Source organism: Sciurus carolinensis, chromosome 16, assembly GCF_902686445.1.
Source record: "Sciurus carolinensis chromosome 16, mSciCar1.2, whole genome shotgun sequence".
Taxonomy (NCBI): Eukaryota; Metazoa; Chordata; class Mammalia; order Rodentia; family Sciuridae; genus Sciurus; species Sciurus carolinensis.
In genome coordinates, this window is record NC_062228.1 from 24,680,269 (window position 1) to 24,752,357 (window position 72,089).

The following is a 72,089-nucleotide window of genomic DNA, read 5'->3' on the forward strand; positions in this document are numbered from 1 at the left end:
TTGTTGCCTTTTTTTTTTTTTTTTTAACCTAAATGGGAAGTTTTTTCACAACATATCAAGTCAAGGGTCCAGACTTGATAACTTTTCTCTCTCTCTCTCTCTCTCTCTCCTCTCTCTTTCTTTCTTTTTTCATCTCCAGTGCTGGGGCTTAAACCCATGGGCATGCATGCTAGGCAAGCACTCTACTAGTGAGCTGAATCCTCAGTCCATCAAAGTCTCAAATTTGAATGCCCAAAGTGACCAGGCAGAGAATATAAATGAATAAGTGTGCTGGGAGTGGTAGCAAATGTGGGAAACTTGACAACATTCATCTCACTGAAAGTTGCAGAATCTTCTCTTCTACAGCTAAGCAGTACTGTGGAGGAAAGTTGACTTGAGGTTGACAGATCTGACCTTACAAGTAAGCAGATACTGGGATTTTTAAATGAAATGCAAATTTGAGTTTGACAGCTAATTAATTTCTAAAAATATTGGGGGTTTCTAGGAATATGTCTATCCTAATTATTTTACCTTCCTTACAGACCAACCCAACCAAAAATTAGCAGTTTTCAATTTCAAGTTTTTGTTTTTGTTTTTTTACTTTGAAGATAGTAGTTCAGATAGGACTCAGTGAGATCAACTTCTTTTGATTCTACTCATGTTCTAGCTGTATTAGCCCCAGGCAACTGGGGCTAGAATTATATGAAGGTGCTCCCTACTAATTTCTAGTGCCCGGAAATGATGATTCAAGCTGTACACTCACAATATGGACTCCTTGAGGCACTTGTCTACCTGTCTTTCCCACAAGCAAAGTGGCATCAGGGCATCTGGCCTTCTTACATATCAGATCAAGGCAGTTTAAAGGCTGGGTCTTAAGACAGAGTAGCAGAAGTTGTATTACCTTTTACGGACTAGCTTCAGAAGTCACTCAGCATCCTTCTGCCATGCTGCATGGTAAACTGGTTGAGGCAATTGCAAAGGTACACTTAGTTCAAGGAGAAAGAATATAATCCCAGGTACTCAGTAGAGAAATCTCAATGTTACACTGTAAGAGTATATAGGATATAAAATATACTGGTGATGACATCATTGGAAAATAAAATTTGCCACAATAAATTGGCTAATTAGCCACAAGTAGGCACCAGCTTGTGCTCAAGAAATCTTGGTGGATTCTGGGGTTTGAAGAAGTAATCTTAAACCTCCTCCAGTGATATCCTTAAAATGTTTTTCCATCCTACAACCTGATTTTGCTGAAAAACATGGCTCAACCTAGTTATATTAAACAATAAGACTCCTATTTTGAAGAGATTGTGGAAAATGTTAATATGTTTGTAAAACTGTACATAGATGTGATAGTATTTGCAACAGCTAGAGCAGATTAGGAAGTTGTTGGAAGTGGAAGGATAACTGAGACAGGATACTAACATATTCCTCAAAGTGAAATCGGTCAAACTAGAAAAGATAATTTTGTTCTTAGTGCCAAGTGCATGGGGCAGGTTCTATGCCAGGAGTCAGCAGTATGACCAAAATATCAAGGAACAAGTTGTCAATGTCAGCAGATACACAATGGAATAAGTAATGTGCCTCACATAGTACACAAGCAGAAAGAGATCAAGAGGAGGCCTCTAGTGGAAATTTTATAAGAAAGTTGAGAGTTCTTGTTGGTATCAACACTAAGGAGCCCAGCTGTATACTATGAGCAAACAGCCTTACAGGTATTATTACTCATGGAATCACGCGACATTCATATGGATTTTTTTTGAACCTCCTGAAATACAAATGCTGCGAATCAGAATCAAATGTTCATAGAACATATATGCCCACTTCACAAAAGAGCTACAATGGGATCCTAATGCATTAGACACACCCTACAGAAACAAGATTTCTACTCTGAATATCCATTTCTCTCCCTGTACCAATATCTACATATGAGAACACACATTCACTCTTCATAAATATGTATCTAGTTCTCAAAGTTAATGTAACTAATCACTACATTTTCCTTTAAATTAAAAGAAGTGAAGGCTTGTGTGTGTGTGGTTTGTGGATGTGTGTGTGTGTGTGTGTGTGTGTGTGAGAGAGAGAGAGAGAGAGAGAGAGAGAGAGAGAGAGAGAAATCAAGAGGGAGAGAGACATCACATACGAATCTCAGGAAGAAAATCGTTATGAAATACTCATGTAAATTGCCTTATCTTGTTGGAGTGTTATTACTTCTCAGTGTGAATGTCTGATGTTAACATTTTTATTCAAGATCCACTTCTTTTTTGTGCCTTGCTATAGAAGGAAAGGTAGCTTTATTATATCATGCTCTGACTTGGGAGAAATGCCCCATAACATGTCATTAAAAAGAAGAAATAGTGGAAATTGTTCATTTTAAAGATGTGTCATATTGAATACAAAAAGTGGTACTTATTTTTATACCCAGCCTTTGCCTTTGAGATTCCAAAGTCAAAGATTTTGTTGTTTGTTGTTTCTGTGTTTGTTTTATTTGTTTTCAATTGGCTCTACATTTGTTTGTGTGAACATATTCATATATGGTAGAAGAGTGAGCAATAATTCAAGAATCAAATTTTTGACCCTGGATCCTCTCAGTAAAACATGAGAAGAGTTTTATAGTATTTTTAATTTGAGTGTCTTAATTTTCAAAATGAAACAAACCTGAATTGTTTTTAAAATCTATTGCTTCTAATAAACCATATAATAACATAATACCAAACATATTATATTACTATATACTCATCATATTGTTGGTTATTCTGATTATATCATTATGTTAATGATTATAGCTCATTAAGTGATCAAATATATTAGTAATATATAAATTAATATCATGTAATATTATGATATTAAAATCAGAAGGTTCTAGAATTACTTATCATCATAGAAATAATCAACTTCCTGGATATTTTCATTTAGCTCCTAAAATTTTGTTTCAGGAAAGATCAAGAGAGAGAATTAAGCATTTAACATAATAGAAGGGAAAAGGAAGACCAAAGATGATAATGAAGATGCTAAGATGAGTTAGTTCATTAATTGAAAGGAGGGGAGTCTGATCTCTCTGAGTTTTCCTTTGTTTTTTGTACTGGGGATTGAACTCAGGTTCACTTGACCACTAAGCTATATTTGTATTTTATTTAGAGAAGGGGTCTCACTGAGTTGCTTAGTGCCTCACTTTTTTTTTTTTTTGTGGTTCTGGGGATCAAACCCAGGGCCTTGTGCTTGCAAGGCAAGCACTCTGCTGACTGAGCTATCTTTCCAGCCCCAACACCTCACTTTTGATGAGGTTGATTTTGAACCCTCGAGCCTCCTGCCTCAGCCTCCTGAACTCTTGGTATTATAGGCATGAGCCACTGGGCCCAGCAACTTTCCATTTTTATGTAGCGTTCTCCCCCAAGTTGGAGGGAGACCATGATATGATCTGAGTGTTTATAACTCTCCTAAATTTAGATGTTGAAACCCAATCGCCTGTGCAGTGATATTAAGAGATGGAGGCTTTAGGAGGTAATTAGATAAAGGTAGGAACACTCATGGTGTGATTAGTGCTCCTATTAAAGAAACTGGAGGGAGCTTTCTGTTCCTTCTGCTGGGGACCCTTTAGAGGAATGGGCCTTCACCAGTCAGAATCCAATGATTCTTGGTCTCAGACTTCCCAGCCCCCAGATCTGTGATTAATGTTTTTGTTTGTTTACACATTACCTATTCTACAATATTATGTTATAGCAGCCCAAATAGACAATGACCACTTCTATTTTTCTATCTTCAGAAAATTATCTCTTGAGAAGTCTATACTGTCATAGAATCTTTGTGCTGGGTATGTTGAAAATCTGAGATAAATCTCTTTTCTGCAATGAAATTCCAGAGTTCAGTAGGACCTTCTGAATTACAAGTAGCATCGCTGTGGAGATTCATGTCATTCTACCCAATTTTCTGACAAAATATCAATGCTCAGTGATAATGTGTGAATATATGCATTCACACATTTACAAATACAAAATGCTAGGCTTGCCCTTCTCCAGATTTTAGCATCTTTGGAAAATCAAATGGAAATACGTTTCAAAAATCACCGAGGGTTGATGAGGCAGAGTTGAGCTAAGCTCGTCCCTTGTTAACTCTTCAGAGAATGAGTTAAACAAACTAGGTAATCTACTGAAAATTGGACTGGAAAGAGTCACACGGTCAGTGAGGAAGAAAGACAGGATGTATGCTTATGAGTTTGTAATGTAGGAGGGAAGTGGGAGAGGAATGAAGAGTTGTTCTGAAGTTTTCCATCCTTAGGCCAGAGTTTCTCTTACCCATCTCTTTTTTCTTTAATAGATGGTAAGTCTTCTATTATTTTCTCATTTTGAGAAATAAATAAGGGAAATTAAGATACATTATATTAAGCAGAGACCCACAAGTTTATGAAGTGTGTGTGTGTGTGTGTGTGTAAGTACTTTTGCATGGTTGCACTGAAAAATATAGTATTGGGAAAAGGCAGTTTTTATTATGACGAACTCAGAAATTTTACATTGTTTTAATTTTGAACCCAGACACCGAAGTTGCAGAATGACATGAAGGACACTGGAAATATGGAGAACAGGAAAGTCTTATGAGAAAATGAACAATAGAAGGAGAGGGAGCAGGCCATCAGGAATATTTTCAGCTTTTGAAGTAATAAAACAGAGGAATTTAACAAAATTATTTAATAGGGAAAAGCAACTCTCTCAGAGTATTTGTGGCATTTAAAACAGTATTAGTGGCATGTAAACATTTGACAAGGATGGAAGTGTTCCATGTGGTTGACCCATAATAATACACCCAGAGACTCTTCAAGAAAAGAAAAAAAAGAAAGAAAGAAAGAAAGCAAAAGAACCAGAGTAAATGTGATTTTTGAAGAAAAGAAAGAGGAGGCCTTTACTCGGTCATCCCATTGGGATATTTCTGATAACTCTTACTCTCCAAACTAATTTTAAAAGTGAACGGCCCAGCAGCTTGGGAGGCTGAGGCAAAAGGATTGCAAGTTCAAAGCCAGCTTCAGCAACTTCACAAGGCCCTAAACAACTTAGTGAGACCTTGTCTCAAAATAAAAAGTAAAAAGGACTGAGAATGTGGTTGCCTGCCCTGGATTCAATCCTGGAACCAAAAAAAAAGAAAAAAAAAAAAAAAAAGAATGGCTTTTTCCACATTACATATTTGTCATATTTGATATCCTATGTCAGAGTTAGAACATACTTTATACTTTTTCTATTAACTGTTCCTGGTTCCTGAATAAAATCCTAAATTCCTGACTTATATCTTTATTATATTTAACAAGATACTAGTGTTCATTATCACAGAAACACCAAGAACATGGTAGATAAGAAAATGTTTTCAAATTAATCTAAAGGGCTTAACTACGTTATGGATGTCTCAGTGGACAATTAGGAACAGAATATGGAATAGCAATCAAAACAAATTACTGAAGGCTCACCATTGAAATCCAAATCTTTATGTAGCAAGATGGCACAATGCATCAGAATTGGATAGATCCCAAAAAGGTTATTATGAGAATAAGTTCTACTTATTTATTTATTCACTTATTTATTTATTTCATGTGCATAATTTACTCCTGAGCAAGTTTTTATTTCCTAAGAATAGCCCCAAATTCAGGCATCATTTTGCTAGTTCTTAATTGTAATTTTGAACACAGTCCAAGTTATATTCTTTGACTGTATGGTTCTTGGTAAAAATTCTTCAAGATAACCTGTAAAACACATTTTTTTTTTTTTTAATTTGCAACTGGCTTGTTCAACTGGAAGGTGACAATAATGTGTTTACTGTGGACTTCAGGTATTTTGAAAAGTTGTTGGTGGGAAAACCAATTCATTCCCTCTCTGCCTTAGCAAGGGAATAATGATTAATACTTGGAAATTTCCAAAAAGATTCTTGGGATAATAACCTCCTACCTTTAAAGTTGGAAAATTAAAAACAACCGATAAGTGAGAAATTTAACAGGTTCTAACAGTTAAGAAATTGTGTTTAGCTGGGTGTGATAGCACATGCCTGAATTCCAGTGGCTTGGGAGGCTGAGGCAGGAGGATTGGGAGTTCAAAGCTAGCCTCAGCAACATGGCGAGGCCCTAAGCAACTCAGCGAGACCCTATCTCTAAATAAAATTTAAAAAGGCTGAGAATGTGGCTTAGTGGTTGAGGGATTAATCCCCAGTACAAAAATAAAAAATATAAAAAGAAAGATATTATGTTTATGGGAAAACAGTGAAAGGAAACTTTGTGGAAAGAAGCAGGAACCAGGATCCCTGGTTGGAAGCTGTTGTCCTATAGGCTGTCTCACAGTGCTGGAGTCATGGCAGACACATCCACTCTCAGAAACCCTCTGTATGAAATCTCTCTCCATTGTCTTCCTATCAGTCAATACTTTACATTGCCCAAACCCAAGCAGAAGCCAGCTGACCCTGTAACTGGGAAACCTTAGCTATCTGTATTGACAGTTTATTTCTATAACTCAAATGCCCATCAAAAACAATTTAGAGGAGGCAAGATTTAGTTTGGGTTACAGTTTCAGAGGTTTCAGTCCATGGTCAGCTGGCTCCTGTGCTTTGGGCCTGAGGTGCAGCAGAGTAGTTTGGCAGACGAGCATGGTAAAGGAAAGCTGTTCAGCTCATAGCAGCCAGGAAGTACAAAGAGAGAACAAGGGACAAGGGATAAGATGTAGTCCCCAAAGGCATGCCCCAAGTGACCTACTTCCTCCAACCATGGCCCACCTAACCATAGTTTCAACCACCTCCCAACAGTCCATTCAGTTATCAGTGGAATAATCCACTGTTGAGGTCACAGCCTTCATCATGCAATCATTCCTAAAAACCTCTCCTCTGGCCAGTGCTGCATAGGACAGAAAACTTTCAACACTTGAGCTCTGGGGCAACATTCCATTCCAGGTCCAAACTGTAATATTGTCAAAACTATATTTCCTCAAGAAGCATGACAAGACCAGACCCACTTCTGCCTTTTATAGTAATCTTGCCAAGGATTGACAAGGTGTCTCAAGGATTTATACTTTCATTTGGTTTGGGTTGCATTCCTGAAACTTAGAAGTGACATTTAAGCTGATATATTAAAAACAACAACAATGGAAAAACCTAGATTGTGAAGGCCTTTGGAAAGGCATTTCAGGTTGAGAAAATATCAAGTGCAAACAAATGGTGGTAGATAAAGGCTAAATGTAGAAAGGTTCCAGCATGCCTGGAGCTAGCTCAGTTTTTATGGGAGTGTGGGGTTTGGGGTGTTAATGAGTGACTATGAACATGGACAGGAACCAGATTATTGGGTCCACGGTGAGCTACACAGAATTGTTCTAAGAACAACAGGTGTTCATTCAAAATAATTTACCAGGGGAATTGCAAATTCTGATTATTGTTTTGAAAATAATACTCCAGCTGTGCAGAAAAAAAAAAAAAGACTAAAGACACACAAAATAGAAATAATTTGTAGGTCACATGCAATTTTCCATTACTCTTTATTAACATTTTTTACAGCAAGTTTTTTATTTAAAAATATGATAGAAAAAGTAATGTAGGTATTTTTGAAGTTTAATTGTAAATGATGTGTATAATATTCTTTTTGCTTTGGAATTGTTTTACAATTTTCATATATATATATATAATAGAGTTATGTTGTCATTTTCCCACATCATTAGGAAATTAGGGCATGTGTTTGTGATAATTATTTATCAGGTTGTATTTTGCAAATGTTATAATATGAAGTAACCTATGTCCATGATTTTCACAGATTGATAGAATGTATTTGATCAGAAGATCAAAGTAAACATCAAAATATTTTAAGTACAATATTTGAAAATATGTGTTTTGGACTTTTAAATTCTTATTGTGGAAAGATAAAAATTTAAGGTCTATTTTGATGCTTGACTGATTTGGTGATAACCTCTTAACTTTCTTTTTTTTCTGTTTTTTTTTTTTTTTTTTCCTTTGTCTTTAAAAAAAAAAAAAAAGGCAGTATTTGCTGGGTGCAGTGAACCATGTCTGTAATCCCAGTGGCTCAGGAGGCTAAGGCAGGCGGATCTTGAGTTCAAAGCTAGCCTCTGCAAAAGCAAGAAACTCAGTGAGTTTAAATGAAATACAAAATAGGGCTGGGGATGTGGCTCAGTTGGTGAGTTCAATCCACAGTCCAAAAAACAAAAGAATTCATATTTTTATGATAGAGGCCTGATTTTGACCACGTTAAAATGATGTGCATAGTTGGATATGTAAGAATGCAGAGTTTTGTGGAGGCACTTGGGTTTTAATTTTCAAATTGGGATTTTAGTGTGTCCATGGCAGAGAATGTCAGGTTTTTCTTAAAGGTAGTTGTTGCAGTATTGATCAGAACATATTCACCCAAAGGAAGCAGATACCAAGGTCTTCTTATCTTCCTGCTCAACCATAAACAAGTGTTTATGGAGGTCCTGTTAGCTCTTATTAGTCATTCTTATGCAGGTGCATAAGGCTAGTTCTTATCTTAAATATAGCAACTGTGAAAAGAGCTTATCTCCCTACTTATTTGCTGTTAATATGGAAAGGGCACAGTGAGTCAGGGGATGAAACTCGTCTTTAACTCTTGGATTCTATCAGCCTGTGCTTTGGGCCAGGCACTGCACTCAAGTCTCAGTTTAAACATGTGGATACAGATGAGCTATCCTGACATACACAATTTATATTAAAAACTGAAAAAAGATTTGTAAGCTATTACTTTATAAACCATACACCTTGTACAGTATTTGTTTTCCCCTAGTGGTTTGGAAATATTCTTTTACAAATAACCATCTTCACTCTCCAGCTGAACACATTTTGGTGTTTTTCCTCTTGCTCTAACATAAAATAAAAAACCATTAATCTGGTCCATGCTTGATTTATTCTCAGTCATTTCTCTTGTGATGTTTCCTTTCCCTTGTATCCAGTCACAGTAGACTATGATTGTCTCTCAAATGCTTTGTTTATATTTCATTCAGTGGAGTTTTTGAGTCATATTATATTCTTGGTTCTCTTTGGGAAAACAACAGTGATATGATCATTAAAAATCCTGAGTATCCAGGGAGCTCACATGCTAAGTGTCCTAGTGTGGATCTTGAATATCTTCCCCAAATGTCCACATGTTAAAGGCACCCAACTGTGGTCTTATTGGGAGGTAGTGGAACCTTGAACAGATGGGAGGAATTTAGGTTATTGGGAGCTTGACCTCAAAGTGAATTTGGGGCTCCCTACCTCTTTTCACTCTTTTTTTGTGTTTCTTGCCTTTTCGTCTTTTTGTCTTAATGGAGGTCCTGTTAGCTCTTATTAGTCATTCTTTTGCAAGTGCATAAGCCAAGATCTAATCTGCCACACAGTCCTGCTATGATGTGTTTCCTTACAACAGGTTTAAAAACAGCAGAGTCAACCAACTCTAGCAGAACTTCTGAAACGATAAGCCAAAACATAAGCTATTTCCCTTATCAAGGTGAATATCTCAGGTATTTGTGTTAGTAATGGAAAGATGACTACCACATTAAGACCATAATTGCCAATGAAGTTGCCCAGTCAAGCAAGACATGAAATGATGGACAATAGGGTGTAGATAGTGGCAAAAGGAAAGATAAAAATCCATTGAAGGGAGATTGGTATATGGTTGCATTATTGCTCCTTCCTTTTATTTTCCATCTGAAGTCAGATATACAGACTTCACTGTGTTATCTCCTGGCATATAAATATTGGGAAATAGCTAATGGTGAGGAAAGAAGCAACCAAAGACCTCGTTTGAAAAAAAAAATATTTGTTGGCTAGATATGGAATTCAAGCTCTGGTCTGGCGTATTACCTCTTCTCTAGAGGCATCTGGTTTGGTCTTAGGACCTTTGCCCATGTTGTTTCTTTCACTTACAACATTATTTCTGTGATTAGCAGCACTCTTCACTTTAGGTAATTATTATCCATCCTTCAGACCTCAGGGAAGCTTACCTTGACTTTCCAGACCAGTTATAATTAATGCTGTACAGTCTTTATTTTACCTCTATAGGATTGTATTTACTTGACATTCATTGAAAGGAAAGCTAAACACAGGCGAGCAACTCAGAGACCAGGCAAATAGATCCACATGCATGAAGTTTATTTGTCAGTTAGGGTCTGAGGAAGGCCATCACTCAAAAAGGTGAGAGAAGGCAGGGAAAATCTAACTCTGGGGTTATTTTATAGGGCAGGCATGCATGAGCTGTCCATGTGAAGCTTTGTGATGGGCTTTTCCTAGTTAAGCTTTGGGTGGGCTATCCCTATGAACTGCCAGTGTGAAGCCTTACGGTTTAGTTATCCCTAGTACAAATTGCCTGTGTAAAGCTTTGTGGTGGGCACTTAAAAAGAACAAAGAAATATTTCAGTTGAGATGGTTAGCAAGTGGTGAGGGGGATGGGGAGCTATCTGTTAGCTTTTTTTTTTTTTTTTTTTTTTTTTTTTTTGGCTAGTACCTCTCTATGGCAGGGAAGTGAAACTTATTTTAAACTTTGGACCTAATATTCATCACTGGCAGTCTAGTTGTATAGGTCACCCTGGACTGGGTTTGGGTCTGTCCTGATCACCAACTAATGTCTTCTCAGCAAGATTTCATAAAATTTGAGAGCTTATCATTAAAATTCTTACTCTGTCATTGTTACATTTCCAAGTTTCTTGCTGACTGAAACATGAACAGCTTCCCTAAGGTGAAAATATTCACCTTTCTAGAATTTGTCATCAATTGAGACCCTAAGTACATTAAGAATATAATTTTTGAGGTCACTGTTGGGGCCAACTCATTGTTGTGTGACTCAAAGAGCAAGCCAAATAAAAAATTAAGAACCTTTCTTTACTGGGATCACTAACCTTGATGAAAATGTCAATCTTTATGCAATATCAAGACATTGGTAAAAGAACATTCATTTAGTGAACACCAAAATCTAACTTAACATTTCCAGTCTCTTGATACTTGACTTGTATCTATGATAACTTGGAATTAAACAAGGAAAAAGTTTATAATGTCTCAAATCTTGCTAAAGGTGGAAGTGGGGACTAATTTTACATAGCAATGGTATGGCCTATAGTTTTCAAACTGGGTTACAACACCCCCAATAGAAATATATTGTTACGTACCAGATGTGTGATAGCCACAAGGGGACATTGGAAGATTGGTACAGGCTTCTTAGAGAATCAACTGTAGTATAAGATACTAGAAGAATATATTTTTATATTGATTATGTTGGAAATCTATTGCTGTGGAGTACAGAAATTTATTAGGTTAAGTGAAAAGTATATAAAATGTGCCTGGCTAAAGGATTTTTAGAGGAAAATAAATAATCATGCAGTTCTGTGTTTTTGAAAATACTTGGTGTTCTACTAGCACAGGTGAAAGATACTAAATCAGTAGAATTTGGTGAACATGATTCAGTCAGCAAGCTGTGCACATCTTAGCAAGCATGAAATTTGGAAATATAATGATGACCAAGGAAGATTTATGGTTTGTATTTTGTTGACATTACAAAAGAGAGAAGAACTGGGCTGAATTTCGACAGGAGCTTGTCCTGAGAACATAGCTGAGGCCTAATAAGAGAGAGTTTCAGGGGAAGATCTAAGGAAGATTAACTGCATTGAAAACTCAGAAACTTCTTGAGCACCATTTCTGCCTGATAGTGCCTACACTATCATGATCACATGTGCAGGAAAACCAAACATGATGAGTAAATTGTGCTTCATTGTCCCTGGTACTGGTAATTGGAAGAAAGTTTGTACTGAACAATGTGGGCTTGATTCCCTCAGTGGCTTTTATATGTTGGATGGATTAACTAACAACTCTGACAATAGATCTGCCTGTTCTCTATCCATTTCTCTCTGTATGTCTATCTGTGTCATTTGTCAATATCTATCTCTCTAGCCATTAACATGGCGACATTTATTGATACTCAAATAGTACTTACAGGTTTATAACAAAAAAGCAAAGCTCATGCACTTGCTCATCTCCATTTTAATGATCTGTTGGTTGAATTCATATCTATGAACATGTCTTAATTTGGTTTTCTCCAGAGGCACATCCCAAGAAAAGAAAATAAATAGAAATAATAGTTTACTTGAAATGTTTAAGGAAATGAGAACAGGGAAGAAAAGACAACTTATAGAGGGTATGTTAAGTCAGTCAACTTATGAAGAAGTAAAGGTTAATCCTGTAGGAAAAAATGGAAAGTGAGTAAGTACCTCAGAGATGTTCTACTTGATGGTAGAAAGAGCAAAGATATCTGTTCATCTTCCATGGAGCTGTGATTGAGATCTTCTCCTTGTAGTTTGTAACTCCTCCACGTGTCTTATCTGCATCCCTGCCAGTAGGCAGAATGACCTTCTGGAAATGTCTTGAGGCACAAAAGTACAGATGTCAGCTATTGGGATTTCACAGATGCAGGCAAGTCCAAAGGACAGAGGCAAATCACTGATGATGTCTGCAATACACTAATACTAAATGTCTTGCTGTTCAACATTTTTTTCAAAATTTAATCATTTCTCCCCAAAGTAGGGATTAAACTCACATTATAGCCTCCAATGATTTTATTTCTTTATGAATTATTCATCCAAATTTTGTTCCTGTGTTGTTAGCCTTTGGTCATTTAAATATTGCAAGACCATTCATTTTCTAAAGACGATATGTTTGATGTCTCCCTTAGCAAATTAAAGGTGTTAGGACCCTCCTTCCCTGTTTTGTAAGTCTCCTCCATTCCTTTCACTTTTCTTGTGTCTACTTTTATAACTTAGTGTAGCTTCCTATGTAAAGTATGATTATTATATTTATAGGCTCTTCTGATATATATTTAAGCCGTAACAGTTTGCATGTAGGTTGAATCCATAAATTGAATAAATAATAGCATCAGATCTATGTAATCTAAGCCAGGTATAGTGGCACACATCTGTAATCCCAGCTGAAGGGGAAGTTGAGGCAGAAGGATTGTGAGTTTGATGCCATCCTGGGGACCATAATGATACCCCATCTCAAATAAAAAACTTAAAAAATGATGTAATCCGTTTAGAATACTATCCAACATAGATTGTTCTTGAATCTTCTGGTTTACTCTAGATTGATAAATCTTCATGTCTGGCCTCAAGTCTTCAGGTTGGATATTTAAAAATTATTGTTTTATAATTGCGTTTTGGAATGATTATTTTCCTGATCCTGTATATTCTTTTTTTTCTTCTTTATTTTACTCCAGTAAAATTTCAAAAATACACCATATATTTTCAGATTGCTTCCTGCATAATGGTGTGTTAGTAGAGGTGTAGAAGCCTAATATAAATGAAAATATATTTATTTTGCTTAGCTCATGTGCATGATAGTTAAAGTAGGGTACAATCCTAAGTTGCACATCATTTATTCTCATAATGTCCAACTCCCTTTTATGTTCTAACGTTCCAGTTTATTTGTAAGTGGCTTTTTACTGCGTTCACTCACACTGACCTCCACCTCAAAATAACTTAGAATGCTTATTTCATTGCTACTGATTCTGAAATTATGCAGCAATGACTAGGCATGAAACATTGCATTTACTACACTGGTCTCTTCGTTCTGATGGATAATAATGTTCTTTATCTCTGACGAAATTCCTTTATTGGTTTTTCTTGAATCCACAGTGCTTTCCTTTGTTCTCTCCTTTTGGGATGACTACTAGCAAAATATTGTATATCCTGAATGTTTCATCTGTTTTCTATTCACAAGATTTTCACCTCCATGATGAAATTAGTGTTCCCCTTTTATTTTTAATTAAGTTAATTTTAATTTTTAGCACATCCTTATAATTTTAAATATATATTTATTCTTAATAGTTTCCATTCACTTTTTTCCAACTTTTTGAATGGATTATATTAAGGACTTTTAGAGCCAATACAGAGACCGGAATAGGGAGAAACGATATTTTGATAGTGCAGTACAGAGTTCATTAGCTTACAAACACTGACTTTTTGAAAATATTTTTGGTCTCCCTTCAAATGTCTAGAAGGCACTGGAAGTCTTTTCATATTTATTGGTAAGGACACAGCCTGAGTTATTTGAGTCAGGCTTGTCAATAGAAAGATATTCCATTAAGTTAAGAGGTCAAGAAGTCATCCAATATGTCTCTGGAATCTATCTCACCTTGTTCTCTTCATTTTGAGTATTAAGCCTTTGCAAACTATTTTTATCATTGTTTTATTGGAATCTAAGATAAGCTAAATGTGTGCTCTTGATTTTTCTCTTTGATCTAAAAGTTTTACATACTTAAAGCATAATCTTCAATTTTCTATCTGGGCAGGACATTTCATCAAACTTTACTGTCTATAACTTCCAGGAATGTGTGTTTTGTCCTCTCTGGTAGAGATATTTCAGCAGAAATAAATATTGAAAAGCTCTATGAGAGAAGTAGGCTGGGAGCTGCAGGATATGCTTTAGCACATCTAAGATTTGCTCAATTTATAATCTTTTATTCCTTCTTTTCTACTAGTTTCAGTTTTCAATTTAATTTGACAAATGAAAATAATAATAATGCTTGTCTAACTCATAAGGACTTTTCTTTATGTTTCAACAAAAAAGTATGTGAAATTATTTGAAACCCCTTTAAAATTGTGCATTTTATCATATATATAAAATAAATAAGATAGAGTTCCTGTAAGAGAGGATGTCAGAGTCAATTGCAAAAGGTCATCAACAATTTCAAAATAGAGACTCACAAATGCTAGTAGAAATGAATATTATTTTAAGGAATTATCATTTGGAGAAATTTTGTAGTTAGTGAGCCACTTATTACAGGGTTATCTATTCCTAAACAATAGTTCTCTTTTGGACTAATTCTCCATTTAACATGTAAGTAAGGAAGTATGTGTTTGAAGAAGTGTAAGCATTACTTCACAAACACCAAATAAATGACAGAATTGGTACTTAAAAATAATTCTTCTTTCCCATTCAAGATCTTTAATAAAGACTTACAAGAGAATCGATACTTAAAAATAATTCTTCCCATTCCAGATCCTTTAATAAAGACTTACAAGAGCATATTCTGTTTTGAAAGAAAGGTTGTGATTTACAAAATGTAGTATAGACTAGACAGGAAGGATATGCCCAAAAGAGCAAATGCTTGTCCTAAAATGAAATGAAATTATTGCTTGACCAAAAAAAAAAAAAAAAAAAAAAAAACCAGTTGATTAGTGAGCTTCTTTAAAATAATGACAAATAGAAATGTCAGGTAAATTTCTTTAATGATTATCATGACTATTCTAGTTAGGAAAATAACATTTGAACCTCAGGCTCCTAAGTAGAATTTGACAGTTCAGAGTATAAGAAAAAACAGTCAGCGCAGTATTAGCTAAAAGCAGAAAGCCACTGTCCCTCCAATTCTTAAATATGAATCCTATTATTGGAGACTAGATAGGATCATGTGCATGGATATCAAAATGGGAATAATTTACCAAGGCAGGTGCATTTTCATGAAGATTCAACTTCTGCATTTTCTAAGAGCTATATCTGAGAAACTATCATGAGCAAAGTCTCCAGAAAATAAGAATTACAGTAATCCAGGCTTGAAAAATCAGAAGCATTTACCTGCATAGCAAAAGCCTTTGTGCTGATCTGTACACATAGCCTGCCTAGGTTTATTTCAGCATAGAAAATAAACAGCAATAATAGTTTCAACCAGTACAGATAGTCCTGGGGAAGATTAAAAAAATCAGTTGTTTACTTGAATATGAGCTCAAAAATATTTTGCTGTCTGCACTAAAAGTGAACCATTCCAAAAACAATGGCTTAGATTACCAGATTTGACCTACTAGTGGGAGATAACTTACTTATTTGGTAACTAATAGAAATGAGCCCTCAAATAACTGGAATATTCTGGCATAGTTGAGATAGAAAGCATTTCACATGATTGAATATTAACATATCTCTGTGCTGAAACAACCCAAGCAAAGGGAAGAGAGATCTCAGGATTTTATTTAGCAACCAAGGGTGGTATGGCATGACCTTAGTATAATCCTTTGGATGACTTGATGATGACAATCTAGTAATGTGTACAGTTGAGTAAAGAGAATATGAATTATATTTAAAAGAATCTGAAATTTAATACCAAATGTTTTGTTTTTGTTTCTGTTTTTTTTTTTTTTTTTTTTTTTTTTTTTTTTACTAGGGGTTAAACCCAGGAGTGCTTAAGCACTGATATACATCCTTCTGCCCTCTTTATATTTTATTAGCAACAGGATCTTGCTAAGTTGCTTAGGGCCTTGCTGAGTTGCTGAGGCTGGATTCGAACTTGCAATCCTCCTGCTTGGATTACAGCTATGCACTACCATGTCCAATCCAACTTGGTTCTTTACTTAGGAAATGTTATGGTTTAGATATGAAGTGACCCCAGAAGTTCATGTGTGAGACAATGCAAGAATTTTTAGGGGTAAAATGATTAGATTATGAAAGTACAAACTTATTGGTGAATTAATCAATTGATATGGATTTAATAGGTGGAAACTGCAGATAAGCAATGTGTGACTGGAGGAGGTTGGTCACTAGCGTTGTGCCTTTGGAGTATATATTTTGTACCTGATGAACATAGTGCGCTCTCTCTCTCTCTCTCTCTCTCTCTCTCTCTCTCTCTCTCTCTTTCCCTCTCTCTCTCTCTCTCTTTCCTGGTTGCCATGTCCTGAGCTATTTCCCTGTGCCATGCCCTTCCACCATGATGTTCTGCCTTACCTTGGGCCCAGAACAATGGAATCAACCATCTGTGGACTGAGACCATAAGCTCCAAATAAACTTTTCCTTCTCTACATTTTTCTTGTCATAGTGACACAAAAGCTGACTGCAAAGGATGGCATGTGGTACAACTTTAGGGGTCAGATAATGAATGGATAACCTCTTGTCCAGCACCAGAATATAATATCCAATAAGGAGCTTTGGCTCTTTGGCCTACGCAAACAAACCTTATTTATTTGCAATATTGACTATGGATGGTTGGGTATCAAGGGACCTGTCTTAAGATGAGGTAAGTTATCTCCTTTATTCACCTATCATATGACTCAAGACTAAACTATGGTTGGGGATCTTGGGAGACAATCACCCTTGCCAGCATGACTTAGAGCCATTTTATCTTTTAGGGAATGTTTTTGATAATGGACTTTTGGTCACATGGTAATGCTCTCTACTTATAAAGCTTATGAAGAGGATTCACCCAAGAGCAAGATAAGAGGTTTTATAAGATTTGGTGCCCCAAACCTTGGGTATATAACAAAAAGAAGAGAAACTCAAATTCTTATAAAGGAATTTTTAGAAAAACTCTTATTAACATCTGAACACAAATCAGTAAGTAGTTTACATCTCGCTTTTATAGATGATAATGCTTAGGTTCATAGATGTTAAGAAACTTTCTCAAGTTTCCATAGCTAGTAAGCAATGGAGTCAGAATTTGAATTTAATTATGAATTGAAATCATATTCTTGAGTATTCTAAATCTGATTTTACCAATCTTACTTATTCCATGTAAAACAGAGTTTTAAAAATCTGCCCAGGTGACACTTCCATAGTTTTATGCATTTCTCTTCTAGTCAATTTTAATAAGTCCTTAGCTGCACTCATCTTAAAAATCACGCTTTCCTCTAATTTTTGCTCTCTGCAAAAATAGCAGAGAGCGACTGTCAACAGATGTGAAAGTTTACAGATCATTAAATTTTCCTCTGCAGTGCATCCTCAGAAATGCCCTTGTGTCAAAGGACCTCCTCTTTTCCATCTGAAACGATTGGTTTTAGAAAAGTTTTGCCTCAAACTAGTAACTTAGTCAATTTTCTCCAATGTGCAATTAACCTGAACAATTCTGGAGATAGGGGCCACTGTATGATCAATTACACCTGGGCTTGTCTTTGCCTCTGTATCCTTTCTCCTCACCTCCTCAGCTATCTGCCTCCCTTTAAGACCTTCTCTGGGTCCCTAAGGGGTCTGGGACAGATGGCTCATCAATAAAGAGAGCACATTTTGTTTGGGGCAAAGTGAGGTGGTGGGGTACTCCTACCAATCCACACATCTCTCTCTCTGTCCCTCACTGTCAGCTTGACACATGCACACACAAACACATACATTGGGCATAGAAGATCTACACAAAAGTAAAAAATTAAAGCAACATTGCAGAATGTGTATGTATGTATATAAACACATACACATACCTACATGCATACATATGAGTCACAATTCAAAATAAGTGAATAAGAGGTACCAATGTGCAGCAAACTAGGAGAAAGAAGGAATTAGCATCTAATTCTTTGAAATAATTGGTGAGTCTCAAACAAAATATTTTTGAGGGATGAAAGTGTTCATATATGTTAACAGAAATTTCTTACTGGAAAAGACTTCCTCAGAAACTGCCTTCATTGAATCTAAACCTGTCTTTCTTGGTCCTTTGCCTTTCTCCCTCTTCCATGTAACAGCTTTTTGATGCTCTCTTCTTTGCCCAACCCCATCAACACCACCACACTACATGGACTATGGGTTTGGAATTTCTATTCTTCATGATCCTACACCTGTCTTTTATCTTTTTTTTAAAGTATACTCCTATGTCATTCTTTTTTTAAAATTTCATTTGTTATAATTAGTTGTACAGACATAGAATGCATTTATATCTTTTGATAGATCATATATAAATGGAGTGTAATTTCTCTTTTTTATTATTATATATATTGTGGGATCACATCGGTCATGCAGTTGTATATATGAGTTAATAATATCTGTTTCACTCTACTATCCTTCCTACCCCCATACCCCTTCCCCTCCCTTCACTCCCCTCTACCTAATATAAAGTAACTCTATTTTTCCCTGTCCGCCCCCACCATTATGGTGAATCAGCATCCACAAATGAGAGAAATCATTCAGCCTTTGGTTTTCTGAGTTTGACTCCTTTTGTTTAGCACAGTATTCTCTAACTCCATCCATTTACCAACAAATGCCATAATTTCATTCTTCTTTAAAGCTGAGTAATATTTCATCATATATATATCACATTTTTTTTCTATTTATCTGTTGGTACCTAGGTTGGTTCCATAGTTTAGCTATTGTGAGTTGAGCTGCTATAAACATTGATGTGGCTGCATCACTGTAGTATGCTGATTTTAAGTCCATTGGGTATAAACTGAGGAGTGAGATAACTGAGTCGAATGGTAGTTCTATTCAAAGTTTTCTGAGGAATTACCATACTGCTTTCCATAATGGTTGCACCATTTTGCATTCCCACCAGCAATATTTGAATGTACCCTTTTCCCCACATCCTGGACAACATTCATTGTTGCTTGTATTCTTGATAATTATCATTCTGATTGGAGTGAGATGAAATCTTAGAGAATCAGTAAATGGGATGGATTCAAACTAAAATGCTTCTTCTCAGCAAAAGAAACAATCAATAATGTGAAGAGAGAGCCTGCAAATAGGGATAAAATCTTTACCACATGCGCCTTAGGTAAAGTATTAATCTCTAGGATATATAAAGAACTCAAAAAACTTAACATCAAAGAAACAAATAACCCAATCAATAAATAGGCTAAGGAACTGAACAGACATTTCACAGAAGAAGATACAATCAACCAACAAATATATGAAAAAATGTTCAACATCTCCTGCAACTGTCTTTTGCTCAGAAAAAAGACTGGGTATGAGACTTCCTGACTTTACAATTTCTAGACAATTTCCTTAGCTTTTTTAATCCTGCATTTGCAAACTATATAGAAAAGTCTATAGTTGTTGAAAAAGATGAATTAAGAGCTTATGTACATATAGAGTTTAGAATAGAACCAGACTGCAAGGTTTGCTGGTTATCAGTGCTATTGTTGATGTTATTAGTAGTGTATTATTATTATAATCTGTTCGCTATGAAGGTGTCCATTTCCAAACTGCAAGTTTCTTGTTGGAGTTTTGATTTCCATTATCCATATCTTACTCAATACCTACTTTAAGATTTTAATATATAAGGGATCAGTATTTTTGGCCACTTGGAAGATAGTGAGAAAAGAAAGGGAAAATATATTGGCAATATGGAGGAAAAAAAGAATTTCAATGATTACTGACCTAGTGTTCCCTTTGTCTTCTTGCTTGATTAGATATTATGATGGCACTACTATTTACTTTCTCTTCTTCCATTCTATTACTTCCTCTTGAATGTTGTATAACAGTGGTTGTCAAACATTTTACAAAAAAGAAAAATGTAAGTTATAAATAGTAACTATTTTGGTTTTTTGAGAAATAAGGTCTCTGTTGCAGGCACTCAACTCTTGTTATAGATGTGAAATATTTCACAGACAGCACAAATAAATGCACATGACTCTGTTCCAATAAAACACAATTTAGAAGGAAAAAAAAAGAATTTCAGAGGCTTAAATTCAGATGGGATCACATTTAGCCTTTCTCCAAGAAAATCTTAGGAGAGTAATTAAGAAAGATACCTTCCAATTTTCATCATTTAACCCATCATTTAATTATAAGACATACAGCATCAAGTTAAAATGGACTTTGTGCATTCAGAGACTGAAGTATACAATTTAACCTTCACATTCTCTCAGTTGTTGTGTAGAACCAGCATTTGAATATTCCTCCTGAGCTGCCAACCCTCCTTCCAGATTTGCTAGGTTATCAGCACAGCCTTCTCTTTTCTTGGGAATGACAACCCTGACTGAATGGGGCAGTCAGATTTCACCTGTAGGGTGGCCAAAATGGACACTACTTCAGTAAATGAAGCCTTTCACAGGCACACAAGGCTGCCCAGGGCTGTCTTGCAGCAACAGAAGGAAAACACACATAAGCAACTCTCCAAGCCAACAATGTGGTAGTTCTTTTTTATTGATAATTATCTTTTACATATCTGAATAAGCTTACACTCCTGAAGGTGTAAAAAAAATGCCCTGGAGGTATAGCCAGCAAAAATTAACACTCCACTGCACATCCTAATTAGGATTTAATTAGGGAATTAAAAAAAATGCCGAGCACATGTTTTTAGCAAGTGCATAATCACTGACTTATTGCTTGTAGGTTTTGTACATATTTTTCATTGTAAATATCCAATTATAATTGTCATTTAGGTCAGACTTTAGGAATTCAAAGTCTTATTCAAAATAATGAGAATTTGTTTCCTTAAGCATAATGTCCTCTGGTGTAGTTTTTACATCTTTTAATTTACGACATGGTCTACATAGTTCCTTCTCCTGGCACTGAAACTGGGTGGTGTTTTTTCTCATGATGTGATACATTACTTTTCAAAAAAAGACCTGAGTCTTCTATTGACAACCAGTGCATAAGGGGGAAAAATTGTGACAACCGCATCTGTGTTCTTATTCCTGAGAGATTTGTAACACACCCTGACTGTAAAATTGTGGCCTCCTCTTCCTAGTGCATACTCTGTGTGTGTCTGCAACTTTGACCAAACTTTTGGAGTGATTTATAGCAGATCTGTTTTGGCCTGCCCCTGATAATATTCAAATTAAAGTCACAGTTGGAAAAGAAAGTGGTATGTGTCATGTGAGTTCCACTAAAGGTATGGAAACTGTTCCAAGTTTGATATGTGACCACTGCCACCAGCTTTTAAAAACCACAGCTGATGGGGGATAATGTCTGATGTTGATTTCTTAATCACATTGCCATTATGGAAATAATAGGTTGCTAAGGTAATAAGCATTACTCTTTTTCTGATGGCATTTCAGTGCTTTTTACAGCCACTTGTAATGACCATTGAACTGTTTGGTCTAATGAGTGAGAAGACTCCAACATCTTTATTCAAAAGTCACTAATGATAATTGCCACCTATCACCAAATTCTCTAGAGCCCAGAACATACATCCACAGAATCCCATTATCATCACTGCAGGTCCACATCCCAGTCTTTTGAGACTCTAAAAAATTAGTCCTAATTTATATCTGATCCAATGATGGTTGCTAAAATTTCTCTCAAATTCATGTTTTTGTTTGTGTCTGAATATCACTCAACTCCAGAGATTTTTCTAAAGCTTTTATTGAATACTTGTAAATATGATTAGTGGCAGCTTTAATGTCAGTAAATGAGTGAAAATTTCATAGCTATTTTCATTTATATAGCATGGTGTAATGATGAAGAGCAAGGAATTAGGAGAACACTAGACATAGATCCAAGTCTTTGTTCCATTTGTTAACAGCTATGGTATCCCTAGGCTAGTCAGTCAGCTTCTAGGAGGTTCACTGTTCCTCAAAATGGGAATAAGAGTAGTGCTTCCCTGATAGGGTGGTCAGTGGTGACTTGCAAACCTAAAAACAGTAGGTATTATTATGTTTTCAACATCACTATTAGTAATACTATTATTCCTACCTCACTTCTCTGCTCTTAATGGAGAATAAAGGGCCCTACACAGTTATCAGAACGTGGACTCCTTTGACATGATAACAATGATTCAGCATGATTGTGGAGTGAATTGTTTGGGTCATGGCTATAGGTCTATCCATGAGCAGAGACTGACTCTGTAAGCTTCTGTACTAACATTGCTGCCCTGGGTTAGAAGAATTAGCAAATTCTTGATATAGAGTAGGGAAGCAGCACATAGACAGAATGTTACTTCTTGTAACACTAACTTCACTAAGATAAGAACTGTCATTTATTCTGTCTCATTTACCTTTGCAAAAAAAAAAAAAAAATCATAGGCAGGGGATGACATTTCTAATAGCCAAATAAACTGAAGCTTATAGAAGAAAAGTTAAGTCTTATAGACTCATTCTCAGATCTAAGGAAATATACCTTTGGAAGAATTTTTGAAATACAATTTGGTTAAGACAGGTACTTAGGGAATGACTCAAAAATAAAAAATGAATAAAGAGCAACAACCAGGACATGTGCAATGTAAAATATGCAGGTGTTGGAGGACATCAGAAACCAGAGTGTTTCTTTATATTCACTTAAAGTTAAAAATAGAACAATGTGAAAATGGCACATCAGAGTAGGGAATTAATCTTTTGACTATACTTGATATTGATCAGAATCAAATTAAGAACATTTATCTATTTCTCACATACATAATTTAAAAAAGAAAAACCGAATGTTTAAAACATAATGATGTGATAAGGGGCTGTATCATATTAGAAGTTATCATTAAGAAAATCTAAATGGGAGACAGTTTGTTTAATTTTCATAATAGAGGGTCACTTCGAACGGACACAGATCTATCTACAATATTCCAAGTTTAGAATCACATTCATAAGATGATCTTCATTGTAACTCCAAATTCTCTCTTACTTAAAGTTTTGAGACATGATTATGAAGCAATGATATGGCTTCTACCTCCAATCTTGGAGTAATTCAACATTAATATTGTTAATTTTCCTTTATGGTTTATTATTATTATTATTACTACTACTACTACTACTACTACCATTACTACTATTATTAGTAGTATTGAGCATTGAATCAAGGGATGCTTTACCCTGAACTACATCCTAGTTCATTTTAATTTTTTTTGTTGTTGTTGTTAATTTTGAGAGAGGGTCTCACTAAATTGCTGAGGCTGGTCTGGAACTTATAATCCTCTTGCCTTAGCCAATTGAAACTCTGAGATTACCTATGTCTCACTTTGCCCAGCCTCCTTTATAGTCAGAGGTAATAGTAAAATAATCAAAATATTTTCCCTTATCCTTTCAAGAGAAGGAGCCTATTTCACCACACCTTATCTGGGCTGGTTTTGTGTTATCCATACCATGTAAGAATTCCAATCCAAGACCCATGAGGCCTCGTAGCTTCTATTCTTGCTGCTCTTGACCCCCACGTGAACAAACCAAGGCAAGTCTGCAGGACAATAGGAGATTAAATGGGAAGAGAACCTGGTAGACCTCATAGACCATCTAGTCCCAGAATACCCACTCAGTGACTGCACAAGCAAGAACTTAGCTAGTATCACCTAAGCCAATCTGAGGAACTGTCAAGTTGTTATTAGTCCAAATTGTGAACCCATAAAATCACGGGATAAATAGGTGATGGCTATTTTAAGTTACTGATTTGGGGATGGTTTGTTATGCAGCAAATACTAACTGATTAAAATTAGTTCAAACTCTGTCAATGTCAAGTATTAGTAAATAAATCCCTAATTCAAGTGTTAGGAAGAATTCTATTCTTGGATCTTCTCTTAGAGATCTTCATTGCTAACTCTCTAATGATTTTAAAGTCAGAGTTCAAAAAATACTTACTAAATGAAGTTTATTCTAATTTCCTTACTTATTTGTGTCCTGTCCCTGAAGCACGTCTAGTCCTCCTAAGTGGTTTTATTTTCTTTACATAATATCACTTTCTAATATATTGTAAATATTACTTATTACAGTTAATATTTGCCTGTTATCTGTATAAGTTCCATGAGGAAAGGGGTAGCTTTATGCCGTGTTTGGTTTTATTTCAAGTAACCAGTATGTGTGTACATAGTAGGTTGTCAGTTAATATTTGTTTAATGAATGGCCATGTTCTGAAGATAAGAAAAATCCAAGGAAGACTTCAGGAAGAAAAAAATCAAAATTTTCCATTCTTATCAGATTTAGACTAAATGTAAAGTTTGACTTAATTATTTGGTTAATAATGTCCCTGAATACAAGGTAATATTTCTTGGTTTTATGAGAAATAAAATTATCAAACACACTGAATTTGCCCTTTGATCAAAAACTAATAGAGATCATAGAGAGATATATCAGAATATGCATTCTAAAATATTGGTGGGTGGTTACGATAAAACTGCTAAAAAGAATGTACACTAACTCAGGAAATTATAAAAGGAGCTGAGTACTGAAAAAGTGGCCCAAAGTGCTGGCAATGACAGAGAAAGAGTGATTGCTTTCTATTGAAATAATTACCATCCTCTGTAGAGGCCAGGATAGCATTTTATTTGTGCTTTCAAAGATCTAAAGAACTTAGGGTAAGAGCAAGATGGGACAAGTGTTGGGCAGAAGGTGGCACCCGGAAGGGTCGCACACAGAAAAGATGTCAAGGGAATGTGACAAAAACACAAACTCAAAACTAACGCATGGACCCACCTGTGCTTTGTAATATAGAGTGCACAGCATGACACCTTTAAAATGGGCAGTTAAGGGTATTTGATACCAGCAACATGGGGTGACTGGGGAGGCTGAAGCAGGAGGATCACAGGTGCAAGGTCAGCCTGTGCAATTTAGTGAAGCACTGTCTCAAAAAATGAAAAGGGTCGGGGATAGGACTCAGCAGTAGAGCACTGCTGGGTTCAATCCGCAGTACCAACAAATAAATAAATATTTCATGATGATGAAAGTGGGCCTTAATCACTTTCTTACATTATGGGATATCTTTATTTAAAAAGTCTTTATTGGAGAAATGTGATAGATTTATACCATATGCTCCTGAAGTGGGTGATAATGACTATATAATGACTATAATTGATTTAAGAAAATAAATATTTATAAAATCATAGTGAAGTTGGCCAGAGGGACTGCCTTTGTATTAAAAATAAACTACAGGATACAACTGGGGATGAAAAGAGCTGACTGCTTTTGCCCATGACTAAAATGTAGTTTTCATTTCTTTGTTCCTGGTGGTGATCACATCTGGTGTTTCTAGTCCTGTTTCTGAAGGAAGTAGGCTGGTATTTTTCCACTTCCGGAGAAGGTGCTGATCAAGCCAACCTGCAATTACACATGCCACCCTTATATAAGAGTTGTGAGCTAAAGAATCAGCATCTAGCTATATCTGTCATGATGGCAAATAAATGAAACATGGTCATCAGAGAGAGAAAGAAAATTCTTTTCCACAAAGAACCTTGCTTTAAACTTGGAATGGTTTTGTGTTAAAAATGTTTTCCAAGATTGATTCTTGTAACACTAACTTAGAAGTAGAAGGATGGTTAGAAATTAACTGGTTGAGCATTTCTCACATGGAAGAAAAGTAAAGAAAGGTTTGAACAGATGAATTGATCTGCTCCAGTCCAGACAATACGTAGGAGGCAGAGCTGGAAGCAAGAGTAATAGCAACATTATCATTGAGGAACAAAGCAATTAAGAGGATTTGAGGACAGGAGCCTTCCATTAGACCCCAGGAAAAAGAGGGCTGTAGAAATGCCGGTGCCAATGGTTTGAGGAGTACAGGTGTGAATGACATTTTGATGCCAAATATTTTAGAGACGAATCAGACAATTTTCTTGCAGCTTTATTATATTTTATGTATATCAATATACATCCATTATGCATAAAAATTTGATGAGATCTGGTCATTTTATTGGTGGCCAAACAACCACCAATAAAATCAAGATTCAGAATGCTGTCATCAAGTTCCTTGTCGATTGATCCTGGGTCCATGACAGCCACATTTTTCTTTAATGCTATAGATGTGCTTTGTAGAACTTTCATATAAACCACACTGAGCAGTATATGGTTTATTTTCTATCTGGCTTCTACTTATTCTATTTTTATATGTATCCACATTATTACATTTATTAGGAGTTTGTACATGTTATGTGCGGTGAACTATTCCATTTTATGAAATACCCTATTTCTATAGCTACTTTTTAGTTGATTGTGTATTGGCTTATTTAGGTTTTTGGTCTACTGTAAATAATACTCCTAAAAACATTTGTATACACGTCTGTGTATGGAGATGTAGACATTTTTTTTTTTTTTTTATCTCCCTTTAGTAGACATGTAGGTCTGAAATTTCTGACTTTGATGGTAGGACTTTTCAAGAATGTGCCAAACTGATTTCCTACACCTCTTTACCACTCAGATTATCCACAGCATTACAGTGAAGACACTAGTTGTCCTGCATTCTCACCAGCATTTGGAATTATCAGTCTTTTTAATTTTATTTATCCTAGCAGGAATATAGTAGTATGGTATTTATTATTTAAATTGCATTTCTTTTATGACCTAGAATGGTAAATAAATTTTATATATTTTAAATATACATATATTCAGTCATGTCAACACATATTATTAAAAAGCCTATTCATCAGTTTGTCTAATTTGACATTTTTGTGTGTGTGAGCCTCTCTACATTCAAGATTCTGTTTCCCTGATCTGTCTTCTTCCATTGTGCCCACACCATGATGTCTTGATTCCTATAACTTAATCATTAGTTTTTGAATCAAGAAAGGAGTCCTCCAGCATAATTCTTTCTATTTAAATTGTCTTGAGTATTTTAAGTCATTTAAACTTTAGCATATATTTTAGAGTCAGTTTTTCAATTTTTTTAAATTGCATTTTATTTTGATTGATTTGACTCTAAAGATTCAAGGGAAATTTATCATTTAAAAATTTTAAGTATTTCAATCCATAAACATGGCATAACTCTTTATTTAGTATTATTTACTTTCTCTCATTCTTATGTTTATACTTTTTTGGTCCTGAAATACTATTGTTAAATTTATTACTAAATATTTTATTCAATCTTATTATTTGAGTGGTTAGAATATTTTGGATTTAAGTTTTAGATTGCTTATTGTTTGATTTTTGAATATTGATATTTTTTCCTGTCAATATTTGTATATGAAATGGTTATATGTGTATTTACACCTGCACTTTTTCTCTGGATGACTCTGATTATCCACCCCAGAACCTGACCTTATTTAGAAACAGAATATTTGCAGATGTAATTAGTTAAGAAGGGGGTCCCATAGGATTAGCGTGCAACTTAAATCCAGTATGGCTGGTGTCAATATAAGGAAGAGGGAGGACACACAAAGCTACAGACACAGGGAAGAAGGTCATGTGATGGCATAGAAAGATATAAATGATGTAGCTACAAGTCCATGAATGCCAAAGATTGTTGGGAATCATCAGAAGCTGGAAGAAGCAATGAATGTTTCTTTCCTACCGTGTTCAAAAACTCATGGCCATGTCAACATCTTGATTTTTGAACTTCTCATCTCCAAAACTGTGAAAAAATAAGCTTATGTTGTTTCAAGTAGTTAAGTTCATGGTACTTCGTTATGGTGTTCCTTGGTAAAAAACACACACATGTAAGTATTGCCTTTTTAAATAATGAGCATAACAATAGACAATACACAATGTTATTTTATAATGGCAAATGAGGCATTGTTGTACTTTCTATTCATAAAGCTTTGATTCTAACTCTCCCCCTTTCAAGTGTTTGCATGTCTAAAAACAAGATTAAAAAGTCATGGAGTATAAATTTAAATGGTATAAAATGATGTTTTTCAACCACAGATCATGAACTGTAAAATGTTGAGGATGATAGTTATTTATTAGGCAACATTTATGAATTCCAGAAGAGGTTTTAAAATATACACAGATTATAATTACTATAGTAAAATAACCAACTTGATGAAACAATAGAAATGTCAAAATACATAGTGAACAATAACATATAACAAAGTAAAAATACTTCAGAAAGAGTTTTTAAAAGACATTTAAATTTACTGACAAAAATCTGAATCGCCATTAGAAATATATGCTATGTATGTAATAATTGTAATTCTTTTCATATCCTCACTTCCAGGTATCACAGGATCAAATGCTATGCTTGGTTACACTGATGAATTTTTCTTTATGATTAACATTTTTTCTATTGCTTTTATTTGACCTCATTGCTTATTATTACTATTACTGCACCTGTCTTATATATGTGTGTTGCTATCAGTTGTCTTGTTATTTTTGAAAAGATATAGGCTATCATTTAGATGAAAATTAAATCCTATTGTGAAATTTTAAAGCATTTCAAATGAACAGACATACATTTTGATCCAAACATGATGGTAGGTAATAGAGATGTAATCTTTTCCACCCATTTGAATAAGACATTCAAACAGAAAATGGCCAGATTGTATATAATGTACAACTCTGACCCAGAGACTGGTAACCAGCAGTCAACCAATTATCAACAGCGACCTCTCCAGGCATTCAGATAACTATCTTTAGCAACCCATCTAGCAGGCCAAATAATAGCTCCTTTTTTAATAATTAGCCCCAAATAACCATGATTTGATTAATAACCGACAGTTCCCCAAATTTTTGTCGCCAACTTCAGAATAATTGAAGAAAACTGCAAATACACCCATAATCAATCTCATAGGATGTCCTACTGCTAGTTAGCCCACACACAGTTTCCCTGTGCCAATATTTTCCACTCAGGGTATGAAGAAAGCATTCTGTGGTTTTTGGTTTGTTTGTTTGTTCGTTTTGTTTTGTTTTTGTTTAGTTTTTCTTTCCACATAAAATTTTCTAAATTCTCTGTCTTGAGTACCACATACAAGTGGTGGTGGCTTACTACTTTGCTATAGTAAACTCTGAATATGTAGTCTTTGCTTATTTTCTTGTGGGTGTTCTTTTCTACAATGATGAGCTCAAAGGAGAAGAAGGCACATTCTAAAATGGTTACTGTTTATTGAAAATAAAAAATTTTGGTGAAGAAATTCTTGACTTTTCCAAAGGAATTTTTATTTATTTATTTTTGTATTTTTTAGGTATACATGACAGTAGAGTGTATTTTGACATATTATAAATTCATGAATAACTTATTCTTATTAGGATCCCAGTCTTGAGGTTGTACATCATGTGGAGATTCTCTGTGCTGTGTTTATATATATATATATATATACACATATACATAGGAAAGTTATGTCCAATTCATTTTATTGTCCCAAAGGAATTTAGGTATCATATCTTTTTCCCTCCAGAAAGGTAAATTCTGAGTAGAGATAACCTAAATAAGATACCACAGTTGGGGAGGGTAAAGATGGTTTTATAGATAAAAACTGCATAATGAGTAAGGAAATTTCACATATTTCGATAGGGTTGGCATTTTGATTTCAAGTGTGGCAGTGTCAGATGATGTGGTTAAGAAGCCCAACTTATAATTTTCCATGTATGGCTAAGGAGCTGAAACTTTATCTGTGTATTATAAAGCCAATTATTTTTTAAAGAAGGATAATGATATGCTAAAATTCATACTTTAGATACAAGTCTTTGTTGAGCAGATATAGAGTGAATTTTCATGAGTTAGAAATAAGAGAATACAGGAACTTAGGCTAATACAAGTCCAAAAGAAATGGGGAAATGTAAAGTACCAACTGAAGAATTGACACCAAGGAAAAGAACGAAATATGATTCTAAGAGATACAAAGAAGTAGCAGTAGCAATTGATGTGGAAGTAGGGCAGAAACATTATGGATGTCTTATATGAGTTTAACTTGAATGACTGAATGATTGCAATATCAAACCATGATACAGAGAAAATGTAAGACAAAGAACAACTTTGGAAACCACGTTGAAGGAGTAGGTAGAGGATGTTTAATGAATTCAATTTTAGCCTTGTCAAATTTGAGCTGCCAGTGGGATACATATTTGATGATATCTACTGCACAGTTGGAAGTAAGCGCCTGAAGCATCAGAGAAATTGAGGTGTCAATTTCCAGGTCATCAGCATAGAGAAGGGAGTTAATAGTATAGGCAGTGATGTACACTGAACAACTACCAAGACAGAAAACCTAGAAAATGCTGCCAAAGTAAGACCAGGAAAAAAATTCAGTGAAGTGTAAGCGTTAGAAGAAGGGAGAGATAATTTGATTACAGAAAAAGAGATGAAGAAACTACAGATGAGAAAAATCAAGTATAGTCAATATGGTAGACTAAGCTGACTTCAGATTTCTTTTTCTTGCTCCAAATCTACAGTCACACTAGATAAAATACATTTTTAAAAATACACAGTCAAGCTTGCAAGGAAGAAAACAAGTCTCCAGGGTACTAGATTTTAAAAGAAATTCAAATTTAAGATATAAGGAAATTTGGGATGAGCAAAAAAGATTACTGAGTGTCTCCAAAGGAAAACTATGCATTGTTTAAACATGGTTTTTTTGTGTTATCTGATTCTAACCTTTCATTGCCTTTGAGCTATTTTACAGTTCTGCAAATTGTAGAAAACTGATAGCAATGCAAAATAATTCTTGTGTAGAGACATGCTAGTATTTTCTTTCAGTGGAGGTTAAATTGACTGTGTTCATCCCATGGAAAAAGCTAGTTTTATATACTTAAGTAAATTCATGTCAACCTTCTTTTATTTCATGTACATTTTGGCTGCTTTGTTTCTCCTTTGAATCAGTTATAATATATGCCAGTTTATTCATTAAACAATGAGTTAAATGAGGTAATTAATATGTTTATTTTATATCTGTATAAGTACCTTAACTATATATTATGAATATTTATATTATATGTGTATATGTATTCATTCTGTGTCAAAGATGAGAAATAAATCCGTAGGAACAAAGTATAATGGAACCATACACTCGACTCTTTAATGCTGAAATATTAATCCCCATTCTTGAATGGGAGACCAGACCACAGACCAATGTATGACCAGACAGAAACTTAAGAGTTTTTCCTGTTCATGCAAAGAAACTGAAAAATTTATACACTGGTCATCAGTCTTCATGCTCATGGCAAAGCTGTACAATAACTAGTAGTATGGTGGAAAAAGAGGCCTACATTTAGGAAAAAATAAAGTGTGTTGTATAAATTGGTATGTTTTCATTCCCATTATCTGTGTGGGATCTCAAGTTGAAAATAAGCATAAAAACATTTTTTAGAAAGTGAAAACCCTTACAACAATAAGCGTGAAAACACTCTCTAGGAATGTATCTTGGCCCAGAACAGAATGAACAGAATCCCAAGGACATAGTTTTTTCTGAAACTATAGACAAAAATGACTCACTGTAAAACTCAGTGAAATCCATACCTGTTGGGATAAATATGAAACAGTGTCTAGGACAGCTTGCAGTGAAATAAGGACTCTAAAAATCATGTGATAAGGAAGACAATGAAAAAGAGAAGATAGATCCTTTATCTCCAATCTTTAGGTGAGAATCAAAGTGGAGAGCGCTTGGGTGTAAAGTAAAAGAATGTACCCTTAAAATATTTGCAAAAATCCACCTGCACAGTGAGCATGCAACATAGCATACATAATCCCCCTGCTTGTAGGTACAATGTGGCCCTTCACTGTATTCTGGACTGCTCCTGCCAAGGAGCGTCTGAGTGATGAAATGTCCCTGTTAAGTCCTCCACGTTCTTTCCTTGGGCTCAGTAAGCAGTATCCTTCGGGCATTTGCAGCCCTGGGGCTGAACAATAACCTAGAATTAATCATGATGAAACAATCACAAAAGGATCTTTTTCCTCTGAATACTTCAAAAATGGTTTTGGGTAAGGAGTAGAATTTTTGAAGTAACAACAGATTTCCTCAAAGGAAAAAAAACTTATTTTAGAAATGAAAAGTGGTTACTGGAAGAAAAAAAATCAATATTAAACCCTGGATTATGTGTAACCAAGGAGAGTTAACTGATTGGCTGTTAACACTTGAAGAAATCTTTTAAAAAATTGAAAGATTAAACATGTAGAAACAGAAATGAGGAATGAAAAATGGAAAATAGAAATAAACTTAATTTTCTTAGTAGTATTCACACATGTTGGAAAGAGGTAATACAAAGAGGTAAAAGTTGAATGACTACTTTCCACATCTCTTCCATGTAGCAACTTAATGGCAGAGTTAGTATTTAACAAGTACAAAGCCCTGGGTTCAAACACTGGCATAAATAAATAAATAAATACAATAATTAAAACAAAAAGTAGAAAATATTTGAAAAATATTAGGTGTTTTAAGGAAAGAATTATAAGCCTAGCTTGAATTAGCCTCCAAGAAAACATGTAATATTAGTAATAATAAATTCCACTAAGATATAGGTTGGTACTCACTGCAAAACCTGAAGGACAAACAGGTAAGTTTTAAATTTTCTATAATATTGTCTCCTGTTTTGCAAGTGAAGACTTAGCAAATATCTATTGAGTTATAAATATAGAATAAAATACAGATTTCAGGTTAATTTTTGTAAAACATCATACTTTCCTTATTAAACATTGAAGTAAATGCTTATTGTCATTGCTTTCCAAAAGGCTTGAGAGTTTACAATTGATGATGAAAGAATACAGAGTCAGAGCAGATGACCTATGATTAATAAAATTAAATAGAAAAGTAAATAGAGAATTAATATAGAAACATACAGAGAGAGGGTGGGGAGGGGATACATTTAGGATTAGTCAGAAGTCATAATTACTATGATGGCTAATCTTATGTGTCAGCTTACTGAGCTAGGAGATACCTGGAGAGCTGCTAAAACATAATTTCCATGTATCTTTGGAAGTATTTCCAGAGGGAATTATTATTTGCATTGATAGAATGAATAAAGAAGACTGTCCTCCTTGATGTAAACAAAAATGGAGAGGAAGGGCAAATTCACATCTCTGGATTGAGATGACCATTCTTCTGCCCTAAACAAAGGCATTTCTGGTTCTCAAAAAGTGATTTGCAACACTAGCTTTCCTGGTAGTCCAGCTTGCAGACAGCACTGTGGAACTTCTTGGTCTCCATAATTTTGTGTACAATTCCTATTATAAATCTGTCTATATATCCAGTGTTGGTCTTACACATGTACAGATCAATATTGGCTGTATATAACTAATAGGGTATATTCAACTTAAGTATAGGTTTCTCTATATAAGAGAACTTTGACTAATAAAATTAGAAATTAATATCTTTTCCAAATATTCAAATAACTCAAGATTCATTCTTGGTGTTTCTCATTGGCTACTAAAACTGAAGTTCATCAATTTACCAGGAAACTGTAACAGTTATATTACCATCTAGGAAAAGTATTGCCTTGAGGATGTCTGTGTGGGAATTACTGAACAATGGAATCTTTGATACCCTAGATTATATTTGCTGAAATATAAATATTCATTTCTTATGTCTTCCTAGGTTCTATTAGAACATAATATCAAACCAATTTCTCAACCGATGCCTCATGGGATGATGGCAAAAAGGGACCCAGTAGAAGGACTAGATATAGTCCATGTATGGCATTCTCTGACTGTCTTTATTGATAAAAATAAAATTAGTGTATATTGAGGAGTGAATTATATATATATGTATATATATATATTTTAAAAATTTATTGCTGACATAAAGAAGAACGAAATTATGGCATTTGTAGTTAAATGAATGGAATTGGAGAATATCATGTTGCATGAAATAAACCAATTCCAAAAAAACCAAAGGCTGAATATTTTCTCTGATAACTGGACAATGATACATAATGGGGGTTGGGGGTGGGAGGTAAGAGAAGAATGGAGGAACTTTAGACTACATAGAGGGAAATGAGAGAGATGGAGGTATGAAAAATGACAGAATGAAACAGATACCATTAACCTATGTATATATATGATTACATGAATGGTGTGAATCTCATACGCAACCATAGAAATGAAAAGTTGTACCCTATTTCTGTACAGTGAATTAAAATGTACTTTGTATATATATATATATATATATATATATATATGTATGTATATATTTATTTCTGAGACTGATTCTCAACTAAAAAAATTTTGCTGATGAGGGGAAAATACTCACAAAAAGTTATTTTCAAAACAAATGCAAATACTTGTAAATTTATATTTTCAACATATTTCAATCAAACTATCTTTGAAATTATTTGTCACTGTCCCCAAACAATTTTTGCAAGTTATTGTAATATACCACACATCACTGGGTGCATTTTCAAGTTTGAGATTAAGAAGCTTGATTTCAATGCCTTTTAATTTTCTGCAGATTCATGAGGTATTGTTTCCCATCTCACTGAATAGTGTCAAAAATAGAGTAAGAAGGTTATTTTCTTAGTACATGAAAAGAATATCTAGGCTTGGGGATTTTGGGAGACATTTGGAGATAATTACTCAGTCGCTTGAGTCAAAAAGCAAACTTTTCTAAATGAAATGTAGTGCTATATTAAAAGAATCTACATTCTCTGCCTGACAAGTGAAATGAATTGTTGGATTTAGAGACAGAAAAGCTATGCTATTTTAATTATATTGAGCACCAAATATCCAATGGTGAAATTGTCACATTTTGAATTAAACAGTAAACTATTTTAAAATTAGGAGGCAGTATGGTATCATAAGGGCAAGAAATAGGATGGGAAATTCTGAATTTTAATACTAACTTATCTGGACACATTTGATTAAGTTAATTCATCAGTAAAATGGAGATAATGTAGTCAACTTTCCAGATTGGCAGATTTCGTATCCACAGATTCAATGAACTCTCAATCAAAGATATTTTTTTAAATGTAATGAACATGTACAGACCTTTTTCTTGTCATTATTCCCTAAACAATACAGTGTAACATAATTTATGTAGCATTTACATTGCATTAGTTATTATGAGCAATCTAGAAATGGTTTAAAGTATACAGGAGGATGTGCATAGATTATATGCAAATACCATGCTATTTTACATAAGAAACTTGAATATCCTCAGATATTGGTATCCTTGGGTGTCCTGGATTCAATTCATCCCTGATGTATGGAATGACTGTGCCGACCATGCAGTATGGATAGGATTTTTAAATGAAATAAACATTTAAAAGCTCTTCCCACTTTTTGTAGGCTCATGACTACCACACAAATATTCCTCAACTTATGGAATTACGTGTGGAACTTAACTTGTAAAACAATGGAATTACTTCTGATAAACTTATTGTAAACTGAACATATCGTAAGTCAAAATTCATTTATTTCTAACCTACTGAACATCAGAGCTTAGCCTAGCCTACCGTAAATGTGTTCGAAACACTTACAGTAGTCTACAGTTGGGCAAATCATCTCATGAAAAGTTCATCTTCATCTAAAATGTTGAATAATATATTAAATACTATACTGAAAGTCAAAAACAGGATGGTTATTCTGTATTGCTAGCCCAGAAAATGATTAAAATTCAAAGTTCGTGTTCTACTAACTAAGCTTTTCTTTGGCCCCATCACAAAGTAGGAAAATCAAAAGTGGAACCCTGGCTAGTTAGGGACTGTCTCTATTTTGAGTAATTAGACTATTATTTGTAGGCACATTTACAACTACTTAAGAGGGATGTCTGTGGATCTACTCTACCTTGTAAATTCTCTCAAATTGTCTTCTTTTCCTCCTTTGCATTACTATAACTTTCTAAGCTTTTAAGAGTCGGATTCCAGTGTCCTTCTGAATAACTAGCCTCACTACAGGATCCTTCTCTTCCTGTCCACTTCCCTTTTCCAGCACTGAATTAATTGTTCTAAATCCAAACTATTACAGTCAAGTATTCCTTCTCATCAATCTTCATGGTTGTCTAATCTTCATTGTCTACCATTTTGTGGTCCACTCTTCCCACTCCAGCTTCTCATCCTCTCATTATAGTTGTTAACTAAATCACTGAGTTTTTTCAGAAACATCCTATACTTTTTCATAACTTACCACACTTGAGTGGGCTTACTCCATCATCCATTTCCAACTGGTGAGCTCAGTATTCCTCTGAAGTTAGGTTTACTGGTGACGTGACCCTTGAAGCATTCTCAGGTATTCACATTCACACATATCTCAGTATGGGGTACACATTCAGACAGCACACATTTATCCTTTGTTATAATCCTCAGCACACTGAAAGTCTTCTTTTCTATTGTAATACAACCCCTTGATTTCAAGAAGTGTAGCTATTAATGATTCTATCCTAGCATTTGAAATGTCGTATGCAATTGTTAAGAGTCTGCTATGCCAAAAGTCACAAAAGACAGAACATAGGTTTATACTTGACTGAGATATTGCTAACACAGGAGAAAATATGTACTTCCAACGTTGTCTCTAAACAAAGAGTGGAGATGTAAGCAATTATTTCTGTTCTTATTATTAATTTGTAAAAGTATATTGAGTTTGTAATGGTTGAGTTATCCCATATCTATAGGTCTGGGGTACGTGGATCATGCTGTTCAAGAAAAAATTGCCCAATAGGTGAAATTTTGTAAAACAGACTCAACTGGGTAATCCACCTGCTTTGTAGGTTACTGTAAATTTTCATCCTCATTTCAGTTCATCTAGAATTTCAGGATTGAAAATGGAATGTTTTTTCCCAAGGCTAGGAAGTCTTTATAATCAGCTTCTAAAATCTGAATCTGAAATGCACAGCACAAGGAAAAAAAAAAAAGGACTCATTTTAATTAGATGACAGTAAGCCACAGCAATAATTAAAACCTTGGGTATATATTTGTCTTTTGACTTTGAGCTTTCAACCATTTTACCAGATTTGATTTAAATCAAATTGAAACTTTCAGATTGGTCTTTTTAATCTCTAGAATTTCAAATCTCAGTTCTACAAGATGTGTAACACAAAGAAGCTACCTTATTTTCTTTTGAACACTTGGCATGGCATTTTACACCAATCTCATGTGTACAAAGCTCCTTAACAGGCTTTGAGAGTTTGGAACTAGGTAACCATCACCTTTTGTGACAATCTACTTTCATTTGGGTGGTTATTTTGACATCTTCTAGCATTTGGTGCTTTAGTTCTCTTCTTTATACCAAAGGTCTTAATTGTTCTGTACAGTAAGCTTCTTTTACTGCTCAACGGTGGGTGCTAATATGTTAACCAATGAACATGTAGTTAAATGTGGAGAGTACAGATTTTTGTCCTGATTTCATGTTGATTTAAGTCAAATTCTTTCCTGCTTGGTAGTGCTTCCAGTCAGAGCTTCCCTGAGGCAAAACTGTGAAATAGGTTAAGCTGCTTTTAGCTTCATCTGGTTTTCTCTAAAGGTCTACATAGGAGGGTGGCTTTTTCAAACTGAGGGTGATTCTCTCTAAAATGCCTTATTTATTTATTTTTATTCTCAAGATGAAATGTAAGGCAAATGACCACCAAAGTCTATTTTATTTTGTTTTTATATTTTATTTTATTTTGTTTGATTTTATTTTAATGCTAGCAAGGGTTCTTTGTTGAGAAATATTCAGATATAAAATTGTAAGGGAAGCTAAATTCCTGCTGCATCTTTTACATTCTTTGATAATGTTGTGAGTGATTCGATGGTACTCTGCAGGAAACTCAAAGTCAATAGAACGTGATCGCTGTCCAATGAGAGATGACAGTCTAGTTCTCATGACAAATTCAGAAGCTTGCAAATGGCATTATAACACAACAGATGAAATTATGAGGGTTGGAACAGAATGCTAGGGGAATGTAGGGCACCATGTGCCTGGCTACAGTAAATTGAAGAAATTAGAGATACATTTTGAAAGAACACTTGAAGTTTCCAGGAAAGCCAGGGAGAGTGGATAGAATTTTCTGCAGAGAAAAGCAATGGTAATAAATTGTGAAAGTTAATGGCATATGGAAAGCAGAGTTATTCTCTCCATGTGACAGGTGAAATATTCGTGGACAGTGAAGATGGAAGTTCAAGTTCAGGGTGAGATTATAATTGATGAATGCTCTCTATCAACTGTAATTAGGATTCACTTCATAGGCAGCACAGAACTAAAAGAGATGCTAAGCAGAGTAGTGACACTGAAAGCTCTATGTCATTAAAGTTATACTTGGAGGATGGGAGACTTTTATGAGTTAAGTCTGAGCATTGTGTGGCCTTCATAGATTGTGCATGCATGCATGTCTATGTGTGGGAGAGGACTATGAAAGGGGAGGATTAATATTAAGTTGAGCATCCCCAGAGGCCAATATGAAAAATGAAGTGCAAGTACTTTATTTGGGAGGTAATTCCAGGGAACACTGAAAGGGGAGTGGGGAACAGCAAAGGGAAGCAAAGACAATTAATAAAGGGTTTGTTAACATGTTAGCCAACTCTGTGAATGACTGAAACTTAATCCTGTAGGGAAAGTCTGGGACACAGTATTAAAAATTCAATTTAGACATTCCCGCACTGAGAGGTGGGTGAGATGATGTATTTATATGCCAATTCACTTCTGTCATGATCCACTCAAAGAAATGTTCACCAGGCCACATTTGTGCGCTTAACTTTCTCATGATATGTATAGTCTGCCTGCAAAGAGTCAGAGAAGCTGGGTCAGATGGTGCACGACCATAATCGCAGTGAGTGGAGAGGCCGAGGCAGGAGGATCCCAAGTTCAAGGCAAAGCTGGCAATTTAGCACGACTCTGTCTCAAAACAAATATGAAAATGGCTGGGAATGTAGCTCAGTGGTAAAGAGTCACTGGGTGCAATCTCCAGTACTGACAAAAAGGTAAATGAGGGGGCTGGTGGGTAGTTGGAAAGTGACTGAAGGGTGATGCTCTGGTGAGGTCCCAGTTATATAGTCAGGGTACCAACAGTCACTACCAAATCTGGGATGGTTGATTACAGTGTCTGCCAGTTTGAATGAATGTCCATCTTTTTTATTTAAATCTTGTTCCTACTTCAACTCTGTTGACAATGCATGTTCTTTGGCATGATAATCTTTTGTGTGTTTATCCTCCCTGATTTTTTTGTGAGGAGTTATGTTTTTCATTGAAGATAAATCACAGTATCTCTTCAAATACTTGAATGGTACTTACTGGAATTAGTCTTCATTAACTATATTCCTTTGACTCTGACTTTGAAGGTTCTGTCTTCTGATTTGAAGGTTCTGACAATGCTGATTGGTGGTGGCTTCCTCAAATACATGATGAGAAGGATCACTACTGCATCCAGACTTGGAGAAAGGAGAGCAGTGGACAGGGATAGAGTGGATGAGACACAAGACAACAATTTGCTAAGATCCTTACATTAATATGCATTTTTCAATGAGAAAATCTTTACTGCCCTTGGTTAAAATTAAGGATAACATCTCATTATTCGCTGCATACCCAGTGACTGGGCCCTAGTTATCAACTAAAAAATATGTATGATCAGTCTCTTCTGATGATATATTCTTTAAAAAAATCCCTCAATTTCTTCAACTGACTAATAGGAAAATTGGGACCTACTCTGTGTTGGTTTGTTGGATTGAATAAAGATCAAATGAAAGAGAACTTCAAAGAACTTAGGGGGAAAAAGAGTCTTTTGTCTGTTTACAGTGAAAATCTTGGAGAAAGACAAAGAGTGAATATATATTGTTTAATATACTGAACACCCAAAAGTTGCAACATCAGGCATTGAAATCAGAGAGTGAGTACTCTCTCTTTATAAGGCCAATTCTATCCCCAGTTATCCTGAACACTTTGTGTAGTATAGAACTAACTTCTAAATCCAGACATGTAACCAAAGAGCCTATTTTAACTGAGAATTTGCATGTGGGAAAAGTAAGAAAACTCAGGTGATAGTGGGCACCTTTCATGGAATAGCACCCCTGCCCTCAGGGTTTACTCATTTGAGTGACATCCTAAGATGTGCAAAGAATATTACCCAACAGACTATTTGTTAGGTGATCCACAAATTACGCATGTAATTTTTATGAAGTTTGTGAAATATCTGCTGTGTGCTGTGTGATCAGTGTGTGAGATGTGGTTATAGAAGTCTATAGAATATAGAATGCATATTCCTATTTGAAAATTAAACTTATTTAATCTATTTTTTCCTTTCCTTTTTTTTTTTGGCTTAGACACCAAGACTTTGAAATGTAAACTTATTTTAGTCATAGTAAGTTACTTGTCCATGAATAGTTATGTTGTTGCTTTCTGTTAAACTTGGAGATTTCATTTATTCATTCAATCAGCATTGACACATATCCTATTTTCAGCCCTCAGTGTATTTATACTTTATTGTGCCTATGATTAAAATTGTTTGTGGTACACAGACACACACACACAAACATGTCTCGTACATTGTTCTAGATTAAGAACATGAAGCAGAGAAGGTCAAAAAGGCAAAAATCCAATTTTCATAGTGCTTAAATACTGGTGGGGGAGATATAGGCAATGAAATTGACTGTATATAGTTTGTATTCTACATGTTCTAAGTATTATGGAGGAATCTAGAGCAGAGAAGGAGAATGGAAACTAACCATTATCACCTGAGGAAAATATGTGATTACAGGCATGAAGAAACTGAATGAGTGAAAAGACCAAAGACTGTCAAGTACTCAGAGCTTTGAATATATCACATTTTGTCCATCAAATTACAGATCTGAGAACTCACTGTGCAAGGTTGGATCAGCCGTGTCTCTTCCTGTTTGTCCATTGTGTCCTATAGCAGATGAATGTGTGTCCTAGATGGCCTGTGGTACTTACCTCACCTCGTGACTCTTCTAACCCAGTGATTCTTTCTCTCTTCTCTCCTGTACCTTCTCAGATACGTTTTCTTCATACCATTTACCCACTCTTGCTAATTCTCCTCAAACAGAAATTCTTCTTATTCATGCATGAACATGTGGATAAAATCAGTTCACTTATTTAAGTCACACATTCAAATTGTGATGAAAGCTTAACAAAAAGAAAATAGAGGGCAAGCACTTTGAAAATTGTTCTATAAGTCTGATGCCTTATTACCTTTCTACCTTTCTAACTGGCCTTATTTCTTGTAGATACTGAAAATATGCTAATTTCCATGGCAGATATACTGTGTATGTTTGCAAAAAAGTAGCAGTATGTTCAGCTGAGATGGGAGGAATATTTTGATAGAAACCAGCTTTCTCAACCTAATTACAGATATAACTAATTTTACCCATCAGCCATGCATAAGTTCATTGCTATTTCTAATACTTTCCCCAAACTTAAATTTAAAGTATTTTTGACACACATCCCTCCCTTCCCCAAATCATGCATTAATATTTGCTCTGTTAAAAATAGGAAGGAGGACATTTTTCACCAACTCACTGTTTTAACATTTTATAAGCTGTTATCATTGCTATCAATTTTGAATACCCTTATGTGTTAGTAACTACCATATGCATTTCTTGCATCTTACTTCATGTACCATTCTTATTTAAAATATTTGAAAGTGTATATAACTATCTTAAATTGAGAAATGAATAAATTGAAATATGCCTTTAGAAGCACTTGTGTGAATTGCTCAAGTTCATTCAATTTACATAGTCACTTTGAAATTTGCAGACAAACAGATAGGTCCTAAAAAGATGAGTCAACAAATTCACAGGATAGGTTCTTTAAAGAAATAACTGTTTGCTTACTTCCTGTTGGAATTATTTCAATTAAATATTCATTTTTGTTTTATGACTGAATTTGAAAACTGAGTGACAAACCCAAGAAAAGGTAGGAAGATGGAACTGAAAGGAAGTCAGAAATATATTGAACTTTAGAGTTGTAACGGTTCTAATGATATCATAAATAAAGTTGAACAGTAGGAAATATTTGCAAGCTGAGTAATACAGAGTACTGGACAATGTGATTTGAATATGGCAACTTATTGAGCAATTTCACACTGTGTTTTGAAAATAACAATTACTTAATGAGAGAAAATGGCTGTTGTACAAATAATAGTAATGCTAATAGTGAAATGATATGGATCCAAACAGGTTTGAGAAGTACTATGTTTTATATTCATTATTCTCCTTTGCTGATTCCAAATGTACATTAGCTATCTAATGACTTCAATAATTCTTGCAATGACTTCTCTGATCCTATTTTCCCTAAGACTTTCAAAACGTGTTTGAGAATGGAACACATTTTTACATAAGAAACGTAATTCATTTCATGAAATAGAAGCATTCAATGGAACAACATAGTGTGGGAATTTTGTGAGGCCCAATTCTTTAGCCTGACAAGAAACCCCTTATAATTTGACCTTCTGGATACTTACTGCTCTTCAATAAATTGTTTCATAAAGTAATTTAAAATTTAATGTTGACTATGATTAATAGAACTAGTTAACTTACTTAAACCTACTTACTATCTCTTAATTAAGGAACTAAATTTTCCCAGAGACCATTGTCATAGTTTGCAGCTGGAATGTTCCCCGAAGACTCTTGTATTTAAAAGTACCATCTCCAGTGCAGCAATGTTCACACATAGGCGGGAATTTCAGGAAATGATTGGATCATGAGAGGCATGATATCATGAGCAGATTAATCCACTTTATGGATTAATAATTTGTGTGGACTAGTGAGAGATGGTGGAAACTAGACAGGTGAGGTGTGGTTGGAGGAAGTAGGTCACTGGAGGCCTTGTCTCTCTCTCTCTCTCTCTCTCTGTTTCTCAGTTGCCATGAACTAAATAGCTTTCCTTTGCAGTGCCCTTCCAGCATGAGGGTCTGCCTCACCTTGGGACCAGAGCAATGGACCTGACCACCAGGGACTGAAACTTCTGAAATGTGAGACCAAATAAAAGTTTCCAGACTCAGGAAGATGACAGCTTAGAGGAAGTGTGTGTTTCCCAATAGCTTTGTGGTTTTAGACTCCAGCAGCAAGAATATTGCTTCTCAGTAAGGTGGGTGGTAAAATTCACTGAATTTCAACATTGAGAATAAAATCATCATAGAGATATAGAAATTCAGGAATTTTGAACATAGAGCAAGAAATAATATGAGATATATATCAGCTTTGCCAGCAGCAATGCTAGTGCAACAGTTTCACTGCAGAGGGTGGGGTAACACAAGAAGAAAGAAAAGCACTGTGAATAAATTTGGCACAGGAGAACCTGTGGAATAGAAAGGGAGGTTGATCTTAACTGACTCAGAAATGAGTCAAGTGCAGCAAGATGATGATTAAAACATGCTCCAAGTCTCTTGGATAGTGAGCAGAGAGTCGAGGCAGGACCCATTTGGAAATGGCTGTGTCACAGATTTTGTTGGTGAGAACTCAGGGGCTCATGTAAAGAAAGTATTGCTAGACAGTATCAGCAAATGCCTGCTATGGGGTCCAGAGTGTGCCTGGAGGGCTGTGACTGAAACTGGCACAGAGAGGATTGTGCCCAGGGGGAATCAGACTGGGGACACCAAGGGGAGAGAGACTTTCTTTCTTTTTGTTTCTGGCAACTCATGAGACCAGCTTGGATAAGGCCAGAAACTGGTCAGGCAGGTGTGTCTACACTCCAAGTCTGATCCTGGGAACTCCATGTTCATGCTGGTGGAATATGAGAAACCTGAGGAGAGAGAGTTTCCTGACCCTATGAGTGGAATTTTCAGACTCCTCTTGAGACCCAGATGTCCAGTAGAGATTGTCATCTGTCCAGCAACAGGGGATATGTATCTAATCTCTCCAGAATAAAAACCACCCTGTGAAATTCCAAAGAACAGTCAGAACTAAACCCCAGTCCCTGGAACTTCCCACTGAGTACCCAACATCAGCTCCACTTTGAGAGTGCATCCATCTCCTCTATCCAGACAAAATTCCAATTGTCTGACTTCCCAGTCCATTCTTCCTCATGCTGGGAGACAGAAAATTGAGAGTTCCAACAACCAGCTTCCTTTTCAGACCATGCCAGTTGGCAGTTTGGCAAGCAACACAGAGAGTTTGGATTTAACAATCTTCAGCCTTTGATCTAAGGGGTGTAACCCCAAAAGAAATGGAAAGAAGGACACTGCAGCATAGGCAGTGAAGAAATGAGTATAAGAATCGTCAATGGTTCAGAGCATCTCAACAGAGAAAAGTTCTTCATTTTTAGATAAGAATAATTTCCCTCTATGTCTATTTCCATTCTGTCTATGTGTTCTTATGCTGATTAGTTTGAGGACACACACACACACACACACACACACACACACACATGCATTCATATCATTTTTGTTTTATTTTTACCATTTTTTCCCACCAATTTACTTTTAGCCTTGTTTTGACTTTTGAAGGGTAGGGTTTTTTTGTTGTTGTTTTTCTTTTTTGTTTTTCAGTGAGTGTGTTTTGTTTTGATTTTTTTTTTAAATTTGTTTGTTCTTGCACTTCGTATTCCATTTTCCCTTCCTTCCCCCTCTAATAGTCAAATTCTCTTGCCTCTGCTGTCTGTTTTATTACTTTCAGTATTTTCTTTTACATCTTCTTCTTTATAGTCATCACTTGCTCACTCTTCCCTACTTCCTCTCTGTTCACTTTTTATATATTTCAAACTTTTTGTTACCTTCCTAATTCTTTTTTCACTTAAAGAACTTTATTATCTTTTAGAACTAATTCATTTTTATAATTGCCGCCCGCCAGCATTCGTGTTGTTGTAGTTATTAATAAGGTGGAATAGTTTACACCTCCTGTTTAAAGCTAGACCTAGATTGTGGTTATTCATTTTTGTTGCTGATGTTAAATGCTAACCTCCATTCCCCTTTGTGTGGCAGTTAATGTTAGAGATGTCATAGCAGACACCAGGTATTTATTCTAAAGCTGTGTATTGATTATTAATATTATTGCTATAGTTTGCTCCCCTTTTTTCCTTGAGCTGTTGTGGAAGTGACTGGGACACTACATTTATTTTGGGTAGAAACCCTGCTGCTGGGTTGTGCCCACAACTCAGCCAAGTGATAGTGAACCTTCATCTATGTCCAAACTTATTCAATCTCCAATGATACTTTAACACATAGAAAAGAGAATGCAAGAATCAGAAAACAATGATCAGGCTTTAAGTAGGAACAGTTAGTGGGGGGAATCTCAGGTCCCTTCCTGGACCTCTACTCATTCACCAAACACAGAGAGAGGTCCCAAGTTGATTGCTCAGAGGAAACCATGATATTGCAGCAATTCTTCAGAAGTAAATTAAAACAGCAGTTTTATCACAGTAAATTGATCAACATTTCAGCAGATTGAAACTTACAGATTAGGCTGAGCCTAGGTGTTGAAGCTAAAAGTACCAATAACACAGGATTCACCACAGAAAACTACATACCAAAAGACACACATATAAAAGAGGAAAATAAATCCATGATAGCAGATGTCTAAGATCTCTGAAAATCTGAGGAAATATGGACATTTGACTCCAAGACACAACATAATCAAATGTCTAACATAGAGAATATGAAAAAATATTAGAAGTCACAAGAGAAAAGTAACAGGGGACATTTAGATGTAAACCAATAAGGCTCATCTCTGACTTTTCAACTCAGACTCTAAAATCAAGAGGGCATGGAATGAGTCATTCTAAGCTCAAAAAAAAAAAAAAAAAAAATGCCAATCAAGATTTCTATATCCAGAAAAGTTATCAGAATTTAAGAAAATTAAGATATTTCCATGATAAGGATAAATTAAAAGAATTCACAACCACTAAGCCAGCACTGCAAAAAATACTACACACAAATAGAGTATACATACAAAAATTAAAAACCAATCCCCAGAACTCTCAAATATTATAAAACACTCTAGAAGAGCAGTTAAGTAAATGAAAATTAAGACTAATTTAAATATAAGAACAAATGAAAATGGAAGGAAATAATAAACTTCTATCCAAAAAATGTAATGTATGTAAATGATCTCAACTCTCCAATTAAAAGACATGAATTGGCAGATGGTTAAAAAAACAAGATCCAGCATAAGTGGTTTGCAAAAGGCTCAACTAATAACAAAGACATCCATAGGCTGAAAGTAAAAGGATGGAAAAATATATCCCATGTAAATCAGAATCCCCAAACAAGCAGGAGTGGCTATAATAAAGTGATGTCAAATAAAAATTAATCAGAAGAGATAAAGAAAGTCACTACATACAGATTAAGGTAATAATCCAATAAAAAGAGATAACAATAGTAAATATGTCGTCAAAAATGTTAGTGCATGTAATCCCATGAAACAAACACTTCTTGATATTAAATCCCAGATAGACCCCAATACAGTAGTCCTAGATGATTGCAACAAACTCCTTTACAAATACACAGGAAATCCAGACATGAAATCAATATATTTTTGACCTAAATACTATTATAGATCACATGAACCTAACAGAATATTTCATTCCCCAAAGAGCTTCATTTACTTTTTTCTCAGCAACCCATGGGAAATATTTCCAAAATGGACCATCTTCTAGGACTTGGCATAATTCTCAACAAATACAAACAAGTAAAAAGCATCTTATCAGAGCATAATGGAACAAAATTAGAAACAATAGCAAGAAAAAATATGGAAACCACACAAAAACAGACTGAACAATAATCTTTTAAATGAAGAATGAATCATAAAGGGAATGAGAGAAGAATTTGAAAAGTTCCTAGAACCAAATGAGAATAGTAATATAATATACCATAATCTTTGGTGCACTATGAAGGCAATTAAAGGGGTTCAGTAGGAAAAATGTCAGACTCTGCTTTCTAATGACATGATCCTATCAGATGACACCCTCCTCCCTCCCAAAATGGAAAAAAAAAAAAAAAAAAAAAAAAACAAATAAACTTCTCCATAAGACTTCTAAGGCTGAAAAAACAGTTCCAATGAAATTGCAGGACAGAAGATCAACAAATGAATATCAATAGCTCTCTTATACGCCAATAATTGATACACTGAAAAAGAAATTTAAAAGAAACTATCATATTTACAATAGACTTAAAAATATGAAATAAAATACTCAGGAATAAATATAACTAAGGTTATAAACCATCTATACAATGAATATTATCAAACATTGAAGAAATATATTGGAGAAAACCTTAGAAAATGAAAAGACCTACCATGTTCATATAGATAAAATTAATATTGTCAAAATGGCCATATTATAAAAAATCTACAGATTCAATGCAATCCCCATCAAAATACTAATAACATGGTTCACAAAACTAGAGAGAAAAAAATCATAAAGTTCATATGGAAGACCAAAAGACCCCAAATTTGTCAAAGCCATCCTAAACAACTAGAGTAAGCCTGGAGAAATAGCAATACTTGCAGCTCAAATCATATGACAGAAATATATAGTGACATGTTATTGGCATAAAATATATAAATACCAATGAAATAGACAAGGAAACACACAAATTCTCACTAGTTTAGTTATCTGATCTTTGACAAAGTTACCAAAAAAGGAAGTTGTAGAAATGATAGCTTCTCTAACAAATGTTGCTGAGAAAACAGGATAGTCAAATGTAGAAGGATGAAAATAGATCCTTACCATTCACCCTGCACAAAAATCAACGCAAAGTGAACCATGGAAGTATATATAGATTAGAAACAGTGAAACTGCTAGAACAAAAAGAAATCATAAGGACAACAGTCCAACACATTAGCACTCTGCTGATTTCCTTAATTAGACTTCTAAAGATTAAGGGGTATTGTGTTAAATTAAAACAGCAGAGGAAAGAAATATGAACATGAAGAGAGAACCTACAGAATGGGAGAAAACCTTTGCCAAACTATTCTTTTGACAGGGGATTAATAACCAGAACATATGAAGAACTCAAAAAATCTAACATGAAAAAAAATCAACCCATTAAATAAATAGGCAAAATATCTAAAGTGGCATTTCACAAAGGAAGAAACATATGACTGACAAAAATGAAAATATATTCAATATCCTTAGCATTCCAGTAGATGCAAAGCAAAACTACACTGAGATTTTATTTCACCCTTGTAAAAATGGCAATCATGAAGAATGCAAATGATAATAATTCCTGGTGAGTATGTGTTTGGAAAAATGGTACACTTACACATTGATGATGAAACTGAGAATTAGTATAACCACTTTGGAAAAAAGTATGGAGATTCCTCAAAAAATTAGTAATGTAAATACTATGTGACTGTGCTATCTACTTCTTGGTATTTATCCAAAAGACCTAAAATTAGCATAATATATTGATACATGTATACCAATATTTATAGCAACACAACCATAACAAATTATGGAACTAGCCTAGGTGCCCATTAATAGATAAGTGGATAAAGAAGATGGGGTTTATATAACAATGGAGCTGTACTAAGCCATGAAGAATGAAATTATGTCATTTACTGATAAATTGATGGAATTAAAGAACAATATGCTAAATGAAATAAGCCAGATTCAGAAAGTCCAGGGTTAAATGTTTTCTCTCATACATGGAAACTAGAATGAGAAAAAGAATAAAAAAGGGGATTTAATGAAAAGAGAAGGGAGAGTAGAAATAGAAGCAAGATGACCAAGAGGGAGGAAGGAGGGTAGACAGAGGGAAGAACTAGAGAATAAAATTGAACAAGTTATACAGTGTGCATGTATAAATGCATCACAAGGTATTCCAATTTTATATATAACTGCAATGCTTTAATTAAAAAATAAATAGAAAAAAATCAATAGAGTAGGAAAAGAGAGAGAGGGGCAGAGAAAAAGGGAAGGAAGTGGATAGTATTGAGGATTGAAATGGAGAACACTATCTTTTATGCATTTTTGAACATTTCAAAATATTTCTAAATGAATGTTTCAAAATAAACTCCACTATTATGTATAACAATGCACTAAATTTTTAAAAATGAATTCAACACTTAAAAGTAAATGAGTGAATGAATGAATGAATAAATAAATAAATAAATAAAGCTTTCCTTGTCCAAGTTGTTTGTGTCAGATATCTTAGAGTGATGAAAAGTTGACTAACAGAGCTATATAGCATAAAGATTATGCATTGAGATATGAACACGTGTGCCTGTTCTTACTCTGAAATCTACATTTTCAAGACTGCACTGATTATTCTCAATGGGATAGCAAAAATATGTAGTGGGAAATAGTTCTTGCCACATATGGGACATATAGTCACTACTGTTTATTAAAGGGCAACTATAAACTCTCACGTTTAAAATTGAGATTTATTTTCATTATGGAAGATGAAAATCTTGAATGAAACATTTAATTTTTATACATCCCAAAATAATTGAATTGTATGTATATTTAATGTACTGAAGGTTAAAATGTAAAATGATGAAAAGCCATGTCTTTGCTGACATGAAGATGATTGCTATATGTTGTAGATGGAATACCAAGAGTCCATAGTTCAATTCTAGAGTCTTCCCTTGATTTTTATTAATTGGTGGTATTGAGTGACTTCTAGTTAATTCAGAATTCATATTAATTTGAGAAATATATTTTTATGATTGAGTGTCTACTTTCAAGTTACTTTGTCTTATCTACATTGGAGACTTGAAAATTCCAGTAGAACAAACTCTCTTAAGATTATCCTACATGCAAAAAAAATTACTTGCAGGAAATACTTTATAGAATTATTACCAAATCATTATGTATTATGGCTTGGCTATTAAAAACTATAGCTCTGTGGGGGAAAGTGCGATACATAGTTTGTGTGTGTGTGTATATGTGTCTATCTATACACATTATCAATGAGTATCTCTGGTAAGATTCTCAACACATCAAATAACACCTTATTGATCTTAATATAATTGGAGCCTAAATGTATTACCAATGTGTATAGATATGCATATATTCTAGTGCTATTTTTCTATTACATTTCATATGGTCATGTTAGAGCTGTTAAAATTTTTTGAAAGGAAATAGAAGTGGAAAAAATAAAACACAAAGATGATTGTGTTAATTTTCTATCGCCTGACCAAAATGCCTGATACGAACAACTTGGAGGAAAATTCTATTGTGGCTCGTGGTTTCAGATGTCTCTGTCCCTGGTTGTCCAGCTCCATTGTTCTTGGCCAGAGATGAGGTAGAAATCATGGTGGAAGGGCATGGAATCAGTCAGTTCCTTAGCTCATGGCAGTCAGGGTCCAAAGAGAGGAGAGATGGGTGGAAGGTTTGCTGGAGAAAGAATAACCTTCCTAGGTATGCCCCCAGTGAACTACTAACTCCACTACTTACTCAACCTCCCATAATCTATCCAAATTATCTACCTGTCAAATGGATCAATCCACTTTAATCCTCTGATTAAATTAAAGCCCTGATGATTCAATCATTTCCTCAAAGCCTCGACAGTGGACATTGTTGTGGTTGGGACCAATCTTCAACACATGAATTTCAGATAAACATTCCAGATACAAATCATAATAATGATTATACAAAAAAATCATCCATTTTCCACATACAATCTTCTGTAAAATCCTTTTCTTAGATGAAAATTTTATATTATAAATGCTATATTGTTCAAAATTTTAGTTCATTTAAACTTACATTAATGTAACCATGTTCCATTTTATTAAACTATTTCTAAAGATCATTTAAAAATGTTGTGTACTGTTATGCATGACAGGTGTGTCATTATTAATTTAGTTACTAACTCATTTTTAACATTCCATATTTTCAACTTTTCACTATTAGGAATCTGATGGTAGACCCCTTCATTTATAAGGCTTTTACTTCCTAATATTAAAATCCCCAAATTTGAATACTGATTAAAAAACTGATTATCTCTGGTAAGATTCTCAACACATCACATAACACCTTATTGATCTTGATATAATTGGAGCCTAAAAATTAGTTCAAGCTGCTATTTTTGCTAATAGTGACTTGATGTACTTTTGATTGATGAGAACTCCTTAATTCTAAAACAGAAACATGTTACCATTCAGTTGAACTTACAAGTAATTTTGCAAATTGTTTTGAATGCTTTTGGTGCTCCACGTATAGTTGTTGAATTAATGGGATTTTTAAGGCCTTAGTCCTGCATAGCATTTACTCCATATTTCATCAATCAAGGAAAACAAATATAGGGCAATATTATTGTCATAGATGAGGTGTGGTCTGGGGTACTTCATCCTGTAATTGTTACCAAAATTGTGATAACAGTGTAGCTAGGCATACTGATATAGCCATATAGATTCACTGTGGTGTCAAGGTCACATGTAGCATTAGAAAATTATTCCCTCCCTAGTCTTATAGTTTGTCCAACAGTGTTTGAGGATTGAGGTATGGAATAAGCTCCTATCCAGTCCTATAACTTGCCTAATTTGATTACATCAGTGTTTACATAGAAAAGATATATAAAAAAAAAAAACCACTGCTTCTCTATTTATGAGTTAGTATAATGAAATTAATCTTAATGATTAAATTTTAAGTGTATAATGGTTCAATGTTTTCTATATAATTACCAATAAATTATCATTAATGATATCTAAAATTAGATATTTTATGCTACATAAAATGACTAAATCTTACAGAAAAATATTGCTTACCATTGTTTCCACTACATTTTGGGGAATTTGAGCTCAAATAAATCAAATTAAATCCTGTTCTGCATTACTAACTTCCAAAAACTTTTTTTTTTTTTCTGTTACTGGATCTGTGCTGTTCTTCTAATGATGGAGTATGCTTCTAAAACTCCAAGTGTACCATTTTCAAGGTTTTCACAGTGGGATGCAGCATCGGATATCTATTTCTAGAACTTCTCTATTTCAGCTAGCTTCCCACACACTTTGGGTTGTGGAGATTATTAAAAATTTAAGCAATGGAAAAATCATATTTAAAACCAACACAATATTTTAAGAACCTCCCCCCCACCTTTTCCTTCTTCCTATCCATGAAAAAGCTGCTCTTAGAAGTAAAAATTTAACAGGTTCTTACATTTGGATGGATGCTTATGTTATCTAGTCCTTCCTACAACCAAATCTTCTCTGAGGGGTATTTGACCCACCTCTTCTTGGATACCTTCAGTTATCTGAGACCTATATAAGCTGTCTTCTCTTTCCTGGAAAGCTCCACTAGAATGTCTTCTTGGTCTGAGCAGAAGCATCTTCCTTTAGAAACTTTCCTACAGGTTTCAGCTCTACCATAGTTCTCAAATCAAAATGTAATCATAAGCATTCCATAAAAAATATATATGCTTCTGAAAAGCTAAATATTTCATTTAGTTGAGGATTGGCACCTAATTTTCTTTTCTGAACACTGGGCAGGCTTCACCTTTTCAAACATCTGTGCTTCCTGCCATGTTGCTTGTCCAGGCCAAAATACCATCTGATATTTTACAACTCCTGTTCTCTGAACCCATTTCAAATGCATACTCATCCTTCAAGAATTTGCTGAAACATTCCGTCCACTCCAGACATTTTCTAATTAGTCAGGAAGTTTTTCTTCTTTTCTACCCCTTTCCTGGAACACAGAAAACTATCTCATTGGTTTTGGAATATGCACAAATTTTATGACAAAATGACTATTTATGTGAGTAAAATATAAAATATCCATATATTGAGCTGGGGATAGTGGCGCATACCTGTAAACCCAGAGGCTTGGGAGGTTGAGGCAGGAGTATCAAGAGTTCAAAGGCAGTCTCAGCAATTTAGTGAGGCCCTAAGCAACTCATTAAGACCCTGTCTCTAAATAAAATATAAAAAAGGACTGAGGATGTGGCTCAGTGGTTAACTGCCCCATGGTTCAATTCTGGGTACCAAAAAGAAAAAAAAAAAAAATCCAGATATCAGCTGGGAGGTCTAAGTTAGAATTGGACAGGTAAATTTTTATGCTTAAACCATCTCATAATATTACATTCACACCCTTAGTTTTAGTCTTGTGATTCCTGTCAGTTGTGGTTTAATCTAGGAAAACAACAAAAAAAGGAAATGTAACTGATTTAAAATCTTGCTCTTAATTCAAATTGGTAGACTTTTAAAAATTATGAGATGAAACTGGTGTTGTAATTACCACAGAGTCAAACATTAGAAAAATATTTCTTCTTGCCTTGATGTGGTACCAATGCTCTGCACTGATTGGTTTATGTTAAATCATGTATTTACAGCATGGAGCACAGCACCTAGGATATAATAAAGTCACGTAAGTGTGGTAACTCTTTAGGAATTATTTTGCTGATGTTGGAGGCTCATGTCTGTAACCTCAGCAACTCAGGAGGTTGAGACAGGAAGATGGAAAGTTTGATGCCAACCTGGGCAACATAGCAAGTCCCTATCTCAAAATAAAAAATACAAAGGTATGGGTTGTGGCTCAGTGGTAGAATACTGGGATACTCCTGGGTGCATTCTCCAGTACTACCAAAAAAAAAATCGACAGAGGAAACTCCAGGTGGATATGTTTATCTCTTTTCTGTGCATCATAAAGGGGCTTTGTCCTCACTGTGGGGTTCAGGAGGGGAGCTAACTGCTTCTGCCTATTAATAATTCTAGGGATCTCTATGATAAGTAACATAATATATTCTTACTCTCTGTGTCACACAAAATTCAAAAAGGGCAGAAAATTCTTTTTACAGGCAAATTCCAGCTATCCCAAGACTTTGTATTCTTCAGGGCTGGTTATCAGAATCCTGTCTTACATTCTAGTATTTGCTATGTACCAGGAACAAATACTGGAACCCTTGTCCCCACCTTCTAAAAATATGCACTTACTCAAAAGACCAATGATTAATTTTTAACTGAGTTTTATTTTTTCTAGGGTTCAGAGTTAAACAGATAGACACTCAAATGAGGAAAAAGACAAAAGAAAATAAATAAATGGAAAATGAAAACTTGAATATTTTTATTCGTGTTATAATTAACTTAAAAATATTCATGTATTCCAGGAGGCTCCATGTGTAGTCTGACATTCCTTTTACTCTGTAGTCTTCACAGCATGTATGGTTTTGTACGTTCTCTCTCATTTAGTTCTTTTCTCATATTTTTAACTGCCTTAAACTCAGGACCCCTGACTCAAGTCTTTTGCTTGTGCTTAGTATTATTTCTCTCTTATCTACCCCTAGCATCCTTTTGCCTATTTAAATCCTACATATTCATTATTCAGGTTTGCTAATGTCAGTTCTTTGGGGAACTTTTTAAAGGCCTTCTTTATTTTTGTTCAGATTTCATTATTGGAGGTTAAAATGTATTTTCCCTTCAAAACACTTATCACAGTGTGTAATGATTTTTTTGTATAAATTTGTGCAACCATTAAATAGCATTTTTTCCAGCTAGATCCTAAATTCATGAGAATAAAGTCTATGTCTGCCCCTTGATAATTATGACTCCATTGCCCATGATGGTTGATAAGACAGGCTTAATAACCATGTATCAAATGAAGAAAGCAAAACAAACAAAAACTCTCCCAGCTACTTATTCACAGGGCTACATATGAGATTTGCAAGAAGACTAAGTGGTTCATAAACTTATATGTTCCATGCTTAATCCCTCTTTAAAAGGAACTCTCGTGAGCAGTGCTTAATCAAGCCACTTATTTAAATGTTAGCAATGAAAATATATTTCCGATAATTTAGTAATTTGTCTAAGAAAGATTAGAGACAGGCATTTAATCCAAATTTTGGAAATCATATTTCATGAATAATTTAAATACATTTCCTCAGTGTTCATGTATTTGCCTACTTAACCTATTTTGGCAGGTGGCAAAATACTCATGGCCATTCCATTCTGATGTAGTAATTTCTTCTCTCTTAAAACAATACATACAAAGATGATAAAGCGTTCCTTTATAGTCTTCATATCACTTCCCCTAATGCATCATTTCACACATTTTAGTAAGCCTTCTTTCAATACCAAAGTCATTTAAAAACAGAATCTTGTGGCAGAGTCAAGATGGCAAATTGGAGAAAGGCTGCATTTCCGGTTGCTCTGTGGCTCAGGATTTAAGCAATGCAAATAGTGCTTCTCACGGGAGAGTGAAAGAGGGAATTCACTGAATTTCCATATTGAACTGTCAAAGTTTTATAGAGACTCAGAAATTTGGTTGCATTAAAACATAAGAAAGAGGGGCTGGAGAGATAGCTCAGTCGGTAGAGTGCTTGCCTTGTAAGTACAAGGCCCTGGGTTCGATCCCCAGCACAAAAAAAAAAAAAAAAAAAAAAAAAAAAAAAAAGAGTACATTGGAACTGAACCAGTTGTACTAGCAATGGAAGCACCAGCAGAGAGAGAAAACACAAGGACAGAGAGAAACACAATGGAGAAATGGGCAGACTTCTCATGGAAAAGCCTGTGCAACAGAAAAACAACCTGAACTTAACTGACCTAGAGGTTGTACAGCAAACTGGCGTTTGAAATGTGTCTTGTGTTTCTCAGCGGGCGAGTGAAGAGCTGAGGTGGAAGTCACCTTAAGGAGACTGTGCTGCTGTTGCTGTTCGAAAAGCCCTGGAGATTGTGCAAACATTGCCATACTGTCCTGCCAAGCACCTACCATAGGGCCTAGGGTGTACCTAGAAGAATATGAGTGAATCAGACGCAGAGGCGATTGCAATCACTGGAGCTATGGAGAAGCTATGGAGAAGAGTACGTAACTCGGTTTTTCCTTGGAGTCTAGAGGCAAACATGACCAGCTGAAGAGGGTCTGCTGCTGAGCCAAACCAGGCAAGAGACAGTGCACCTTTTCAACACACACACTGACAACGTTCAAACTCCAACAATACTTTTAGTACAAAGTAGAGAAGAGAAAAAAAGGTACCGTGTACGAATGGCCAGAGTCCCTCACGTCTCTCTCATGGACATACACTCCGGCAGCAAAAGCCTTCAAAGAAGAACTAATGCCAATGCTCCTCAAATTATCCTGTGAGATAAAAAGGGATATAACACTTCTAAATTCATTCTATTAAGCCTGTATCAACCTCACACCAAAACCAGATTAGGACACATCAAAGAAAGAAAACTATAGACCAATGTTCTTGATGAATTTAGATGAAAATATCCTTAATAAAATATTAACAAATCAGTTTATATAGTACATAATTTATAGTATATCATGACCAAGTTGGATTTACCCAGGATTGTAAGCATGTTTTATCAAAGGCAAATCAATAAATGTAATGTACCACATAAGTAGATTTAAGAACAATAATCACATAATCTTCTGAATAGTACCCATTCACAGTAAAAATACTAAAACTGGGCATAGTGGTGCATGCCTGTAATCCCAGCAACTAGGGACTCTGAGGCAGAAGGATCACGAATTCAACAGCAAGGTGCTAAGCAACTCAGTGAGATCCTGTCTCTAAATAAAATACAAAATAGGGCCTGGGATGTGGCTCAGTGGTTGAGTGCCCCTGAGTTCAATCCCCAGTATCAGAAAAACAAAACAAACAAACAAAAAAATCACAAAACAAACCACTAAAGAAATTAGGGATGAAAGGAACTTACCTCAACATCATGAAGGCTATAGACAAATCCAAATCCAACATTATAGAGAATAGGAAACAAACTGAAAACATTTCCTTTAAATTCTGTAAGAAGACTTGGACGTCTACTCTTACCACTCGTATTCGATGTATTTCTTGAAAGTCTAGCCAGGGTAATCATGCAAGAGAAGGAAATTAAAGAGCTACAATCAGTGGGGAAAAACCTGAAACTATCTGTTACTGATGGCATGATTCTATACTTAGAAGACCCCAAAATTTTCCTGCAAAAGATTTCTAGAACTGGTAAACAAATTCAACAAAGTAGCAGTTTACAACATCAACATAACTATACAACAATAATGAATCTGCTGCAAAAGAAATCAGGAAAATAATTTCATTAACAATAACCTCAAACAAAGCAAAAGGAATTCCTAGGAATAAATCAAACCAAGGAGTGAAAAATCTCTACAATGAAAATTAGAACACTGAAGAAGGCACAATAAGATGGAAAGATCTCTTATGTTCATGGATAGGCAAAGTTTATATTGGTAAAGTGGCAATCCTACCAGAAGCAATATATAGATTCAATGCAACGTCATTCTTCACAGAATTAAAAGTAAAATTCACTTGGAATAATAAAAGTCCCAGAATATGCAAAGCAATTGTAAGTCAAAAAAGCAGTGCTAGAGGCATCATAATACCTGACTTATACTCCAGAACTTTAGTGCAAAAACTGCATGGTACAAGCACAAAAACAGACACATAAATCAATGGTACAGAATAGAAGACACAGAGAAATACCCACACAAATACAGTCATCTAATCCTTAAAAAATATACCAAAAGCATACATTGTGGAAAAGAGAACCAGAGATGGTTGGATGAAATAAAGCATATAAAACTCATGGAACAATTCTTGTTATTTTGTAAGATAAGCTCTATTATTTGATATGTATTTCTTGAACACCTATTAAGTGCTGAACCACATTCTCAATGTTAATTGAAGCAAAATTTGTCTACATGATTAAGCTGTATGGATTTAAATTTCTGCTTGTTTCTTTTTTTAAAAAGCATTTTAAATTTAATTTAATCAGAGGGATTTGGAGATTAAATGAACTCAATATATATAATGTAGTAATTTTATGAATTGAAAAGTCATGTCTTAGTTCTTGCTTTTATTTTGCCTCTTTATATCTGGATCCAGCATCCTTCAAACATCTTAGATCTTCGCTTGCATTTATTCATTCACTGATGTTTTTGATTCTCTATTTTTTTTTTTTTTTTCATTTTGCTGAGAAAGTACAGTCTAGAGAATTTTAGGCATCCAAATTTCTGGTCTGAAAACCACTAACATTCAAGGACTTGATATTTCCAGTCCATTTTGATCCCTTGGGTATAAAATTTCATGAGATCTTGCTGGGTAAAATTATTTTGCAAATTGTACTCTTTTTGGTGCTATCAAATAATTTCTCCCAGAAGATCATTGGTTATTATTATTATATTTGGTCTCTATACTATATAATCTCAGTCCAACTGATTCAAAATTATTGTATAACTTACAAATAATTATTTGGAACATATCCCAGGTTATTAAACTATGCATTGTTTTGAAGAACTAATTACTTAAGAAAATAAAACTTTCATTTCCTAGAGTTTTTATGAAAACCACACTTCCCTGTCTTCAGTAACTCTAATTAGCTTCAGTTATGGGATAGCTTACTTTTTTCCATACTGTACTATTCAATGAAAGGATGGATTCATTCAGGGAACATTAAAGAAGATGAGAAGTAAATGAAAAGGAAAAAAATATCAGGGCATGATTTTTAAAAGTCTGAAGGAAATAGGAAGTGAATGATCATTTCTGAACATAGGGAACTATGGAGAGTATCTTCTTGTGATACCCTTTAATATTAAAAAGATTTAATGGAAAAGAAAAGGAGAGATTGACATCAACTTTTGCTTTCCTTTTGTGGGAATTCTTAAGAATCTTAGACCATGTTAAAGGAAGCAGAACCCAGTGAATATATACACAGCACATGATTCCCAACTTTCTCTGTACAGCTGGGTAGCCAATAACAAAGGCTGATTTGGAGTGACAGTGGGTCTCTAATACCTCTTTCTAGCACTAGAGTTCCTGTTAGTCCATCTGGAAGCAAAAGTCAGTGGACAGCAAAAGTAAAAGCAAGACCAAGAGAAGGAAGGAAACAGAGACAGACATTAGTGAGAGATGAGAAGGCACGTGACTTTCTAGGAACTGACAATTAGTCCTCAAACTTAGCCTCCAGAGTTCTAACCACCCTTAAGTGCATATGTCTGAAAGACTGCAATCACCACTTCCATCCATCACTCTGCTGCAAGGAGCTAACACTACTCAGGCTATTCCAGTAATCGTCCTTAACTAACACACTGCAGTACACAGGCTATTTACATATATGATTCAACAAATACAGTTTTGCAGAGCTGCATATCTAATTAGTACAATGCTTTAAAATGCAAATATGTGTACAAAAATTGAAAGGAAAGAATATCATGCAAATATAAATTGTTCCAAAACACCAAAGAAAAAGAATTGAGCCTTTTATTTTGACCCTAAACTAATTCATTAAATATAGTGGTTAACTGTTATCTTGATAACTATTTAACTCTGAACAGTTAAACAGTGACTCCTGAACAAGTCGAGCACATCTCTTTCTGTACAAATTTCTATACTATATTTAAATGACAAAGAGTTTAATAACTATTCATAGATATAATTACAGTTATAGATATATAATCAGGTTTGGGTCTTTTCTTTATGTGAAGCATCAACAGTGACAATATATCTTTCTTTTCATTAAGGGTTCCAAAAATGTGTAAGAAGGGAACTACAGGGGAGTAAAACTGTGTAGGGTTTTTTTTTTTTTTTTTTGTCCTATGAATCTTTTAATCTTCTTTGAAAGTACCTAGCAAGCTCCCATGCTGTATCTATTTTCTCCCATCGATACACTAACATAGATCTATACAGTGTTAGAAGCAATATCTGACATTTCAAACAGGTCAGTGAACATATTTATTCTTCCCAAATAAATGATAGTAAAGATTTTGTCAACACAAAAAGGGAAGGTGAGGTAGGGTCACCAGAGAGGTGAAATGCACAAATGACTCCAAATAGATCAGAAGAATTTGCTTGCTCTCGAATGTTGCCCCCCTCGGTATGCTTAGAGTGGGATGAACACTTATTTGAACATAATTTGATGGAACCAGGTGAGAGAGATTTTTACAAAGAGATCTGGATTAATATCAGACTCACCTCCAAAGAGAGGTAAAGAATGGGAGATAGTACAAAGAGAGATTTAGGGGATCCAGCCTTAATTAGTGAGATAAAGTGTGACCGAATCACCTGACCTCTTAACCTTCAAAAAGAAAGGATAAGCTTAGTGTATGATCTCTCCATCACTGCAACAAAATAACCTGGGATTTTTTTTAACCTATTGGAGAAGAAATTTATTGGGCTTTGAGTTTAGAGGCTCCAGTCCAGAATTGGGTGGACGCATTGCTTTGGGAATCTAGTTAGGGTACCAGGTGAAAATGGCAAGAAACACATGGCAGAGGAAACCACTCACCTCATGGACAGGAAGCAACAGAGAAAGAGGAGAGAGTCAGGATCTCACCATCCCTCTCAAGGGCACATCTTCTATAACCTAAAGACCTCTCATCAAGTCCCACCCCTTCAGAGTTTCTCCACCTCCCAGTAGTATCAACTGGAGACCTAGTCTTTAAAACATGGATCTTTGGAAGCATCCAAACTGTAGCATGTAGATATTACACATATTAGTACCTCGAACAATTTAATATTTTTGATTTCTGCAGTGGCTGCATAGGAATAAAGTATGGAAAGATGGCTTAAAAATGATAATTTCAGTATTTTACCTATGGGCTCCAATCCCTTTATTTGCCTCATTTGCAGGAAGAAATTGAAAGGGTCCTGAGGGGAAAAAAAAGGGGGGGGAGGGAGGTTTAGAATATAAAAACCTGGTAAACTATAATAACACTTAAAAATAATTATTGCCTGTTAAATTTCCAAACTGTCACTTACCTTATTTTAAGACATTTTGGTCCTTGTACTTCTCAAACCCATGCACCGGACTGTAATATGTATAGTTATTGCAGAGATATTTACCTATGAGAGTAAATGGGATGAGAAAACCCTCAGCACTGAAAAAATTGCAAACCGATCCTTGAATTAAAAATGCAAAATTCGTGAGTCTAAGAAATAAAAGAGAAGGAATCTAGAACTAAAAGTGAGAAAAGAAAGAAAAAAGAGCCAGAAAGAAAAGGCAGCGTTGGGGAAGAGAGAGAAGCAAAACTTAGAAGAACTAGGTATAAACACTATAACAGGAATGGCAAATGACTGGCTCCAAGGAATCTCACTTATCAGATTCCCTATGTATACACCCATTCTTAACTCAGTTCACATACAAAATATAAATCACTTTGTGACATAAAGAAAACATAGTGTGCCAGGTTTATAAAATATTAATTTAGTGTTTTGATATATAATAAACTGTTAATCATCATTCAAAAACAATATTCACTATTTCAGTAATTTTCATTATATAATTTCTTAGCAAAAATTATACAAGTTTAATTATATATGCAAGATTCATAGTGGAAAACAAAATTCAAGAATCTGCTGCAAAGATGTGGTTTTCTAGTAACTTCCAGTGTTGGCCACATGCCAAATTTGTTTTTTTAATTAAACACAGATACCTCTCTAGTCCTGGTGCAGTTAATGGGGATTTGAATAGTTCTTCTGACTGCTTCTCTTGGACTATCATTTTCCCAGGTTGTGTATCAGTTACTAACATAGGTTCTGAGATCAGAAACCTAAGAGTAAATACCATTCTGGTAACTTAATGGATATGTGGCTTTGGGCAAGCATTATTGAACCACAGTCTCTCTCATTTTCTGTCCAATAAAATAAAAGAATAATGTGTTAGTTCAAGTCTTCTGAGAAGCATAATGCAAGATAGGATTAAATGGACAAGGATTATATTACAGAAAATGCCTGTCTGAGAAAAAAATGGGGAAGGAGGCAGAAAAGACTGGGAGACCATCAGATGTGCTGGAGATATGAAAGAAAGGAAGATGTGATTGGGTTGAGGCACTGTAGATCGTTATGCTATCCAGAAGACCGGTACCGAGCCAGGAGGGTGTCCTCAAGCTAAAGCTAGCCCATCAAAGGAGTCCTGTGTTTCCCAGTATTAAGTCTGCCTCAGGATTCCTGACCACTCAGTCATTGACAAGGAGCAACCCATAGTAGTTATGTCCCTTGGCACAAAGGTGGTGATGAATTTCAAAATGCAGGCAGCTGGAGCTCTGTGCAACTGATAGTATGTGTGAGTCTTTATTTCTTGGCCACCACAAGGATAAAAAAAAAAAAAAAAAAAAAAAGTCTCATTCATTCCTCATAGGAAAGTTCTATATAATCAATGCCCATAACTCACAGTATGAGCATTTAAATATATTATCAGCAATTACTACCTTTTTTTTGTGTGTGTGTGTTGAACCCAGGGGCACTTTACCCCTGAGCCACATTCCCCACCCCTTTTAATTTTTCATTCTGAGACAGGGTCTCACTGAATTGCTTAGGGCTTTGCTAAATGATGAAATGACTTTGAACTCACCCTCCTGCCTGAGCTGCCTGAGTTGCTGGGATTTGGGTCACATGCCACTGCATCCGGCATGACAATTATTCTTAAATAACATGGAGAATTCTTTGAGGATGGGGCTTTATTTTTCATTTTGCTTTAGAGAGTGCTAACAATAAGGTTCTGATGTGTTCTTGCTCTGGGTACCTTGGAAGTATAGAATACAGAAAGATTGATGGGAAATGGACACAAGGAAATAAGACCTTCATAATGGGACAAAAATGCCCTTTCATTAAATTTGCATTCTCTAAGGCCACCTATCAGGAAGAGAAAATTATTGCTCTGCAAAGGTATTTGGAACATTAAATTGAATTCTAAGCTAATTTTCTGTGATTGTTTAATATTTTAAAGTCTTTCTTAAGAAGGTGAAACAATTTTCTCCAACTTGTTGCAAATATCAGTATATTTATGTCTATTGTTTCAATACAGATGGAAAAAAATCCCATACTTTTTTTAGACCCCATATCAAAGGACTAAATATGTAGGAGCCCCAGTAAGAATTTTTTGAGATGTTAGTGGACTGAATGCAAAAAAGAGAAATTTTAAATCACTACCAAGCAATCACCTTATTTCTTTAAGGGGAAAAATAAGTGTGGCAGAGAAATAGTGAACAGGACCCAGGGAGACTTGCCTGCTCTGTGAATTGCTGACCCTGAAGCCAAATACAGAACTTTTTTGTTGAACTTTCAGAGCTTTCAGTAACTTTAAAAATGAATTTTGAGTCTTATCTTTGACACTATCTCTGCACTGCCAAGACTAGAACAGCCAAGTTATTACATGGTGGTCACCTTAGAAGTTCAAGTCCTGCCCCTTTCCTGAGTGCTTTGATCATTTCCCAAGAACATACACAAATTGGTTCCACTTGGATGGTCTGCCTCTGTCCAGGTACCACATTCTGTGTGTTGGATCTGATGCATCCTAGGAGGGAATGCTGAAGCACTTTGGAATTGATGAGAGCTGGACTAGGAAACAGTTTCCATTAAGCAGTGGTGTCTGTGGCAAGTTTTTAATGTCTCTGTACCTTAGTTTCTTCATCTGAAAAATATCATAAAATAGTTTACAACTAAGAGATGGTAAAGCATAGCAACAGTATATGCAGAATAGCTAATGTTCAATGACTGCCAAATAGGTGACCAGTATCCTCCTTTATGCACAAATGAACACAATCTTTCTTTTGCAACATTTACAATCTACAACCAACCCTAGAAATCATCCCCCAAATCAATTAATATAAGTTGCTTTTATTTGACAAATTTTATTAATGCTGAGAATCACATTCTTTATTTGATCATTATGTATTCATTCATTCATTTATCTTTCTATATATAAAATCAGATTATGCAACATTTTGTGTGAATACCATTTCCCTGGGTTGGTTTATCACTTCTGCCACATATCAGATGTGTAACTCTGGCAAGATCACTTACCCTCTCTTTGTTCTATTTCCCTCAGCTGTAGAATAAGCATACTAACAGCATCTATTGAGTACCTGTCCCAGAGTAGGTGCTCAACAAACTGCCCTATTGACTCAAAGTAATTTGAGTACATACAGTGAGACGTTTGTGACAGTCACGATTGATTGTTATTTTGTGTCTGTGTTTAAGGATATTTTCTAAACAAAATTACTCTTGGGGGATCCTTTTCAGTATATTTCTAAGATTATTTATATCAACAGTTTTGTCCAAGCAAATGTAATCACCGCAGTGTTTGATTTGTACTCTTTCTTTTTCTATCTCTGTGCCTTCTCCTACCTCCCTGATATTCCCTTATCCCTTGAAGAGTGACCTATAGAAGCTCCTTCTAAACCCCTACACTCTTAGAATCATGTTTGCCCTGACTGCCAATCATAGTGTCTAGAAGCACCAGGGAAAAGAAGGTCCACAGATTTATTACCAAGTCATGTAGCAGCGCGCCTCCCAGAATCGTTCACCATATTATTCCATAATGTTATTTTATTGGCCCCAGGCAAACACTCTTGGGGAAGGGGAACAGAAGGCCTTGCAACCTATTTTCTTGTTAGAGTACCACTGCTTATTTATAATAAAAATTATCTTTGTTATATAATTAAGATACGCCCATATTTTGGCTTTCATTCAGCATTTGGATTCATTCCTTAGTCCTATATTTAAAATTAAATAAAATAGAATTGGTGAAAAAACTCCAATCAGACTACAAAATCTCTAAGTAGAACATGTTTGAGACTGATAAGATAGGTATTAGACAAGCTGCTGTTCATTTACGTTTACTGTAAGTAATAGTACCTTGCTTTAAGTTATTTAAGCCTGCCATTAGTATCATTAGCATGCATATTTGATGATCATCTTAATTGAAACACTAATGATCTTTAAAAAATTTTTTCTGCAAGCAATTTGCATTAGACTTCATCTTAGTCCTTTTGTATTGATATAATAAAATACCCAAAGTTAGATAATTTATAAAAAAAAGAGGTTTATTTAGTTCACAAGTATGAAGGCTGAACATCCAAGATTAGTTGAACCCATTAGGTGGGAGTCTCATGATGCTATGGCATAGCAGATAGCATCACCTGGAGAAAGCACAGGTCTGAGCAATGAGCAACTCCTGGGGAGGAGGACAAACATATAGTGTGGCCTCACTTTGTAGCAAATGGTTGGAATAACTTATGCAGCTTTGAGAACCCAAGCTACTCCTGTAAGACTAACATTAATCCCTTCTGAGGGTGATCCCCCAAAGGACCTACTCACCTCCCACTTGTCCCCAACTCTGGAATTTTTCCCCTCAACACTGTTACACAGAGACTATCCCCTGCACGTAAACCATGGGGGACAAGCCATATCCATGGCATAGCAAGTTTCCTCTAAACTAGAGCTTGGTACAAACCCTCATGATTTGAGCCTGGAGTGATAGAAAATTGGCATCTAAATTAATTAAATAATAAATTGGTCAAAATGTTTGGTACACATAGGGTTTGTTCTAATTTCCAGCTTTGTCCTCTGTCCCCCCATGTGAAGAAGCCAATATGATTGATACATGGATGGAGGTGATTAAGTTGTATCTAATATAGACAGTGTCTTTCTAGATTTTTTTAACCCCATTGGATGACAAGATAGCATCATCTCTATCTACAAATTTCTATCACTCAGCATTGTTTTCAAAGTAGTGTCTTGTGTTCACCGATTTTATTTTTTTATGTACAATTTAAAAAATACAAGTTCATTTCAATACATATTTATAGTGTTCACTGCATATTCCACTTAATGCTTTTTATGTTTTCCTAATATATCTATTCAATGAAATTATTTAGAAAAATATAAAAAGTGGTTTATATTTTATTTTTGTTAATAGTTTTAGTCAGATGTAATGTTTTTTTTTCTTTCTTCTTAATCCCTTGAGGTGGCATCAGATTTTATAGTTCATTTAAAGCTTTAAAGTGATGTGTTTATTATGTTTATTTATAGAAAAAAAAATATTTTCAACTAAAATCAGTTAGAATTGTGCTCATCCTCCTCCCTGGGCTCTTCGGATCCACTCACCCTCCTTCTCCACAAGGGGCTCTCCTGTCCTCTGCTTTTTGCATGGACTCAGAGAGGGAACTGGAGACCGGAGAGCAGAGCAAGGTCAGGTATGCATGCCTCTGATCCACTTCTCCTGCTTGGATCAGCATTTATTCCTAACTGATGCTTGTTATTTTTTGCCCAGAAGACATTCATTTTGTTCAAATAGTTGCAACATTACTTATTTTTTTTTCTTAATAGAAATATATATGAAATTCTTTTGGCATCTGATATTTGGAAGTTGGAAGTTCCCTTTAAATCAATTGCTGTGAAGACAAGCAAATAGAATTCTGTGGGTAGAGACTTTTCCTCACATTTTAACTCTCTGGTTATGAACTTTCTCCACAAAGCCTGAAATTAAAACTATTTTCCTTGATGGAAGGTCATGAAGAATATCTAAAAACAAAGACAACAACAAACCAGGATTAGTGAAAGTGGTTGCATGTATTTTAAGTATTTATATTTTTGCCTGAAAAATTTATTTCAAGATAGAGTTTGGATGATACTTAAAAACCCACTGGGGAAAACAAATTAAAAAGTTAGTTTTTTAAAAAAAAAAATTTTACAGACTGCATTTTGATCCATTGTACACAGATGGGGTACAACTTTTCATATCTACGGTTGTGCACAATGTAGATTCATACCATTCATTAATCATACATGTACATAGGGTAATGATGTCTGTCTCATTCCACCATCTTTCATACCCCCATCCCCTCCTCCCTCTCATTTCCCTTTATGTAATATAAAATTCCTCCATTCTTCTCTCACCCCCTACCCCCATTATATATCATCATCCACTTATCAGGGAAAACATTCAGACTTTGGTTTTTGAGGATTGGCTTATTTCACTTAGCATGCAAGTTAGTTATTTTGAAAATAGTATTTGTCAAAGTCGATCAAAGAATTCAGTTTTCACTGCAGATATTCATTAAATACTGTTCACTTTTGCAATTCAAAATTGCTCCTCATTCCAAGGCACATAGTCCTTGTCACTTATCTCTGTAAATGTATATATTCATATTATTATGTTTTCAGTTACTAACTGAATAGACCCAAGATATGAAGGTGGTCTCTCCTGGTTGAATGACCCCAAAACAACTGCTTTCCTTCTTTCCTAACTTCTTTGATATTTTGTCATGGACTCTCTTGTCATTTTGTAAGGTCTGATCATTGTGATTTTGTGCCTCCAAAACTTTTTTTTTTTGGTCATACTTCTATTAGTCTAACTTGTATTTTAGTGATTAAGTGTTTTTTAGAGAGGATGTATGAAATATTCCACAGGGGGAAATGTGAGGATAGTGACTGAGTCACAATTTTCAATTTACTTCATGCAATTACCCTAAGGAAAAATACTCTAATCTCTCTCTTTTCCGTCTTTCTTGAATACTGAGTTTAGCATTAATGTTTAAGCACTGCTATTTACTGTTTGCTTGATTTTTGAGGAGTTCATACATTCTAATGAAAGCCACAGGGGAACTTTTACCCCTTAAATTGTCCTGATTTGAAACTTAATGAAATGATTTCCATTAAAAGAAAATAAGGTGACTTTTTTTGTCCTTTTCTAAGTATATACAATTCACTCCATAAACCCACACATAGACATATGACTGTATATGTACTGACATGTGTAGTTGCGTTGAACAATGACTTTTAGTCTCTTTTGAATTAATTCAGAATATGCAAATGGATTAACTAGATGGATAAATTGAGACAGGAAACATTTTATTGTCAAGGAAACTCTTTACTAGAAGTGAATAAGTGCATATGTTTGGGTACTTACTCTTTCAGGATGTTCCCAGTCCTCATTCCTTATAATTTTAGGAAGAGGAACTACCCCTCCAAAGGAAAATGTATTGGCTCTAGGAAAGGTCACTCATTTGTGCTGACATCAAGAGGCCTAACATTCAGGATGGTGAATGTTTTGCTCTCCCTGTTGACAGGCTTGGGGAATATTACATATTATTAATATGGCTGACTAATTACCAATTAGGAACTCATTAGCAGTTCCACAACTGTAGAGTTTGATGAATTTGCAGCCAATCTTGAAAAAGGTCACAATAAATGACCTCTGGCCCAAGACTTCCCATCTGTCTATCACTTAATACCATTGTTTTGTCCTGGAAAATATAATCATTTTGCTTCCCCTTGAGAAAGTGCACAAGGCTCATTTCTCTTACAGGATTTGTATATGTAATTAGAAAGTGATGTTAAATAAATGCATTCTTCAATTTAGATTTTCTCACAGGAAATGTCCATCCTCTTTACCTCTTATTTAAATTATCCATTTTTTCTTCTATGGTTATGGAAGTGTCCAACAAAAAAGGGATATTTTGTTGATTCCCATAACAACTATAAAATTGTATAACATAGTACATTCACTATTTTTATGGGAGATTTTTAATATTAGCAAAAGATATATTCTTAAAAAATTTAATTTTTGTCATTTTGAAAATCCAGAAGAAGAAATCCAGTATTTAGGGGCATATATGGAACATAACCCCAAAACACATATAAATCATTTTAATTTTAAATGAAACAATGCTGCACTTTAAAGTATATCAAACCCAGACAAATTTTTAAAAATAGGATGTATTTTCACTTTCTACCTTCTTTCTCATTTGCTGTTTGGTCAGGTTTCTTATTCTAAAATATAAGGAGTCTATGAAGTTTAGTGGGGGGATTTTTTGAAACCTATGTTACCCCAAGGTGTCCTGAAACTTTCCCATTGGTTGTAAAGGGATATTTGTTCTAGCTGGGGGAAATAGTCAAAATGGAAAACAAATGATAGGATTTTTAGTTGGTCAAGCTTTTCATAAATAAGACCCAATATCCCTATGCAAAATAATAGAGGGTGTTGTTCGTCGTTTCAAGAGCTGGAAAGTTGTTTTGTATATAAAAATTATAAAATAAATTAAAAGTGTGAGGTCCAGATTGGAGAGTTACATTACCAAGATCATTTCTTCTTCTGTTTTTAATTTATTTTATTTTTGTTTTCCTTCCCCCCACCCCACTCCCCAATAAGAAGGACCTTGAGGCCTGGTCCTTTCTACACACACCAAGATAAGTTATAATAATTCCTTTTCTATTCACCCATCATCAAATATGCATTTATTCCCTATTACATACTAGACTCTGATAGGACTGGGCATGGAGAAATTAAAGGCAAATGTTATAACTGTCCTATCAAGTTATTCTGGCAAGGAGAACAGACATTCAATGAGAAGTAATAATGGGTGATGCAGAGTGAAATGGGAAAGAGAGCTTTATATGGGAGTGTGAGGAAGAACAGAAGCCAAGTCTGCAGGGCTCAGAAAAGCAGTCATCAATGAAGTAATATTTAAGCTGAGGCCTAATATACTGTCTTTAGACTCATTTTATAGATTAACTTTATACACATGGCTGAAGAAAACAGCTTGCACAGTCCTCCAGTCTGAAAAGTCAGAGGACATGTTAATCTTCAGCAGACTGCAAACCTTTGCATTTCATAGCTAATTTGCAAAACTTTACTTTTTTTCCTGTTCAATTCTGTATCCATCTATTTTTATATACTGGTAAATGAGTAGCAGCTTTTTAAAGTAATAATACAGACTTAGATATTTTATGTAAAATAAAAAGGTAGAAGTTAAATTAGTTATATTTCTGTCAAAATTCTAATTATAAGTGGAAATACATAGGAAATAACTTTATGAAATATATTACTGTATGCTTTCATGGTAGCTAAAGTTTGAAGAAATCCTTTTTTTTTTTTTTTTTTTTTTTTTTTCTTTTTTGTGGTGCTAGGGATTGAACCCAGGGCCTTGTGCCTGCAAGGCAAGCACCATACCAACTGAGCTATACACCCAATCCTGAAGATTTTTTTTTTTTTTTTTTAAAGAAGTTAGTCTTGAACTTCCTGGGGATTGAATGCATTACACTGTAACACATTGTAAGCAAATGAACAGCAGTTAGTAGAATAGTTACACAAAAGGTAGAGTTACTTAGAGATCAGATAAAACCGGGAAGAGTTGAGAAACTTCCAGATGATAGGCTTCAACCAGACTAAAACTCCCTTCTAGGTGACTGAGAGCTATTAACATAAATAGAAGAGTGCAGACCATGAGTAGTGAATGTAAAATAAGGTAGAATGTCTGGACAAAAGAAATCACAGTAATGCCCCAGCAATCAACTAATTGGTATGGGAAACTATTTAGCCAAGGAAAAGAGGTATATTTGAAACAGGTCTGTCTAGCACCATACTATTTAAATGATGCTTGTATTATATAATATGGTTCCTAAATTGTTTGACTGTGTTCATCTTATCTCCACAAATGTAAAGTTTGGGTGGGACAAGGTTCGCACCTTGTAATCATTAAGCAGCTCCACATTTATTGGAACAATGATGATCTGAAAGCAGTCATTCCAAAAATAGTCTTTCACACATCCAGTGAAATACAGTTATTAAGATGCTGCAGTCATTGCCCTGAATTGACTGACATTTTATGTCTCCAACTTGAGATGATGTAGACACTGACTCTGATCAGCAGTCACAAGAGACGTGCAGCCAGTGCAGACGTTGGCAGCATTTAAATTAAATGAATCATTCTGGAGCTATGGCCAAAATTACCCACCCATCCTTCAGAACTTCTTTTAAATATCATTTTCTCTAGGATGCTTTCTCAGACCAGGTCACATCTTACCATTCTTTTATCATGCAGAGTGTGTGTGTGTGTGTGTGTGTGTGTAGTTTAGGAAAATATAATTAAATTATTAACAATTGAATAATTTGTGAACCAAAAAAAAAAAAAAAATCAGTTGACCACTCTTTTTTTCAGTGCCCTTCCATAATACTGTACTTTGTTCATAGCAGGTATTCAATAAATATTTGTGAACTAATTTAAAAGGACAATAAGTGGAGCTTAGAATTTAGGAAGCTGGTTACTGTTCCAACAGTGCCATAAGCTAGTGATGGGAACTTTCACTAGTCAGGCCAACACTTTGACCCTCATTCTCTCTCATGGATATCACCAAGTTTGAAGTGATGCTCAAATGAGATAGTGCTAATTGGAACTCTCATTACTCATCTACAAACTAGTTTCGGGAGGTTGGGTAACCTTTATTAACCTCAGTTTTTAAATCTGTGAAACAAAAATGTTGAAAAATTGACAGTATATTTTAGGGCATTGTGTCAGGCAAGTAGAGAGGCAGTAAGTAGAATTCACAGTTCACAGTTACAGCCAGGACTTGAAATTTGAAAACTGACTTCTATTGGGGCCATTTGATCTGGACAAGTTGACATATTCAGGCCTCAGTTTCCTCATCTATGAGATGTTTCAGGATTAAAGGAACTAAAGCCCATCAAGTGCTTTGAACACTCTTGGATATAAAGTGTTTAAATGTAATATAATCAAATATCGTATTTAGAAATCTCACATAGGACTTATTATGGTGTAGGTCTTATAAGACAAGACTTTGGCAGCAAATGAGTTTGAAATCTAGCTTAATTATTCAAGTAATATAGGATGATGCTGCACATCGGAAGAGTGGCCAAAGATGTGGAGAGAAACCAAGGCAGTTAGATTTCCAGTGTGGATACTCAATGAAGGATGATAAGTTACTACATACAGGGGATGATATGATATACTGGTTTTTCCTTGATCAATTGGATGGATGTTGGTGCCACTCACTGAGATTAAAAAACAGCAGGGATGGATGAGTATGTCTTGGATCTATTCAGTTAGAGCTGCCCGTGGGACATCCAAAGAGATCTATCCAGGAGCAAGTTTGATAAATGGGTCTGTATTCCAAGCGACAGAGCTGGAATGAAGAATGAGTGATAAATGAAAGATAAGGGAGGACAATAGTGGGAGGAAGTTTGTGGTCTTTGGGAAAGAGTTAAATGGAAAGTTCCCCAGTAGCTCATACGCAAGGCAGTGTGAGGAATAAGTTGGAAGTAGAGGGCAATCAGAATTCCTTAGAAAGAAGTAGGAGAAGAATTCAAAGCATAAATGTAGGTCAAAGTAATGACACCTCTGTCATTAGCAGAGAGAAAGTTTGAGGAAAAGTACATGATATTGGACAGTTAAGGTAACATGGGTTTTTTTTTTTCTTTCTAACACACTGTTGGTTTTCTATTACTATGTAACAAATTTCAACAGATGTAGTAGCTGAAAACAATATCTATTTGTTATCTTACAGTTCTGTAGATCAGATAGGTCCATGGGCCCAGCTGAATTTTCTGTCTCACAAGGCAGGAACTAAGGGGTTCAACAGGCTAATCTCTTACCAGAAAAAGATCTGTTTCCAAACACATTCAAGC